Source organism: Melitaea cinxia, chromosome 28 (assembly GCF_905220565.1).
Source record: "Melitaea cinxia chromosome 28, ilMelCinx1.1, whole genome shotgun sequence".
NCBI lineage: Eukaryota > Metazoa > Arthropoda > Insecta > Lepidoptera > Nymphalidae > Melitaea > Melitaea cinxia.
Genome location: NC_059421.1, coordinates 693,414 through 750,165, shown reverse-complemented (window position 1 = coordinate 750,165; position 56,752 = coordinate 693,414). Strand labels below are relative to the sequence as shown.

The following is a 56,752-nucleotide window of genomic DNA, read 5'->3' as shown; positions in this document are numbered from 1 at the left end:
TGTATTTTGAACGATAAAATAAAATTGTAACATTGAGTAGTTTTTAATTCTAGTTTAAAGCGACTAGCCTTATCAATAATACTATCAACAATAGATACGAAAACAAAGGCATGTAAGGTTAATGTCGTTACTGTAGGAAATATAATATTATATGTATTTGTTATGAATATTAATATAAGATACTTAGAAAAAAATATATTTATTTACTCCTTACAAACGTAAAACTAAACTGTTTTAGATAAACAGTATAAATATTATATACATCAGTCGCTTTTATCGCTAAACAGCGATCGCTCCAGACAACCAAGGTAAGGGATATTATGTAATAGGGTGGAATACAGTTAATGTAACACAAAATAATATTTAAGTAATACAATATTAAGTATAGATCCAATATTCTAATTGTTTATTATCTAATTTCTGCTCTATTTACAATCGACAATGTAATACGAGTATATGGTCAACAGAAAGTGAAGACAAAATACTTAACGCTTCAGCCTGTAATATCTCACTACTGGGCATAGGCCTCTTTCACCATGTAGGAGAATAAACAGGAAACAAAATACTTAAAGGTAATCAAATTTAACCTAACAGAAAAAACACAAAATGCAAAGCAATAAAAATAAAGTAAAATAACTTAAAGATTATTAAAGTACTAGCTGACGCGGCAAACATTATTCTGCCATGTAAACAGACGTACCCATATCACCTAGGGGTGTAAAAAAAATAGCCTACGACCTATTCGAACTACTCGGACCTTTCAAATATACAGCAAACATTTTAATGAAAAATCGGTCAAGTTGTTTCAGAGGAGTTCGATAATATATACAATACAATACTGGGGCAAGATATTTTAATATTAGGCTATAAGGCTATAAGTTAAGCATGATGAGGAATGTTACGAAAAGAATAGAAGAGAAGTAACATCCCAGTAAACGTCAATGTTTCAACGTGAAGAAACGGTGTGAAACGATGTTTTTACAATATCTGATATGAAACCTTTCGTAAATCGTGTCGCTACGATGACTCAGATGATGTCATAGAATCAAGCGATAGTCACGTTAACATTATACATAAACCTTGTTTACGATTTAGCCTTCTGGCTATTGACATAAAGAGGAAACTAGTTAGTTTTATACCATGCACTAAAGTATAAATCATTATAATTATGGCCCGTGGTAATATTTCAACATTATACTTTAAATGTTCGCTTAATTTAAATTGATATTGTCGCGGTAATACTAAACTGTTTCTTCGAGGATTGTTCCAGAGATCCCGGACGGGTTTGTGAAATAAATCTTTATGGGTATAAATAATCATAATAAAATACTGCTATGTTGAAAATAAATCTCAGAAAGAAGACTTTAAAGGCTTAGAACCTGTTTCGACGGTTGTTCTAAGTCCCGAATAGATAAACCTTTTGTTACTATTTTGTTTCAAAATCAATTACAACAATTACTTTATTCAAATAGGCTTAAGTACTTTTGAATCGTCACTACAATTTGAAAGTTTGATCACTCCTCATAGTTTAGATACAGTTTATATTATCAGGCCTGAAAAACCAAGTTATAGTTTATTTCTTGAAGTTGAACAGGTCGTAAGGGACTCTTGAAGGGCCGTTTTAAATAATCTATCTATGTCTGGTTTTTTTTTAATGTCACTAAGTCGGCAAACAAGCGTACGGCTCACTTGATGGTAAGCGATTACCGTAGCTTATAGACGCCTGCAACACCAAAAGCATCGCAAGCGCGTTGCCGACCCAATCCCCAATCCCCCCAGGAGCTCTGGTTACCTTACTCACCAACAGGAACACAATACTGCTTGAAAACAGTATTATTTTGCTGTGTGATCTTCTGTAAGGTCGAGGCCCAGACCACCCCAGTCGGGCTGCTCCATATTTTGAGCAGGAAATTCCTGCTGTGCCCTACCTCGCCTATTGGTGATGGATTTATGACACAATTTGTATAGAGCTTACGTCGTCAAATACGTCAAAATTCTTTGTCCGGTATGCAAATTGAGAGGTGGATAGAATATTGAAACTGTACGTCTACCATGAGTTTCCAGAGACGATACACGTTAGCGAGTGTAGTAGAAAATTTGTATGGCAAGTTGAGCAGCGCCTCTACCGGATACTATCATTACTATATTTGGTACCATAAGTTTTCTCAGGACAGTTAAGTTAACTACACTCGTAAATGTCATTCTAGAGCGCCGATATTTTCATACAATTCGCTACCATGAGTAACATATTTGACAGATGTCACCCTGTTTAACGTTACTATTATAGTTGCGTCACTCACTTGAAAAAATCGTGCGAGAAGTTTATAATTATTAGGTTTATATACTATTTAATTGCATTATATTTGGTAGAACATAGCCCCGTTCCTAAAACACAATTTACGATATAACAATATTATTTTCTATATTCAATTTACGAAATAATATAATGATATAATACAAATTATACAATTTATTTATAAAATTATGATCACGATTTACGTTAATAAAGAAAGAGATAAATAACCATAACACTTAAATAAACACTCACTTTTTCATATAATCCACCATAAGTTCGAACTGGGAAGCATTAGTTCTCATTTTTTATATTTTGTTGCTTTAGAATTATTGTATAACAATTAAACAATATGATTGTTTCACAAGTGTTTGACAACAACTTAAGTTAGACATTTAAACTGACGGAATAAATTGAAAAAATTTAGAAGTTCTTGAGCTCGCATGAATACACTGTAATATGCTGCTTTGCATTTTTGTCGGATTATTTTAAACTTCGTTTAGACCTCACTTCATTCGAAAGTCATCATGTTTACTCTTTCTTTTTTCTATACGGAAGAAAGAGATAAAGATATTAGTAACTAATACCAATATAATGGATTTAAAACTATAAGTCTTATCGAGTGCTCGATAGACTCTATAGTGAAATTTAGAAATACTCATAATAGGTATGGTATAGATAACTATTCCTGTTGCGTTTCTACGTTTACTACTGTAGTTATGTCATGTGCGCTTGTAACAAAAACTCATGGTAGACGTACTGGCCATTAGTTTGGTTTCCAGAGTCTTCGATACCCTATTATTAAATTGTGTGCGAGATAAATTTATCACATGCAGGCCCACAATGTTAAAAACCTTTTGGCTGTGTAAATATTAATTTGTTTTTGTCATTTATGTATTCAACATATGTACCTATGGTGATGTCAATTTAAGATCTAGGCAATGATAATTTCTGTGTACGTAATTTGACGTGATGGTGAACAAAATGGCTTAATTGTAATGATTTACGTAATCATGCGTTTTTATCTTCTTTTTAATTCCTAGTATTAATGCACACTTCCTATGTATTTTTATATAACTAGTTCGAATTTTCAATCGATAATTAAATTGTTATTTATTCGTGTAGTGGAAGACACTTGTTTTTTTTTTTTTAATATTTTATGTTTTACGTTAGTTGTTTTCTGTGCCAATCAAAAATGCATCGAGGAGACAAAAAGATCTGGGCTTAGTATTAATTAACCCTTATTAGAATTTGACCTAAAAGTTTCCCCTATTTCTTCATCAGTTTTTTATATTTATACAGGACGTCTGGATTGGAAATTTGTCACACCTCAATATTGTCGAAAACTTTTTCGCACTTATGTACATATATTTTTATGCATTTAGATTCGGTGAAGTTGTATATCATGAAAGACATGGTTAAATTATAATTATGGTCGGTTTTTTAAACGCGTACTGCGGATTGTCGAGTATTTTTTTACAGAATCTCATCATTATTTACGCTTACGCTTTCAGCCTGTAACATCCTACTGCTGGGCATAGACCTCTTTCCCCATGTAAGAGAAGGATCAGAGCTTAATCCACCACGCTACTCTAATGCGGGTTGGCGGATATATTCCCCACTATGAGCAATGATCGCTATCAGGTGTACATGATAACAACCATTATTCATTATTTACTGATATATAAATATTAATAAAATAAAAATAAAGAAAATTTTTGATTTTGATTAACTTTTTGACTTTCACATCCTTTCCCACGGTAAGCTTAAGTAATTTCGAGATAAAAAGTAGGCATAAATATTAAATTTTCTTGGTCACTGTGTCATATGTAAAATGGGATGTTTACCATTATGCAGAGCACTCGTGACCACGGTGCATGCAATAGTTCCGCAATATGAAGAACGCAGTATCCTATTTTACATATAAATTATAGAAAAATTATGCTATGTCTTAGTTCGTATCGAAATTAATCATAGTAATCCTATCCAAATTCATTAATCAGTTCCAATTTGATGCACGTCCAAAATATAAACAGGCAGATAAACATAAAAAAAAAAACAAAAATGTTAAAATTTGTAGCTCTGGCTTCAGTATTGATTATTTATAGAATGCTCATCAAATATATTTAAGCGTTAGTTTAATTACAATATAGATAACAATTAATTCAAAACAGGTACTTACGGTAGTTAAAGGAAAAAGCCAAATTTTTAGGTTAAAGTAATAATTTCACGCAGATAACGTGATTTTACCAAGTGCATCGTAAAAACTTTCACATGTACACTCAAGGGGATCGGAATGCAATTTTATACGGAATATTACAATTATTTGAGGATTAATCCCCATGCGGCTTGCCCACTTTCTAATGTACTTATTAATTTTCTTAATGTACTCGAGCTTATCTTTTTCGTTCTTACTTCAAGGTTTTTCATATTATAAATATTTCGGTTTTCCTTTTATAACTAGGTCTCCCTCGTACCGAGATTAGGTACTTTTAAACTTTAATGACTGTTAGGGATTCGAGATTCAATTTAGATTTATGGCCAGTTTCAATACTCTATCTATCTCTAAATTTGCTTACTAGAGATAGAATTTTGACGTTAACTCCATATAAATTGTGTCAAAAATCTATCGCTAGTAAGCAAATTTAGAGATAGATAGAGTATTGAAACTGGCCATTAATCACCTTGGATAATGTTCTGGAGCACGAATACTGTTAAAAGACACAAAAATACTATATATAAGATAATTGTGTTTGCTAGCAAACGAAAAAAACCGACTTTAAAATTACATCGACAAGTAATACAACGTTAGTAGACGAAAAAAATTAACAAACGCACTAGTCGCCACTACGATTTTCGAGGGTTCCCCTCGATTTCTCTATGATCCCATTATCAGATCTTGGGTTCCTTATCATGTGAGATATCTCCCTTCCAACAAAAAAAAAAAAAAAAAAAAGAATTATCAAAATCGGTTTATAAACGACGAAGTTATCCCTGAACATACATTAAAATAAATAAATAAATATACTGTCGAATTGAGTAACCTCCTTCTTTTTTGAAGTCGGTTAAAAATACGAATTTGAAAGTTCAGAGTGAAAATCTTTTTAATAGAATTTTGTTTAAGTTTTATAATAATGAAGCGTTCGAAGTTATGGTCTGTCTTGAACAACATGTATCCTATAGTTGATCTGCTTATATGTTGTTTCACGAGTTTTTTGTCCCACAAAATAAACCACAGCCTCCACATTCCAGCATAATGATAAACCTTAAAGGAATTTCAGACCACTTTAAGTTTTCATCGGGATGTTGATTAAATTAAAAGTACATGACTCACAAAATATCTTCCTAATAGCGCTGCAACTATCTCAATTTTCTACTTTATGGTATTACTTCGATATTCATGAACACATTCTTTATTATAATGATACGGTTCAACAGCTTCAGCGGAATATACTGCCCTTAACTTGAATAAAATTATTATAAAAGACGCGTGGAGAAATTCAAGCAACGGTAGGAATGCTGATAAATGATTACGATACTTGTTCGTAACCCCGCAAATATTCGTCGCATGTGATTATACCATTGGGAGAGGTTATTGATCTCGGCGGCATCGGGTTGCGTCTGCAGTAACTGTGACTGACCGATAGTCGTAACGTATGCTAACCGTACATACTTTTAACACCAATACCATCGTTTTGTAGGTCATTGATTTATCGATCCCTTTCGCACACTTTCTCATAAACTTATTATTCGTTCGTCGTATTATGACCGTTCATGTCGTATTGTGAATTGCTTTGCATATCGCTATTATATTTTGGCTTATATTTATGTGAAATTTACGTTGGTGTGTTCAGGATAGGTCCGTCATCCTGTGCACTAGACACCCATTGCAGTTTAGGATGCGTTCAATTTAAATATCCTACAGATAGTCATTAATGGATTCTGCAATGTGTTGTGAAAATAACCGAGTCCGATCCATTAGTAATGTAAGAAACATCTCAAATCTCGACCCTTATCAATTTATCTAAGATCTCGATTTACTGAATATACGCATTTAAAAAAAATTACGATTACTTTCCACTTTTACAACTAATCGAATATTCAAATCAAGGAGTTGTTTCTCGGCACAAAGAGTATCACAAATGACATTGTTTTGTTTTGATCGATACATTTGTCAACAGACCGTGAGTGGTATACAGCGTGCTTAGAGAATATTTATATTCAATCGGTAGCCCTGCCTCAATCGTGGTATCGTTACAAGTTGTTGTGATGTTTTAGTTTATTCTTTCTGCGTGAGTCACACGAGGAATGGAGTGGACAAGAATATAGATCCAGCGATGACTGCATACCCGCAATTATAATTTTCATCCTCAAATGTTATTCCTGTGACGTATGATGTATGAACGGGAATTCTAATAGAGGCATGATTCTATACTAATTAAGTCTTATTAAATTCTATTCTAATTTAACTGAGGTATAGCAGGAAATACCCTGCCCCAGAATATTCATTGTTTTGAAATAAATAGTAATAATCGCATTGTAAACACGAGAAGGGATAACAAAATTGTAACTCCAAGTTTCCGACTGCGTAAAGTAAACGTTTCCTTTCTGGGTCATGGTATTCGCATGTATAATAAAATACCACAAATAATTTTGGAATTGTCTCAACATTAATTTAAAGTTTTTATTAAAAAAAAAATAATAGATAAAGCCTATTACTCGGTGCAGGATTACATAGTTGATAAAGATGTGTGGACTTTGTGACGCTGTATTTACTTTTACAAAAATAATAAATTATTTTTAAAGTTTTAATTTGTAAAATGACGATTCGGAAGTTCTCTTGGGGCCTATTTGAATAAAGCTGTTTTTGATTTTGATTTTGCTCAAAGTATGGAGCCACCCGACTGGGGAAGTTACTCGACATTACAGAAGATCACAGCTAAATAATACTGCTTTCAAGTGGTGTTGTTTTCCTGTTGGTGAGTAAGGTGACCAGAGATCCTGGGGTGGGGGCAGTTGCGGATAGGGCCGGCAACGCGCTTGCGATGCTTATAGTGTTGTAGACGTCTATAAGATACCGGTAATCACTTACCATCAGGTGAGCCGCACGCTTGTTTGCCGACCTAGTTATGTAAAAAAATTGGTAAAGATTTCCTGTTCCAGAAGTTGCCATAATAATCTTATAATATCATAATAACTTTACTGATTCTGTAAGAAATATGATTTGGACACTAGAGTGTGTTTCTACGTTTATCTTAAAGAATGCTTAAATGTAGACATTTTAAAAGTTATTTGTATTAAGTTCAACATGAATTAGGAACAAAATTATCGTGTTCCACTTCCTACTTATATTATAAATGCGAAAGTATGTGAGGATGGATGTATTTATGTTTGTATGTTTATTACTATCTCACACAAAAACTACTAGACCGATTTTAATGAATGATCTAGAATAATATAAAGGATTTCATCCCGACATTCTCAAGGGATCGGAAATTACGCGGATGAAACCGCGTGTGTTGCTAGTTAACTAAAAATTATAACGAATCATTTTCGTACAAGTTTTTGTACGAAACTGTCAGTTGTTCGATTTTAGTATGACAAAATAAAAACATCAAAAAAAAAAAAAAAAACGTTAAACTATGACGACCTTATTTATTTACCTACAAGTTTTATATAAATGATATGTGTGACTCAGTTTTTTAAATATAAAGCTAATAAACGCTTCAAGTGCCTAGTCACAGAACTGATAAAATGATTTCTGATAAGCGTTTGGCGGAGCAAACGCATGGCTCGTGTAGCAATTTAAATAGCTAAGCTATCATATGTAAACCGTTGTTTGAATATCTAACTTTCGTAACGCTTACAACAAATGAATTCACGACAACACGATAATTCTGATTTTATCTACGAAGAGTTGTAATCGATAGTATCTTTATATTTAACTGGAGTGCCCATTCAGTTGGCGTCGCGCAGTCTGGGTGGAATGGTCGCATGTAATGACCGCCATTAAAAGCCACTTACCATCTCGTTTCTGGACAGCACGACAGTGGAAAGGTCATAACCTATATTTGGACAGCTGCAATACCGAAATTTTGAAAGAGGAAGATCATCATTAACTTTTATGTTTATTGGTCGTTGTAAATGTTACTTTTCGGCTTCAAAAGTTTAGTCTCAGCAATTATAATGTAATAGTGTATAGTTATTAAAATCGTAGATAAAAAATGTTATTTTAACGTTTCCTTTGTTCTCGTTTTACTGTGTGAAAAGATTTTGAGAGGGCGTTGTTTAAATCATCTGACTCATTTCGCAAACAAACAAATTACTTTAATACTTTCTTCTATCATGGGAGGATTCTCAGGAGAGTTTAAGCAATTGCTCATTTATCTATATCGTTACAAATAATATTAAATTAACCGCTTTTTACTAAATGTATGTGTGTAATGGTATACAAGGTATGTATACCAAAATAACATTTTTTTTTAAATTTTTGTCTCTGTCTGTCTGTTTGTTCCGGCTTATCTCTGAAACGGCTGGACCAATAGCTGCTGTAATAAGGAGTAACTTAGGCTACTTTTTTTTTATAAATTATTTATTTTATAGGTCTGCGAACTGAACAATAACTTTTTTGTTAAATTCCAGGCGGACGAAGTTGCGGGGACAGCTAGTATTATATATAATCCTTTTTATTGTTGTAAAATAATGGAGCTATCTTGTTAATATTGTGGTGTCATTGTCATCGCTAAATCAAGAATTAGTCGTTTTGTCGTCAAAGTAACGTAATTCTATTTATTAACTAGCCGAGACGCGCCGTTTCATCCGCGTTAATTTGCGGAAAAAACATACAAGATTTACTATATGATATATACTACAGCCTTCCTTGTTACATGGGCTTTCCAAAACAAAAATAATTTTTCAATCCGAACCGCTAGTTATTAAGATTAACGCATTTAAACAAACTTATCAGCTTTATAATACGAGTATATTATAGATGTCATTGATGTAGAGTCAATGAGGTAAATTTCACATGCATCAAAGCATTGACATAAAGTGCGTGATGCGATAATGTTGAACTTTTAGAAGCTTACACCTTATTAAGATTCAGTGATGATACTTTGCCGTCATCAGAGCACGTCGATGTTCTTTTGTATGCATTGCGCCGATATCAGATAACCGATGACCTGATTGGTCTTTGAAAGTCTTATAATTTAACTTACTTTCTCTTGCCTTTTTTTGTGATTTAAATTTCGTAATTGTTTTGGTTTTTTTTTTCGTTGCGAAAAATGGCCGACATTTTCTTAGAATTGGCAATTTTAAAATGTATCTTTTCATTTCTTTAGTAGAGTAATGCTAATTCGCTGAATATTGAATTACATTTTTTTAAATTATTATTTGATTCTATTTAAATGTCGTAATCGTTATGAATTGCTATTTGGTTGTGAATACTTCTTCAAATATTTTATCACTTTTAAGATTTTTGACAGTTATTTCCTTATATTTGGGCTTTGTGTTGAAAGAAACATCTTTAAAATTAATACTATCTGTTATGTCTTACTACAAATTTATTAAGGATCTTGGAATCTAAATAATTCCACGTCATACGTGTTACGCGACCGTAATAAAAGCACATGACACTGAAAACGTTCATTTGTCTAGATCTGGACAATCATAGTCAGCGAGCGGAACGCGCACGCGCGGACCGATGCCAAACGCGACACTTCCAGCGACTCCATTGTTACGTAACGAGCTTATATTGTTGTAGTTTTTGTCTGTCTGGCTTTTATGTCGCAGGACGGACTGGTCGTTGTCGCCGTCTGAATCCTTTTAAAATCTAAAATTTAAATTAACCTTGAATTGGTCGACAATTTTGGCATTTTTGTCATCAACTAATGTACGATTTTTTATATTGTTATTTTAGGAGGCAGGTCTACTATTGTAATTAATGCAAAGATTTATGGGTAATGATAATTGATACGTCAGCAGCTGGCGATTCCTAATAACACACTTTTTATCCCGATATTCAAACGGGATCGAAAATTACGCTGGTAAAACTGAGAGCAGCAACTATTCTTATATATTTTGCTTCATTTTATATCAATACTTATTTAAGATATGTTTACGGCCATGTATTCAATATTTAAGATTTATTGCACTATAAAGTTAATCGACAACTAAATAAATAAGATGAATTATATAATGGAGACACCTGTCAGGCAATTTTAATTTAAATATTAAGTTTTATTAATGTTTGACGTCTACGTTTAAATACCTATAATTAGATATTATCTGGTAACTTGCAGTGGAATAGAGTCTCCAATTTTTCTTTTTAATTGTAGAACAGGCTGTCTCCAAAAAAGGCTATTAACAGAGTATGATAATAAGAATCTGCAATCCGCGTGACAAGTTAATATTCTTTTCAAAATTGCAATAAATTTGTTGAAAAACAATCTGAAATGAATTTTACGAAATAATTGTGGCCTCTCGACCTTTTTCTAGGCCCACTATTGTTACCTTGGTCGAGAATTTCAAATAAGGTGAAATAGTCACTGCTGTATCACTTAAGTACACTTTATTATGATTTCTTAGGACTTCGATAGATCGATTAGGTATTCAACTACCTACGTCATATCCTTATACTGGGTATAGCAGTTTTGATGAATTTCATTTTTTTTTATTTGAAAGCTGGCGCTTGTTGTATGGTCACATTTAAATTTTTTTTGAGATCAGACAGTAGATTTTGAGTTATTACTTGTCGATGTGAATTGAAGTCGGTTTTTTTTTTTGTTTGAGATGGCGACAAGAGTGAATCTATGTCACGGCATATTCCTCCACTTGCATAATTATTTCTAATAAACAATCACGGCCTGCTTGTCACGCTTCGACACGTATTGTATAATCTGTATCATGTTTTACTATTACGTCGATTTCAGTAATGCATTCGATTTGAAGTGAATTGGAACAGATGTTATCGTTATTTTGATGACATAGCTCAAAAATATGAACGGAATATAGAAAGTGGTAATGTATTATGATAAATACGCATAAATGTACATATAATATTAGTTTAAGTAGTTTATAACCGTGAAGATAGTATTTAAATTATTTACTGTACATAATCATTTGTTATGTAAGTCGAAAATGTAATAGGTTTTTTTTTTGTTTAATGTTTTCTAGCCGTAACTTTAGATCCGTATCAAATTCTTCATGTATTAAGTAAAAGTTTTTTTTTTTTGTTAATTTGCGTTTTCTTTCTCTTTAAGGAATGACTTCAATTTGTTTTAGACCAACTTAACCTACACTGTTCGTCAGTTTTTACTTACGTTATAGTACGTTATAGTTGCTACTATGAATGATACAATTTTGTGCGATCATCTGTTCGCTCGGTTCCCAGTCGTCACTTTTTTTGATTGTAGATGCTGCAATGAACGATAAATATATATGCGTAGAGATCTGCTCCCTTGGCTCACAGTGTTTCTGTTAATTTAAGCTACGTTTATAATCAGATTTCTGGACATGCCAAAAGTACCTTAAAATGTTAGAATCACGCGCGTTTACTAAAATAGACAGGCAATAATTCAGCGCTGGAGGTGGACAGTAAGCGATGACAGCCCTAGGCTGTGAAAAGTTTACCTTGGCGCATGTTCGTATTGATTTGCTTTCATATATTATCTCGAAAATTTGTTTGTTTTATAGAAATTAAGCTTTAGGTATTCGATTGTTTGTAGATGTCGATCTCTTTTTGTTTTATCTACTGGTCAGTCACGTTATGTTTTAAATTACGCTTATGTGTGGAAGCGAATGAGATTTAGAAAAATCGTTTAGTACAATGTGGTAATCGTAACTTTGTTCGCGATTACACAACCGTATAGCGCTCTAGCTCGTAGCGTGAACTCAAATCATGCCAAGATTCTAAACTTTGGTAGTCGCTAAGACTAAGATTTATATGTTAAACGGGCTATGGTTCATATTTGTTGCCGGACATTTTGTGTATTTTGATAACATTTTAATGCCAAGGTTCATTCGAATTCGCTCATTACTTTCGAAGTTGCGCAGTCGAGATTCAAACTTTCAAATAATAAAATTGACAAATAATGCAGTTTTAGCTTCAGTATTGTTTTTTTTTTTGTGATAAGTAGTCACTGGTAATGGTAATTCTATAGGAATGTACAAAACTGTATATTTCGATGTATAGTTTCGTTTTTTAAACTATATAGTTTCGATAATATTAACGGATGGTTTTATCCTGTCAGACCAAAACGCGCTTCGAAACACGAGTTTTTTTTTTCATTTCGACATGTCAAGTCAATATTATTGTTATTGGAGTGCTGTTGTAAAAGTAACTGCAACAATTCTGTGGTTTTTAAGTAAGAGTTTATAATAACATTAATAAGATGATATATTTTAACTTTATGATTCAAAAATGACATTAATCGAAATTAATTTTGTCTATGTTATAAATTAAACGAAAACACATGAATGAAGTTGTGGGAAATCTCGGGCTAGAATTATCGTATTGCGTTATTCGTAACAAGACCGAGCGTTATTTTCGTTGAACAGCTATGAATGTTGACATCCGTAAAAATATTATGAAAAGAAATGCGGAAATGTAAAATTTTCGTTTTGTAGCCAAGGTCATCTAACAGAAATATAGACTACTAGCTTTTACACGCGGCCTCGCTCGCATTTAATTTTTTTTTGTAAAAAAATACGTATCCTATGTTACTTCTAATACCTCCAAGAACATGTGTACATAGTGTCATGATGATCGGTTAAGTAGTTTTCGTGTGAAAGCGTAGCAAACAGACTTCCATTCAAATTTATAATATTAGTAGGGATTTTTATTTACTTTTTGAGTCTATCTCGCACACACCAGCGGCAGCGGGATTTCTTGTGGGAGCGTTTTGCCCCCGAATTTCCAAACAAGTCTTTACTCAACTTTTAGACATGACGAATGAGTTATAAGCGTTTTATTGCCGTGAGAATTTTCCTCGATATAATAGTATTTATATTGTAATTGATTTCGCCAGTTCCTAGTCTTATATTTTTTTATTTTAGTTTTATTAACAATTGTAATTTGCGAAAGTGTTAGTTTTTTGTTTAAGAGAATTTTTTCCTCTTAACTTTAAATTTGGATTTGTATACTTATATTAAATATTACCTGACATTTGTCTTATGTTTCTGTAAAGAATTTGCAGTTACTTATAAAGCTACAGTTGTAATATTAGTAATTTTGTAAAACATAACACTCGGAGAAATTGTCTTCATCTCATAACCTCAACTGATAGAAGGGAAAAAATCAGAACTTCGATTCAACAGGAAAAAAAAATCTGTTAGCATTCTCGCTACGATTTCACGCGGGTATACTGCTTCAACCTGTAATATCCCACTATTGGGCATAGGCCTCTTTTCCCATGTAGGAGAAGGATCAGAGCTTAATCCACCACGCTGCTCCAATGCGGGTTGGCGGATATATTCCCTACTATGAGTAACGATTGCTATCAGGTGTACATGATAACAACCGGGACCGACGGCTTAACGTGCTGCACGGTGGGGAGACCCACAAGGACTGCACAAACACACAGACCACGGCAAACACCTGTATGGCCAATACAAATGTTTGTCATGTGCGGGGATGGAACCCGCAACCGCCAGCGCAACAGGCACAATTCATGGTTGTGACCGTTGCGCCAACGCGGCGTCATACGCGGATATGTTTTTATATAATATAAATGTTTATATATATAATGTATGTAAAAATGTTTATATATTAATTTTAACGAATAGTAAATTATTTTTAAAGTGAAAGATAATATAGAGATGTAAAGACTTCTCCTTAAATACCTTTCTGAAATAATGTGTTTGTGTGTATTTTAGGATATTTCCTGTTTACACTAACTGACAACCAGATACGTCTCCGTAGCGTTAGAATGAAATTGAGTTCGTTATTGTATGACGGAGTTTAGTTAAAATTCGATGTAATTTTTTTTTTGCATGAAATTAAGTGAAAATAACATAATTAACCACGAGGAAAATTTCGTAATTTAGAAATTGGTAATCAAGATTTTTGGTTTGCTTTTTTGTTACGGTTGGTTGCTCGGTATCGGCTATACAGTTTTGTTGATGATATTTTTGGAACTAGTTTTCGATAAACAATAGGGTAGGGTTTTTAATGTTTTAATTTAAATTTTTAAGGGATGAACTAAATCTAATTTGTAAGCGTCTTACTATTGGGCAAAGGTATCGTCTTCAATGCGGTTAGAATGATATTAGTACTATTACTGTTTTCTAATATTAACGCGAATTTCACTCACTTTTAAAAGTCTGATTTTTCGGATACTTTACAGCAACCATGGTCACGGGAGGATCATGGAGGGAGGAGTTTGGTTATAGAGCTTAAAAAACTTAAGAAACCGCGATAAAATCCGAAAGGGTTGCGACATTACTCGAATCATATTGACTTATTGAATGAATATAAGATAATCTTAACCCAAAAATATGAATTATAAATAAATGACACAGTAAATTAGTTTTAAAGTGATAAATAATTCTGAACAATTTACCGAAGAATGAAGAAATGTACCGATATTGGTGTGATACACAAAATATCACACTATAACTTTGAGACTTGTGTTGTTTGGCTGTGATTTTCTATAAAGTTGGAGTATTTCCGTGGTCGGTGTGCTCCAGAATTTGGGCAAGGTATTTGCTACTGTGCCCTACAACTATCCGTTAAAAGGATTTCATCATTAACGTCCATATTTTAATTTACGTACGTATATATTTGCAAGTTATCTAAATTTTATTGCGTACGTCGTCGCAGGGAGAAAGATTCGCATAATTTTTCACACATCACACTCTGAATGGAGTTTTTATGTGAAAGTATAATTTGAATACAAATTGCCTTTTACATTGCGTTGTATTGTTCAAGACCGACTCGTTTATACGTTGACGCGGCGCGTGTGTGTATGTTATACAATTATACATATATTTACGAGAAATTTATGTTTTTATATTATGATAATGTTATGTTTTTGTGTACGATGATTATGCATCAATTTAATCTAGTTAGGGTTTAGATAATTTGGTTCGTTAACCGTCTATCAAAAATATTGTCATTGTGCTCGTGTTATCAAAATATATTGTTCGTGTACGTGTGCATGTGCTTTTGTTTGTGTTTGCGCGCCACATTATATTCTTCTACATAAGCTGCCGATAATATACAAAGAGGACGTAATTGACTAGCCCGATGGCGCAGTTTTTAGTGGCCCTGCTTTCTGCTCCGAGGGTTTATTTTGTTATTTATTATACACTTTATTGTACACCAAACAAGTAATAAAATAAACAAGCAACATTAAAAATGTAACAACAACCAAAAGTAACAGCTTAGGCGCTATTATCGATTATAGAGCGCTCCAAAAATATCTTTAAAATATCTTCAATATACATTATTGGACCTATTTCTGTTTTTTAACCGACTTCAAAAAAGGGAGGAGGTTACTCAATTCGACCGTATGTTTTTTTATGTATATTCGGAGATAACTCCGTCGTTTATGGACCGATTTCGATAATTCTTTTTTTGTTGGAAAGGAGATATCCCTAGTTTGGTACCATGATAAGGAAACCAGCCGGCCTAGCATGCATACAAAGAGATATCTCTTGACGAGAGAGAGAGATAATGTCTACATCGAGTATTTTCTCGATTACCCTAACATGCGCACTACGAGAGACAAAATTCTCTTCCGAAGACTTCGCCTTGTCGAGTAGAGAAACATTATCAACCATAATCACAACTGAATATCATTCTTATTTCTTATGTCGTAAAGTTGAATTTACAAGGTTATTGACCAATTTCAAACGAGTGACACATGTTTTATTTAACAATGTTCTCGGCCTTTTGGCTAAGATAAAAAGTGTATATCTAATTTAAAAAATCTAATATGGAAAAAAAAACGGCGTAAGTAAATTAATTTAATTATATATGTAAAACAATATGCTCGTGTTGTGCTTTATATCTTGTCGCACATTAGATAATTGTAATTCTATCACGCATTGTTTTTTTTTTTTTTTTAATTTTTAAAATTTTTTGAATTTTTGAATTTTTTTTTTGATTATTGATTTTACTTTTATTCTATTTAATTTTATTTTTAGTTATTGATTTTTTTAATATAATTTTGTTTTGTTTTTTATTCTGAATGTTGTCTTGTCTTGTTGTACTAACCCAATATGGACTTATACTTTGGTCTGAAATAAAGTATTATTATTATTATTATTTAGAATAAGAAGCAACAGGGCGCAAATACGTTTTTTGTGTCATTATATGGCACACTTCACTCGACTTTTCGCATTTCCCGCTCTTCGTATACCGAAATTATATAATTATAATAGGGAAACGCCATGGTATACAAAAAATAGGCACCCGGTTTTATTTATTTTTTATTTATCGTCTTTCTCGTCGATAATATTGAAGACGAGAAGTTTCTCTTCCTATAACGACAAAATTCGACAAAATTACGATGTCATGTTAGTTCCGTAGAGATAAATATCACAGATCACTAAAATTTAATGATTATCTCTTCTTGACGTAACGAGAAGAGTATCGCGTGCACGCATGTTAGCTACTGTAGACATAGAGAGATAATACGAGAAAAGGGGTAGACAAAATTTTGTCGTGGCGCGCATGCTAGGCCTGCTGGATCAGATAATGGGATTCCAGAGAAATCGAGGGAAACTCTCGAAAATCTGTTTAACTTCTTACTGCGTGTACCGATTTTGATGATTTTTAATTTAATCGAAAGCCGATGTTTATCATGTGGTCATATTTAAATTTCATCGAGATTTGATTACAACTTGTGGAGTAATCTTTGATAATGCGTATTTACTTGACTATTTTTTCGTCTACCTACGTTGTATTACTTGTCGATATAATTGAAGTCGGTTTTTCTTCGTTTGCCTGCAAACACAATTATATTATATGTAAAGATGCTTAAAGCGCATTTACGTATCATATAAAAAAGCTCTGAGACGAGGCACTGAAGCAGCGGTCAGAATTCGCTGCTGCCCATACTATCCAAATGTCCATTGTGGCAGGGCTGTGTAATTGTATGAATATATCTTTCTACTAATTAATTTATTTTATTAATTGACTCTAAGAAGGAGGAGGTTTACAATTCGACTGTATATTTTATGTGAGATACCTCGTGACTGTTCACTGGGTGTACCTATATATATAGACGTGATCCGTCTTGATTAGAATATGTCGAACACGTGGAGTTTAAACAAAAGTTACATTTTCTGGAATTTCCTAATTTTCCAAAGTTTTTATGCGTTAGGAATATTCCAAAAATTATTAGAAAATTAAAAAAAAAAGGTATAGAATCGGTTCAGTCGTTTAAGAGTTTAGCAATTCATCGATAGCATATAGTGTTTCATCTTTATTTATATAGATTTAAAGGATGTATTAATTGCTACTAATCCTAGAATAAGTTCTTTTGTTGAAAATCAAAGTCAAAATAAAAAAAAAATTAAATAGGCTTCAAAATCACCTTCGAATTTTAACAAAAAAAAAAAAAATTACAAAAAAAAAACTTTGTTTGCAGGTGATGCTAGGCGGGACGGGAGGTGCGGGGTCACCGGGCGAGGACCTGCTCACCGTCACCGTGGTCCGGGACGAGCACGGCTATGGGATGAAGGTGTCAGGTTGGTTCCCATATCTCTATTGAGGGTCGCATCAAGACGGCGCTTTGATGCGCGGTGACACCACTGGCTGTTGCGGTTGCGAAATAAACATTTGTATTGTTCTGGGCGTTTGTGTTATTTATTGCGCTCTGTGAGTTTATGAATCTTCGATACAGTATAATCTCCTACTGGGAGTCATTAAGTGTGAAGAGAACCATTGAGAAGTTTTAAGGGGCTGTCTTCTCAATACCTACTACTACATAGAATGTGTGCTCATAACCATGTTGTATTTATTTTTTATAATTGTAATTTTCGTGTCCAATTAAACGCTATCAGGTCTCTCAGGTTTCTTTTTTCAATTTATTTTTAAATTTGTTTAAGAAACAAGCAATATACGAATAATCCTTATTTCAAAAGCATTTTCGAATCGTCATTTTACAAACTTAAATTTTAAAAGTAATTATTAATTTTAAAAGTTAAGCTACCACTTATTCGGAATGTAGATTCTGCAGAAAAGAATTGGCGAGAAACTCCGCAGTTACTGTTAACTCAAACGTTAACGCTAACATGTTATCCAATAAAGAGGAGAATATGTAAATTGGATAAGATTATATATTTGCTGTGTGGTTACGGCAGTAAGATTATAGCCACCACTTCTCTTCCTGTGGGTGTCGTAAGAGGCGACTAAGGGATAACCGCCTGCCCAGCGTGGTGATTATGGGCCAAACATAAGTTCACGCCTTTTTAGCGCGAACTTGTGGAGGCCTATGTCTAGCAGTGGACTGTATAAGATTATTCAAAAGTTTCTTGTTACTTTAAACAAATAAAAAAAAACTCGCATCATCTAGTAGGTCTTTGCAAGCTGTAATGCAATATGTACTGGTATGTCAACGCAGGCTAAAAATGCAAGTAAAATCTAATGCTTCATGTATAAGTTCTGCAAATATTATGTCGAATTTAAAATAACGAATTGGTCCTTTCCATTGGCCAATCATTTTCCTGAATATATAAATTACTCATTACATATTCATGAAGCTTTACAATTTTTTAACGCAACCAGCCTTAAATTACCCTGACTTCCCGATACCAGTTCGGCCTTTTATTTGCATATTTGCGAAAGAATAATGCGGAGGCGGCCAATTTGTTGCCAGTCGTATCAGCCTCTTAGAAAACGAGTTTCCTATATGATAAGTAATCACTTTGACCCAATATCTGATGCTAATTCCGATCTTCAAATGCAGCCGAAATGTTTCAATGTTAGGCAATATTTGTGTGTTTTTATGTTGTAATTAATTTAAATGTAACGTTCAAACGAAGGTCTTTTTTTGTGAAGGCTGTGCGATTCAAAACTGTATGACTTAAGAGTCTACTTGGTTGGTTGGTTGGTTGGTCTATCTTGGTTATTTCTACTACTAGCTCCTTGGCATAGTTTGAAGTGGCCCATCTTTCTGCTCCGGATTTATCAAAAAAATTAGCCATAACAGTCGGATGTTATCTATAATACAAGCATTAATTCGCCTGCCGTAGGAACAGATGACCGTGTGTGTATGTTATAAATATATTTATTTATTTCTAAAAAGTTACTCTCGAACATTGTTAACGAAGTGAGAATGTCTGATCAATCGTTTCTGATAAGTTTTAACACACAGTGTAACATAAATATGTAATATATACGTAGAACAATATATAGAACAGAATTTTATTATCCTCAAAAAAAAAATGTCCTTGAATGAAAGAGTCTCCTTCTTATTCCTTCAAAGCAACAGAGGCTTTTGAATTTTTCAGAGTTTTACAGCATATAACTGAAGATATCGACAAAAGTAATGAGGGGCTCAGTCTGTAACGTCCCACTCCTGATTATAGGCCATGTTCTCCATTTAGGAGAAGTATCGGAGCTTAATACAAAACGCTATACGCGCACTATGTGTAAAGATCGCTATCAGGTGTATATGATAACGACTGGGACCGACAACTTAACATGCTCTGAGGCACGATAGAGAGACCCGAAAGCACAGACATCTGAACCGAAATTAAGTATTTGTAATTGTAGGCCATATTTAGGCATGCCTAAATATGGCCTAAGTCTATAATATTGGCCTATGGCCATGGCAAACGCTGGTGCATACATCAGAGCGGTTGTTGTATTAATTTTTTATAATTCCAGGTGACAACCCAGTATACGTGCAGTCGGTCAAGGAGCATGGAGCGGCATGGCGAGCTGGTCTCCGTGCGGGAGACCGCATCCTTAGGGTTGACTCCATACCTGTTCATCATCACACACATCAACAGGTCGTGCATATGATACGAGGTAAGTGTCTTTGAGAAGGTGTATCTTGAGATCTATCCATTTGTGGAACTTGGTTGATCCTGTTTAGTTGATAAATGTAAAAGTAGTATGTAGTAAATGCAATTTATTTATGAGTATTTGATACGTTTTTAGGCGAAAATCATTAAAACTTAATTACGAATTTAATCCTTAATCCAAAGCTCACATCGCAACTTTGGCAAAGAAGATCGTTTCAGGTAATAATGAATTATAAATGATAAAATTTTTAAAATTACCACTCAATGTCATTTCGTTAATTTCGATCGTAACTTTGCTGTATTTTAACTCCTAGCGGTTCTCTACTGAGTAAAGATATCTTCTATAAATTGACAAACCAAGAAGTCCTATGCATTCGTCCAAGTTTCCTCTAAGTGTCTAGATAATTTGTGTAAAATTGGACATGGTAATTGACATCAACCGGACTTTCGATGGTTGTATAATTATAAAATGTAATATTTTTTTTGCATTGTTTTCCAGCGAATCCCTCCACAGTATTGACAGTGCAACAGAACAGTTCGCGGCATAAGACCCCCATAACTGCACCGGTTCCTGTCAATGTAAGTTGCCAAACTGAATGATATTAAATACATTTTAGTAGACTATAGTTAACTGATATAGGACGTAGTAGGAAATATTTTGCTCAAAATCTGGAGCAGTCGGACTGGGGAAGTACCTCGATATTACACAAGATGATAGTGAAATAGCACTACTTTCAAGCAGTGTTGTATTTCTGTTGCGAGTAAGGTAGAGAGTTCCTGGGGAGAGTCGGTGGGTAGGGTTGGCAAAGCGCATGCTATGCTTCTGGTGATGCAGGTGTCTGTAAGTTGAGGTAACTTACTTTACTATCGACCTACTTATATAAACAGAAACTCCACTGTGAGGCTGGTTTTAAAGTCACGCTGACTCAACCCTGACCGTCGGCGCAAATGTCGAGCCCCATAATAAAAAAATATTTGTAGTTTTATGTCTGTGTTTAATTCTTACAGAGTATTTTCTTGTACTATAATAGTACATCATATGTGATATAGTACATGGTATATTTTCTAATATTAAAGTAGTCATAACTCCGTGCCGTGATTTAGGTACATTTGATTACTAGAGCCAAATATTTGCTAAATCTAACTTTAAATTTAGTACAAAAATGAGTATTATAACGATAAGCGAAATTAAATGCGGTCAGAGTTCTGGACGACAGTTATTATTAAATGCAGTTTTTAGCATAACGCATTCACGGAAGTGATTCAATTATTATCCACACGCGAACGAGTCTGATTTGCCAAGTTACCGGATTGGGAGCATTATGTTCAATAGTCGGTTACTCGTTTTCCTATGAACTTCCTATGAACGCATTGTTCTCATTTGTGAGCCTTAATTTGTCTAGAACAGTCGTTTTAGCTAGCTGCTAACAGCCGGGGTTTTAAATCTCGTTTGATTGGATATTTTTGTGTTTTGAACATTGAGTATTTTTACTCGTATATGGGTGTGGGGCGAGAGAGAATCCGGTTTCTGTCAAGTAAATGGTGATGATTAATTTCAAGCATTTTTTTAATTTTGTTCTATTTGATTACTTAGTTACGGTCAGTATGTATGTATTTATGTATCTATTTATGTATATAATATCTATGTATGTATATGTTTAATTATTTAAATATTTATAATAAATTTGTTGTAACACACCTATGCTGCGCTTTTTAAACGGTTTTATTTAGCTCACCCCGTTTGTTTTATTTTTTATTCTTGGGTCAAATTTAGTAATTCAAATTTCACCCTCTTCCTGTCAACCGATTAATCTGAAATTTTGTATACACTTTGGATTTTGGTGACAATACAATTATGTTTATTCATTATCATTATAAATTCAAGATGGCCGCCGCTACAAAATGGCGGATAATTTATGTTTTATTAATCCCATCAATATGGGTATCAAATGAAAGGGCTCAACAAGCAGAATACAATATACTATAAAAAATTGAAATCCAAGATGGCGGCCGCTACAAAATGGCGGATAACGTAGGTTTTATCAATCCCATCAATATGGGTATCAAATGAAAGGGCTCAACAAGCAGAATACAATATACTATAAAAAATTGAAATACAAGATGGCGGCCGCTACAAAATGGCGAATAACGTAGGTTTTATCGATCCCATCAATATGGGTATCAAATGAAAGTGCTCAACCAGTATAATCAATGTACTATATAAAATTAAAATCCAAGATGGCGGCCTCTACAAAATGGCGGATAACTTAGGTTTTATCAATCCCATCAACATGGGTATCAAATGAAAGGTCTCAACAAGTAGAATACAATTTACTATGCAAAATTGAAATCTAAGCTGGCCGCCGCTACCAAATGTCTGATAACAATTTTTTATCAATCCCACCAATATGGGTATCAAATAAAAGGGCTTGACAAGAAGAATACAGTGCACTATACAACCTCAATATTTAAGATGGGCCTTGCAATAATGAAGCACTAAATGAATTAAACAGAATGCGAAATAAAAACTAAAAACTAGAAAATAAAAATAGGTAAAAAAACTTTTTAAGTTAAACGGTTTTATGTTAAACATACATTGCAATGTTTAAGATAAATGTACTAAAAACCAAAAAATAATAAAATAGATACAGTCGTGGGAATTATAAACATATGCATAGACTAGACTAAAATAAAACCGTGGGGCACGTCAATTGTCTACAAATTATCGACTTAATGTGCGATAGAAGAATCGTTTAATTCGTCGTTAAAATAGGCAGTTGGCCCGCAGACGGTGAGGAAATTACTTACTATTTTCTTGCTCATGGAAATTCCAATAGTTATACACTCCATGTAAATAAAAGAGATGTTTCAACTAGTTTATCGTTGGACATTCACACTGCTGGCTGGCGAGGAATCGTTTCACTGCTCGTAGTTTGTCTTTAATCGACAAAACATATGATAAAAGTACTACTCGCTCACCACTATGAAACCCTAAAACTCGCTTATAATCGAGCTTGCTAGCTTGTTTCCACATTCTAGCCCTACTTATCACACGTCCATCGTTGTCGGTTGAACAACTGCCTAATTATAGTGTAACATTACAAAACAAACATTTTAATCAACGATTGTAGACAATTGACGTGCCCCACGGTTTTATTTTAGTCTAGTCTATGCATATGTTTATAATTCCCACGACTGTATCTATTTTATTAGCGATAAGGCCGCCCTTTGTACCTAATGAATATATTGTCAATATTTTTTTTTCTTTCTTTGATATGTATCATTTCTGTTTTTGGTGTACAATAAAGTGTATTATTATTATTATTATTATAACGATTACCCTTTTTCCTGTAATATCCCACTGCTAGGCATAGGCCTCTTTCCCCATGTAGGAGAAGGATCAGAACCTAATCCACCACGCTGCTCCATACGGGTTGGTGGGTTACTTAGTTAATGTTTGTCTAATTTGTCAATTTAAATATTGTAAATGCTGATGAATCTGCTGATGAATGCCACTTACAGTATGTTCTGTTCGTATATGTGAATAAATAATATGTTTTTAGTAGAAGATTCGAATGAATAAAAGTTGAAAGCATTATCGTTAAGAAGTAATTATGGAAGATGTACGAGTACGTACTATAATTTAAATAGTTTTCGAGTGATTTTCCATGAAATTCATAATATTTGTAAAAAATATATACACGGCAGTGATATTTAAATTACGTATGGCTGTAAATTCGTATTTCCAAAGGGATAAAAAATTAGTCATAAAAGTGCACATATTTTCTGATAGATAACCTTGGTTGACCAGCGTTGACAACTGTGTCAATACGCGACAACGCAGATGCATTCTTTCCGTCTTTCGCTTATATCTTTATAGCGAATTGCTTAAAAAACTATTTTCAATTTTTTTTTTGTATAACTGAATTTCCATTTATAGTATTTTGTAAAAGAATGAGCAATGTGTTCGAAGAAAAAAAGGCTGGTATAGTTATCAAAATTAAAAATTATTTTATTCAAGTCGGCTTCAAAACTACTTTTAAATCTTCATTTTAAAATTATTCAATTAAAAATATATATTCGTTTTCAATATATCAATAAAGCTACCACCGATTCTGAATGTACATTCTGGAGAAAAGTATCGGCAGAAACGCTGCAATTACTTATATGTATATGTATATGCGTATGACGTCATTGGACATCTGTCTATTTATTACCCGACTGCCAAGGAAGGGTTATGTTTTTCGCGCGTATCTTGTATGTATGTATGTATGTAATATTCTTTACTACCTCATATTTCCAGAACCACTAAACGGATTTACATAACTGAGGTATCATTAGGTTCGTCTTTGCTGCCCAAGTGTTCTTAGATAGGTGACATTAAAAAAAATCAAACATGGCGGCTGTGCGAAGCCATTGTATTTAATGAAAAAAAAAATTTTTTTCTCGAATACTACAATATGGGTATCAAATTGAAGGGCACAATACAAGGATTTTAAAAAGGTATATCATGATTATTATTACCGTAATACTAAGACAGAAATACAATATTAAAGTTTAAAAAATGTGGACTTTGCTCTTTCGCACGCCTATGCCATGTCAAACTCGCCTCCTAGGCGACGATCAACTTCGGGGTGTAGCCTTTCAAATAAAATACAATGGTTAAAAAAAACATACAATTAAAATTACAAATAAAAATTAATAAATGTCACACCAATTTACAATTACATTAATAAAATTAATAACAAATACATAATACCAAATACAAACAAATAATTTTAATAATAATTTCATTATATTAAAACTAATAGTTGTTGATTTAAGCAGTCACCTATTCGCTAAAGGTCAGGCTTACGTTGCTTTGAGCAGAGTGAGATCTTTCTCCGGGCTTGCTATCAGTTCTCTTGACCCTAAAAATTTACTTAATCAACCACATGATGTAAACTGTTTTAATTAATTGAACCGATTACGTAATTTGTCTGACTAAAAAGACATAAATAAAATAATAATTTAAAAAAAAAAAAAAAAACCCGCCTGCGTGAAGAACAACTAATAGAAAATCAACTGAAAAAGCTGGAACAAGATAAAAATTCAATATGCACACAAAGTCAGCGAAATAAATAGAAACAGTATCAAACATTTTGTGCTGTACATTTAAAATATATTAATAAGGTAGTCCTTCGAAACTTTATGCAACGTCATAGATAATATGCAGTCGGAGGCATGAAATTGAAGGATAAGTCAAATCATTCTCTCTTTGTGCATGTCTCCGACTGCATGTTATGTACGACGTTGCATAAAGTTTCGAAGGACTACCGTATTAATATATTTTAAATGTACAGCACAAAATGTTTGATACTGTTTCTATTTATTTCGCTGACTTTGTGTGCATATTGAATTTTTATCTTGTTCCAGCTTTTTCAGTTGATTTTCTATTAGTTGTTCTTCACGCAGGCGGGTTTTTTTTTTTTTTTAATTATTATATATATAAAGTATTCGACTCCTAACTGCGTTCCTTCCTAAACTATTAAAAAAACAAAACATTACCATTAGAAAAACACTCTTAAACGGTTATGCAGGAGTACGTTGCCAGCGTAGCTCGTATATTAAGACAAAGTAAAATTAAAAAAGTCTAGGAATTCGTTTTCACGTCGAACGTGATCTATTACACCTACAGAACTCATTTAAAGGAACGCAGGAGTCGAACAACCTATATATGGTGTTTTTGTTTCCAAACTTATTAATTGCCTCGTTCACAAATATATAAAAGGAAGTCGCTATCGCATTTCCTTCAGGGTAGTTGTAGCAAACTATACTATTTAATATATATAATATTTATTTGTATTATATATTTAATTGTATTATATATTGAATTTGTTTGGCAATGCGTAGCCACAGCGGACCCATGGCTGTTGCACTAGTGGACCCATCGTCGTTGTTGTGGGCCGGGCGGTTGGTGCTTGTGTATTGTTTGTGTTTTCGGACCCCCAACATAGGAGTTAATCCTAGTGAGGGCGTTGATGATGAGGCGTTTATGTTTTTTTTTGTGATTTGTTTAATTTTTTTTTTGCTTACGAATTTTCTATTCACGCCCACTTGACTAATTTCACTTTTTCATATTTATTTATAAAAGATAAATATTGGTGGTTTTGATACATGAGTTGACACGTATTTGTGATATTACCAGTTATGTAATAATAGGGACGAGTGAAAGTATTCGCTATTATCGTAGAGTCTCAGAAACTTTAGCACCTTATATAAATGTAAGGATTATGGAAAACTAACGTATAAGTAAAAACTTCTAAAAAGAGGAAATGTTCAGTTTCTTCGATTCTCTTAATTAAAAATTATGTATTAATAATCTACGTAATTAATTGAAGAGTAAAACGTTTAATTTACCGATTTCAAAAAATGAGGAGGTTACCGATTTTGATGATTTTTTTTTTCGTTAATCGCAGGTGCTTGTTGTTGTTGGTCGTTGTCTTGTGGTCTCATTTATATTTGGTCGAGTTCTGACGGGTACTTTTTGAGCTATCACCAATAATGCGTATATAATTAACTATTTTTTCGACTACGATACAATACAATTCAGCCTAATGTACCACGCTGCTCCACTACGAGTGGCAAACATATTCCCTACTATGAGTAACGATCGTCATTTGGTGTATATGATGTCTGTCCAAGGCACGGCGGGGAGACCCACAAGGGCAGACATCAAAACTGGAAAGATAAATTTTTATACAAATATAAATATCCATACTGAGCGGCAATCGACGATGTTTTAGGTTCATATACGCAAACACCACTAGAGCGTTTTTTAGCGTTTACTTAACGATGTAAATTGAATTTGTTTTTTTTTTATTTGTGAACAAACATAATCATTGAATAAGGTGTAGATAAAGATATCTTCATAAATAACAGTCATGGTTATTGATATTTCTAATATTGGTAGTGTATTTAATATGCGTTACTTTAATTTCAGCCAGAAAAGCAGCGTCAGTTGGAAGTGTCGAAGGCGCAAACCGTGCGTCTGATGCTGGAACAAGAACAGAAATTCATTAGGGAGCTCAAGAGTAAGTGAAATTATGGGATTCGTAACTTTTTTTTTACCAACAGCTGAGGTAGGACATTATCATCATCGTCATCGCCGGCCGATAGTCGGGGGACTTTGGCCGGCTGGACGACATGACCCCACATGTCTGAGGGGTGGCCTTGTTGTGAGCGAGACCACCCCCACCAGGCTACCATTATGCCGGGGCCCGGAGGTTTCGTCCGGGCCTACCGCCGGGGCGAGGTGGCGAATGTTAGCGCGACCCCATCTCGCTCCACCCAGGCAGACGACTGCTCACACGTGTTGGTTTTTTTAGTTAGTAGGAGTCTGACATAACCTTCTTGATTTTCCCCACGTAAAAAAAGGACATCATCATCATTTCAGTCTATTGCAGTCCACTGTTGGACATAGGCCTCCACAAGTTTGCACCAAAAGTGGCGTGAACTCAAGTGTGTTGCCCATGGTCACCACGCTGGGTAGGCGGGTTCGTGACCGCAGGGCTGGCTTTGTCGCACCGAAGACGCTGCTGCCCATCTTCGGCCTCTGTATTTCAAAGCCAGCAGTTGGATGAGGTAGGACACAGTAGGATATATCCTGTTTAAAATGTTGAACGAGTTGCTCTGGGCAACACTACTCACAAGTAGTGTTGTGTTCTTGTGGTGAATGGGGTGGAGAGCTCCTAGGGAGGGTCGGGGGTAGGCTTCTGGTGGCGTACAGATGAGTGAATGATAACGGCCGTCCCCAGACGACATGCTGAAGGTGCCGGACGTGCGCAAGCAGGCGCAGGTGGACGCGGCCGAGCAGCGCTGCGCCGTGCTGCAGCGACAGATCGACGGCATCGCGGCCGCGCAGGTACGCGCACGCACACGCACACACACACGCACACACGCGCGCACACACATGCACACACACACAGCCACACAAACACACAGCCACACAAACACACAGCCACACACACACAAACACACACGCACACGCACACACACACACATACACACACACACACACACACACACAAACACAATTACACACCTTAGGGTGAATTGTAGACGTAAATTTTGTGATCGGTAATGTTACAATGGTTGAATAGTAGATATAGGAAAGGGTGAGGGTAGACGAGATCGGTTACGTAAGAGACGCGTGGCTTAAATTAGTTGAATATTTATTGATTATTGACTAATTTGCACGATTTTACTTGTATTGATTTTTGATAACTGTCGAATTGTTAATATTAGTTATCACAGTTTCGAACTTCATTTACTGATTTATTTTAAAGGCTGTAGACGTAAAATTCTCAATCGATTGGAATCGTATTTTGTCAAGTTCTTGTTACAAGGCTGTATTACATTATCCTATAATTGATCAGCATTAGAAAAGTTAGTACGTAATATCAATACAAGTGAAACCGCGAGAGGCGTCTAGTAAAATTTAAGTAACTTTTGTGACATTACCAATCAAACAGCACAGCCAATGTAGATAATTATTCATACTTTATATTTCGTCCACCCTAGCCAAGTACAGGTTGAAGTGTACGCTATAGCGGCAATAGTTGCTACTATTTCGCAGCTGTTTTTAGATTATTTTTGACATCATCATCATTTATTTTTTTTTGTCAGTGTTTTCTTGGATTTAGAAGAATACAATTTTCTTTTTATAATATTATATTAAAATACTTTTTTTTTCGTTTTGCTTACATCGTCATTACATAACTTACATGGACAGAAGCCGGTACCAATGTAATAAAAATGATGAGAAAAATGCTCTTTAAATGACTAAATTTCTTTAATTTATTTCATTGTACTAATAGTAGTGGTACAAATTCTATGAATAATTAACTGAGGTAGAGCACAGCAGGAAATTACTTGCTCAAATTATGTAGCAACCCGACTGGGGAAGTACCTCGACCTTACAAAAGACCACAGCTAAATAATACTATTTTCAAACTGTATTGTCTTCCCAGTAGTAAGGTGATCAGAGCTCTTGGGTGGATTGGGGGTAGGGTCGGCAATGCCCTTGTAATGCTTCAAGTATTGCAGGCATCTATAAGCTATGGTAATCGCTTACTATCTGGTGAGCCGTACGCTTGTTTGACGACTTAGTTGTACAGAAAAAAACAAACGTTTAACTAATCAATTCTTCCATTACAAAATTAAAGAAATATATAATTAAAAATTGTATTTTTCTAAACTACATTTAAAAAGGCGAAAATAAATTGTGTAATAACTATGTCAATTGTTAATAAATTAATTGTTACTAACTAATTAACGGGATGGACGGCGAGCGTTTCCGTTGGTCTCGTCTGCTTTTATGCATGTTTTGTTCTATGTGGCGTCGTTTCTGATGATCTCTTGGTATATGTGCGTTTTATATGTTTGTACAAGTCTTGACAATATATTTTTTTTAAATGTTTTTAGTTAAGGAACTAAACTATTTCTCTATGAAGGTAGAAATAAGTTGAATTAAAAAAAAAAGAAAATGTTATTTTTCTTTCGACCCACAATATATTTTTATTGAAACGAGCTTAATGTTCAACGTCAAAATGCATAAGAACAGATGAAACCTCAATATCGCATACAGAATTAATTTTCGCCTCGCTGTCACTTGGTGTGCTTGAGACTACCGATTTGGGCCCACACGAGGGTAAAGATATTTCAATACATCAAAACTGACAATATACGAGTACTTGACGTATGTGACGTTTACGTTGAAATATTCCCTCCCAAAAATATCAAACCCCCCATTTCATAGCCGGAAGCCGCTCATGCGCCGTCCACACCGAAGCTAGGACGCAAGGAAGCGGAGCGAGGCAATTTCTTCCTGAGCGGAATACCTCGCTCACTCAGCAACTTAACCGGACAAAGCTTGAGAAATCTGCGACAGAATCGGAACAAAGAGACGCCTCTAGTGCGACAACACTCGGACGAAGGGAAGCGAGCACACCATACCGTCCCGCTCATCCCCACCACATGTCTAGACAACACGCCACCCCCCCTGCCCCCTCGCTCCGAAAGGCCCCAACGCCCCCGCCCTCGCCGCTCCCCAGTCAGTCCCCCCCCTAGTCCGGTGAATCCCCTCGCGCGACCTAAGCCCGGCTCGTCCCGGTATATGATGCCGTATAGAGAGGATCTGAGGTCGTCTCACTCTCTGGAGGAGTTGGAAGGGCCTCAGCCAAATTCCATCGCGTTGCAGATGAGCTATCCCTTGGTCAATGCTCCGCCGCCTCCCTTGCAGGTAATCTCTCTGCTGATCGAGTATTAAACTTTATTCTGAAGCGTCCGTTATCTGACAGTTTCTATAACCTGTCAATATAACATCGTTTTTACTAGAGACATAATGTTGGCGCAATTCTTATGGTGTTTATGTTAAATCTCCGTCTGTAGTAAGTGAAATAAAAATAGATGTGTTACAGGAATACTGTTCATGAATCAATAGTAACAAGAAAACTACATCATTTGTATTTCTAAATATAATTTAAAAAAAAAAACTTATTGATTCGACAAAATTATTGAACTAGTTACATTATGTACTCGATCAGTAAAATACTATTTCAAATTTTTTGAAATATAATTCTATATTGATTTATATTTTAAGAAAAATCACAGCTTACGTTTTTATTATGTAGATTTAGTTTATCATCCATCATTCACCGGTCGCTATCGCTTTTTGATTATAATTTATGCTAAAACTTGCAAATTTTATTATTTAGCTAAAAATCACATTTTTAATTAGTTAAGTCATATTAGCGAATAGTATTAAAACAAAAATATTCCTATTTGTTTAAAGGTTCAGATAGTTTCTCTAACAATGTGTTGTTATTCTTGTGTCTGTCAATGTTGTAAATTGTTATAAATTGTGACTAATTTTCATTTCAATTGGATGTAACTTTTTATTAGAATATCAACAAAATTAATAAGGTCTATAGAAAAATATTAAGTAATGTGTAAATACAGACAGACAATCGAGGCGGCGTGCCAGTCCTACACGTGAGGAGTCAGTCCTCTCCAGAACACCTAGACCACGAGTTACCTAGAAGTAAGTTCCATAGCTTTAATTCTACTCCAAACTAAACGAAATCAGCCTATAAACGCTTGTATAAATCGTTGTGCAAAGGCCTCTTCACCATGAGAAGGTTTTAAAATCATTATTGAATTGAGAGGGTAGACGAAATTTTGCAGGTAGAATTGCACTGAATTTTAATCCTAATGTTATAATTTAATATAAATGATATTAAATTTTTTAAAGTTATTCGTGTTATTCAAAGTAACTACATTTATTATAATTTTTTCTGGTATCAGCACTGTACTAGTTCTATTTAAAACGGTCAATAAACAATATTTCTTTCTTTTTTTTCTGCTTATTCTAAGTCAAAGAGTTTAAAAATAATTCATACTTAAAAGAAAAGATAGTAAATATATAAATAATGTAACTGTATCCTCAGCCCACGCGACCCACCCCGCCCCCGCCGAGAAGGAGAGGTGGTCTCGGGGAACGCCGCCGCCCGGCACGCCGCCCCCGCCCTACCCCCACCCGCAGGTAACGTCGCGTCACGACACGTTACTACACAACACAACATTCCCGTGACCTAGTTGGCTATATAAAATTGAATAAAACTCAAAAATTGTTATTCTCCCCAGCCGTGTGCAGACCCCCAACGAGCCATAATATCAATGGAGGAAGACGATTCGCCTGCCTCGGTAAGTCACCACATTTTGCTAAAAATACTAGTCACTTCTGATTAGTTATATATATTTTTTTATCTACACTAATGTTGTAACATTCTACTTATGTTTCCAATACTTGACTTATAATTACTACTGTTATAGCGCAGACAACAAAACACTCAATTTAAGCAATTTCACATATGGTATAATATCCACATCGATATCGTAAAATCTCATTATAACATCGCGCGCATGCGCGCAGCTGCGCTCTCATTGGTAGATTTTAATGGCGGCAAAATCACTGTGACAATACACGTACGCGTGAATTTAATTTAATAAATTAAAAGTTAAAAATGGATAGCGACGATGATATTTGTACGCCTCCGGATATTCTAGAATTGGCAACAAAATTAACTCACAATCTTTTGCCAAAAAAATCTAGAAAATTATATGAAAAAGAATATAATAACTTATTCCGACTCCGTCTATGAGCTCTGCTGCTTGCCCCGCGACCGCTACAGCTGCTGGATCAATAATTAACATTAACTTTCAAAATTGTACCATCCAAAATTTGAACAATTATTATAAATAAACTATTGTCAGCTTTTACTCTTGTTGTTTGATTAATTGCATTAGTGAAGATAAAGTAGTGTATGCAACTGCATATAACACAGGTATTAAAACACTCGTTACTATTATGAAACTCGCTGCGCTCGTTTCATAAACTCACACTCGTGTTTTAATACCCTTCATTATATGACAGTTGCATAAACTACTATTATTGCACTTAAAAGACATACAAAAATATTAGTACAACAATGGCAGTTGGCTAGGGCGAAACTATCAGCTTACCCATGGCGGTGAATGATGGTGTTATCGCGGGGGTACAGAAGTGCGAAAGAGCAACCAACCACTGCGTTTTGGCAGATATCATATGTCTCAATTTCTTCTCACAGAGACTAAAGGCATAGTTTAAAAAAAATTTGCAGTGTTAAATGGACTTTACCAGAGAACGTATGTTCGATTTTTTCTTGTTTCTTGTTACAGGACAATTGTTCATATTCCGGACTTTTCTCAAATCTTCAATCAGTAAGGGAATCCAAAGCGAGGACGGCAGTTCTAATCAACTGGCTGTTAGGAGAAAGAAGGTAATTATTAAACTGTGATTGATTACACCCGACAAAGCATATCGTGCTTTGGTTAATATGTCTCTTGGTAAATTTTATGTGATAACATTTCTATGTTTAATTTCATTTTTTATATCCACTCCTTCGAGTAAAACTTTAATACAATTTTGTGATTTAATGTAATTGTAAAGATTTAAAACGCCTGAGTATATTTTAAATGGCATCTTTAACTCGTTTGCTAAATCATTTATGAATGTTATGAACAGTACAGGACCCAAGTGTGACCCTGTTGTATACCAAAAGATAATTTTAAAATTTAAAATACTGTAACTGTTTCAGATATATTATATAGCTTTTGTTTAGAATATTGTGAACTAAATAAAGTTTTGACTGTGAGTTGCTAAGTTTGTAAAGTGAATTAGACAAGGCTAGGTGTCACTTTTATCGATCCCAAATATATTTTCGATAAACGAAAATTTGTTTAGGTTAAGGAAGCGATGTTTAAACAAATATAGGTATTTAAACTCGTATTATATTAGGCTGTGGTAAGTGCTTGCATGCGTATCGATTAAACGTTAGTGGGCGATAGATGGCGCTTCACATATAAGGGCTCCTAAAATGTAATTTTAGATAAAGTTTGATTGGTTGTTTAAATTCGGCAGGTGCGCATGCGCAAGTTTGGTGTTGGTTCTGACGGATGCGTTCCGAGGCGCGGCCGCAGTCACCACGCACACGCTGCGCCGCTGGGCCTACGAGATACACTCCACCTTCCTCATGCCGAACGCGGTGAGCGACACAGACACACGCACACACACAGTGATTCGAAAACTTAAACGGTCACACAAAATCAACGACCCTACTACATGTGAATCGATGACTGTATTTACTTTTTTCTCTATACACTGGCAACATTTAACTTATAAAATAATATTTTCAGGTGCTACAATTGAACGGAGTTGATGAGAACATGGCGAATGAAATTGAACATGTACTCGTGAATGGTGAGTTCCATCAAATGTATGGAGTTTATTGATTTTAATAAATATCTATACATTTTTTTCTTCTTTATAGAAAAATAGGTTCTCACTAAACAGCAGACATTTTACGTACAAAGCGCTTCGAATCATCTTTTTTAATGCGCACAGCCAAGGAATGGAATTCCCTGCCGGCGTCTGTATTTCCGAGTTCATACAACCCGAACATGTTTAAAGCGCGAGTGAACAGGCTTCTTCTGGGCGAACTCGCTCCATCTTCGACCTCGTCTGTGCTCTAGAGCTAGACTGAGGTCAAGAGTAAGCCCATAACATAATAAAAAAAAAAAATTGGTTATGGCTATGGTGCTCTAATTAGTATACAATTATCAAATTGATTTTAATAATCCAAACTTTTAATTAAAAAACTTTAATATCGGGATCGGTCCCTTCACTTAGTTTCAAAAGCTCCATGAATCGCTGAAGATGAAAGGCTATAAAACATCTACTGTCACGTAGAGTTCGACAAAGAAGAGCTCCTGCGCAACGTGTTCCGCAAGGCGCGCCGCACGGCCAAGGACGAGCTGGGCCGGCAGCTCAGCGAGTTCCAGGTGAAGCGGCAGGTGGGGCTCGGCACGCTGTACGGGCCCGACGACGCCGTGCTCGAGCGCTGCGACGCGGACAAGGCGCAGGTGAGCGCTGCCTATAGTTCCAGGTGAAGCGGCAGGTGGGGCTCGGCACGCTGTACGGGCCCGACGACGCCGTGCTCGAGCGCTGCGACGCGGACAAGGCGCAGGTGAGCGCTGCCTATAGTTCCAGGTGAAGCGGCAGGTGGGGCTCGGCACGCTGTACGGGCCCGACGACGCCGTGCTCGAGCGCTGCGACGCGGACAAGGCGCAGGTGAGCGCTGCCTATAGTTCCAGGTGAAGCGGCAGGTGGGGCTCGGCACGCTGTACGGGCCCGACGACGCCGTGCTCGAGCGCTGCGACGCGGACAAGGCGCAGGTGAGCGCTGCCTATAGTTCCAGGTGAAGCGGCAGGTGGGGCTCGGCACGCTGTACGGGCCCGACGACGCCGTGCTCGAGCGCTGCGACGCGGACAAGGCGCAGGTGAGCGCTGCCTATAGTTCCAGGTGAAGCGGCAGGTGGGGCTCGGCACGCTGTACGGGCCCGACGACGCCGTGCTCGAGCGCTGCGACGCGGACAAGGCGCAGGTGAGCGCTGCCTATAGTTCCAGGTGAAGCGGCAGGTGGGGCTCGGCACGCTGTACGGGCCCGACGACGCCGTGCTCGAGCGCTGCGACGCGGACAAGGCGCAGGTGAGCGCTGCCTATAGTTCCAGGTGAAGCGGCAGGTGGGGCTCGGCACGCTGTACGGGCCCGACGACGCCGTGCTCGAGCGCTGCGACGCGGACAAGGCGCAGGTGAGCGCCGCCCGCACTTGGCCCCTTGACGTTCCACTGTGGACTGACATTGTCGGGACTTCAGGGGGGGCGTGTGGTATTCTAGTCTAGAAATTTAAAAAAATCGAATTTTTTGGATTATATTTTCCAAGCCAATAATTGGCGGGAAATCGCGCAAGATCGTACAAAGTGGAGAAATCTTGTTTCGGAGGCCTTCGGGTCACTGAGCCAGTTGAGTTAGTTTTAGTTATATTTTCATAATTTATACCCTAAAGAGTAAGCCTCTAAGGTATTCCAATTATTTTTGAAGTTATAGTTAAATTTGTGTTTTTTTAATTTATTTATTTAATATTTTATACGTCATAAACGAGCACCTGTAAGTCTATTTTGACGTTTTTTGTTGGCTACATTCTCGAATTTAATGTTAAGAGCCATTTGACAAAAATCAATAACAATCCGCGAAATTGTAATATTTTGACGTCGTTAATCTCAGTGTTGGATGCATTAATGCAATTTATATTCTTGAAATATAATAAAGCAACCTTTGTTGTAGTCGATAGTCAGATCAGAATTTTGATTTATATTATGTGTATAAAATTATTAACCTTTTCATCAGCCTCCTCCCTGGGTAAACGGTCGCAATGTATACTTTGAAATCCTACTTTTCAATAACCTCTACGTTTAAACCATTTTAAAAATATAACGTAATATGTGTATAATTTTGTTTGGGACTATCACAGATTTTTATTCCATTTGTATCTCTATTAATCGATAAAAAAAAAAAAAAAAAAAAAAAAAAATAAAGTTACGAATATTTTCCAAGTACAATTTTAAAAGCGATATTTTTCTTAGAAAACTAAGAAATTTTAACGAACTATCTTCATCAAAGTAAACTTACATCATTAAGGAATACAAAAAAAAAAAATAATAATAATAATAATTAAAAGATGTAATCATTTTTAATACATTTTATATTAAATAATAAAAAGATAGTATATATTACCACGCATCAAGCCCGGTAAATCAGTCGAGCGCTAGCGCTCTTAGAGGTAAGGTTCACGCCAAATTCTGCGCAGCCGTCTCTTTCGCTCACACGCGCCAAGCGCCTGTAGTTATAGCGGATAAACCGCATTTGATACTTTCATAATAAAATAAACATATTACGAAAATGACTGTAAAATAATATGATGATAATTTCTGTAAACAAATGTATAATTTAATTTTTTTTCTCACATTATCAATACAAATAGGCATTTCAATCTGTTTGTCTTGTTGTTTGTTAATTAATATGTTTGTCGGTGTCATTGAGTTAAATAATTGTATTTGCTCGCAAACGAAAAAAACCGACTTTAATTACATCTACAAGTAATCCAACGTAGGTAGACGAAAAAATAGTCAAGTAAATAGGCGTTATCAAAAATAACTCATAAAGTTGTTATCAGATCTCGATGAAATTTAAATGTGACCTCATGATAAACATCAGCTTTCGATTAAAATAAAAATCGTCAAAATCGGTACACCAAGTAAAAAGTTATGCCCTATAATACAACGTAGGTCGGCGAAAAAATAGTCAAGTAAAAACGCATTATTAGATATAACTCGAAAAGTTGTTGTTAGATCTCAAATAAATTCAAGTACCAAATGACACACACCACCTTTCGATTAAAAATTTTTTTGTTGAAATTGGTCCACCCAGTCAAAAGTTCTGATGTAACATACATAAAAAAAAATACTAATAATTTTCTGGGGCATAATAAAATGCTATTTAATATTTTATTCATATCGTAAATATTAGATTAATTCGTAAACTGAAAAAACTAAATCAATTAAAAAAAAATTGTTTCTAAAAATGATTTTTTTATTATTTTTTTTTTAATTTATTGACTGTTGTTATATAACATACTTGAAATTTTTAACAAATTATGTAAAAAACATTTTATACCATAGTTATTAATTTTTATTATACATTAGAAAACGATCAAGATGGTCTTTTGGTTGTCACACTATACTTACTAGCACAAAGATCGCGCGGCTCGTACGACTGCAGAGCGTAAAAAAAAAAAAATAAAGTTACGAATATTTTCCAAGTACAATTTTAAAAGCGATATTTTTCTTAGAAAACTAAGAAATTTTAACGAACTATCTTCATCAAAGTAAACTTACATCATTAAGGAATACAAAAAAAAAAAAAAAAATAATAATAATAATTAAAAGATGTAATCATTTTTAATACATTTTATATTAAATAATAAAAAGATAGTATATATTACCACGCATCAAGCCCGGTAAATCAGTCGAGCGCTAGCGCTCTTAGAGGTAAGGTTCACGCCAAATTCTGCGCAGCCGTCTCTTTCGCTCACACGCGCCAAGCGCCTGTAGTTATAGCGGATAAACCGCATTTGATACTTTCATAATAAAATAAACATATTACGAAAATGACTGTAAAATAATATGATGATAATTTCTGTAAACAAATGTATAATTTAATTTTTTTTCTCACATTATCAATACAAATAGGCATTTCAATCTGTTTGTCTTGTTGTTTGTTAATTAATATGTTTGTCGGTGTCATTGAGTTAAATAATTGTATTTGCTCGCAAACGAAAAAAACCGACTTTAATTACATCGACAAGTAATCCAACGTAGGTAGACGAAAAAATAGTCAAGTAAATAGGCGTTATCAAAAATAACTCATAAAGTTGTTATCAGATCTCGATGAAATTTAAATGTGACCTCATGATAAACATCAGCTTTCGATTAAAATAAAAATAGTCAAAATCGGTACACCAAGTAAAAAGTTATGCCCTATAATACAACGTAGGTCGGCGAAAAAATAGTCAAGTAAAAACGCATTATTAGATATAACTCGAAAAGTTGTTGTTAGATCTCAAATAAATTCAAGTACCAAATGACACACACCACCTTTCGATTAAAAATTTTTTTGTTGAAATTGGTCCACCCAGTCAAAAGTTCTGATGTAACATACATAAAAAAAAATACTAATAATTTTCTGGGGCATAATAAAATGCTATTTAATATTTTATTCATATCGTAAATATTAGATTAATTCGTAAACTGAAAAAACTAAATCAATTAAAAAAAAATTGTTTCTAAAAATGATTTTTTTATTATTTTTTTTTTTAATTTATTGACTGTTGTTATATAACATACTTGAAATTTTTAACAAATTAATTATGTAAAAAACATTTTATACCATAGTTATTAATTTTTATTATACATTAGAAAACGATCAAGATGGTCTTTTGGTTGTCACACTATACTTACTAGCACAAAGATCGCGCGGCTCGTACGACTACAGAGCGTAAAATTGTGAAATGGCTCTTAAGTACAGTTTAGTTCAGTTCCAAAGTTAAACAGGTTTTTCTCGAAACTGAGATTTTGGTACAATTGACAAGATATTTTAACCTTTAATGCACCAATTTAATTGAAATTTGGTTTAGATAATCTTAAAACTATCAAAATTGTCTCTACGTAGGAATTTTTGTTAATTTTTTTTATTTTACAATTTTTTTTGAATTGCTAAAGTTGAAAAAACATCTGTTTTTTCAAGATTACTTAATGTTATGCAAAATTGACATAATTTTTTGCTCATTGCCTACCTTGCCGATCTCTACGGACTTCAATTTTTTTTAGGGGTCCGGACCTCAAAAGAAAAAAACGGAACCCTGATAGGATCACTTTGTGTTCCGTCTGTCTGTCAAGAAAGACCCTTTTCCCAGGAATGCGTGGAGGTATCATAATCGTGGTGAAATTTATATAAAATACTCAGGTCTACTGTCCCTTTCGCATTATAGAGCTATGCCACGAATGCTTGACGGAGACCCCATTCCGGGTTTCAAAAACTACAGGGTGCTTCCCGTGAACTCAGAATCTTGAAATTTTGTACGAAGCAACATTTCAGGCAACAGATATAGGAAAAATTGCGAAAAGCATATATCATAGAATAAAAATATTTTTAATAATTTTGTTTGCACGGAACCCGTGGTGCGTAAGTGTGACTCACACTTAGCCGGTTATTTTTCAGGTATTATACGTTTTAATACTTTTCCAGTATCAATAAAAATGATAAAAAAAATCAATCGTTATAAAAGTTACTGTTTTTTTATTACGCTCGTAAAACCTAGTAAACCTAAAATCTAGTCTCTAGATTAAAATACCCTCTTAAGTTCTTGGTTCATGAAGTTGTGAATTATAAGTATTTGGATCATAAAAATTTCGTTAATAGACATGTCTAATAAATATTTGAGTTTATAAGTCTCTGGTTCATACACGATTGGCTCATAAACTTTTGAACCATTCGTAAACCTTTCGGTCATTTCTCCTTGCTCATACAAATTTAGCTAATGCATATGCAATTGTGTACTTTGGCTCAAACAAACATTAAGAACTTAGGCCTTTTACCATATGTATGTTTGGATACTAAAACTTTGACTTATTAACATTTGGATCACAAGCCTTTGGCATATTAATATTTGTATGTCATTAGCTCATAAATAATTGGGTAGTAGACATTTGGTTCATAAGTTTTGGGTTCATTCGCTTTTGTATCATGAGCCGATAATTAGCCAGTCAGTCAGTCAGTTCAGCCTATTGCAGGCCACTGCTGGACATAGGTCTCCCTAAGTTCGCGCTGGATATCCCATCCCATCGTGGGTCCAGCGGGCTGGAGGACGTCCCATACTGCGGTTTGCCAACACGCGGTTTCCATTGTAGGACACGTCCGCTCCAACGGCCATCGGTGCTCTATTACATCGCCCTGTCTTATCTCGCGACGAAGGAAAATGGGTCTCGTTCGAGGTCCTTGTACGGTATCATCGCCGCGTCTTACATACACCTGAGTATCTCGCTTTATCGCCAGTCGATATGACATCTGCAGAGAATTCAGGACAGCCCAGGTCTCGAGAGAGTCAAAGGCTTTCTCGTAGTCCACAAATGCAATACACAGCGGCTGATTATACTCTTTAGTTTTTTTGTATTATCTGCCGAACAGTATGGATATATGTGGTCTACGGTGCTGTAGCAACTTCGAAACCAACCTGTTCCGGTGGTTGGAACTCGTCGAATCTTGTGGCGAGATGGTTCGTAACGAGTTAACGACCCTCGAAAATAGCTTATAGACGTGGTTCAGAATAGAGATTGTTCTGTAATCCTTCAAGAGAGACTTCATGATCATCATCATCACTTCAGCCTATCAGCCCACTGCTGGACATAGGCCTCCCCAAGTTCGCGGTAAAAATTGCGTGAACTCGTGTGTTTTGCCCATAGTCACCACGCTGGGCAGGTGGGTTGGTGACCACAAGACTAGCTTTGTCGCACCGAAGACGCTGCTGTCTTCGGCCTGTGTATTTCAAAGCCAGCAGTTGGATGTTTATCTCGCCATCGGTCGGCTTTATAAGTTCCAAGGTGGTAGTGAAACTGTGTTATCCCTTAATCGTCTCTTACGATACCCACGGGAAGAGAGGGGGTGGCTATATTCTTTACGTACTTTACTTATCGCCTCTTTTGCTGAACACTATCACCACAGTCCTAGACCACGCCTCCGGTGTAGAACCCCGGTGAATGACGGCGTCAAACAGTTTAGCCAAGACTTTCTGGGTCTCTGGCTGTGCTTGACGAATATAGCTATCCATAAAATTTCTCGACTTCTTCTCGGATCTGAGGGTGAAAGCAAACGGTTCTGCCATCCAGTTTTTTAAGTTTCGTAAGAAAGTTCCTCCCAATAGTCTTTGGAAATTTTTTGATCATTCTGCTCTATAAGAGTACTAATGTCTCTCGTATTTGAGCAGCGGTAGTCTCTCCGTACAAGTTTCCGTATCCTCTTAGAAAGAGCCTTCTATTCTGGCAAAGCTGCTTGAGCAGCGGGCAAATCGCGCCCCCGCTGCATCAGATCCAAGGCTTCTGAAGAAAGTTTGGACTGTTTCGTCGACTCCATTTTCCGAAACTGTCTGTGACCCCTTTCCTACTCACCGTTTTCACAACGTTGTCGATCATCACGTCCACATCGCTAATGGTTTCCAGCGAATCGAACCGGTTTTGGAGTTCCAGTTGAAACTTCTCGGAGCCACATATATTTGGGGCAAAGTAGGTTGGAGAGTAGATTTCATCAAGTGGGTTCGTTCTTTTCGGAGGCATATATTCAGAGTGCCCCGCAATAGCTGGTGTTCGCTGCTAGTGTTAAGCCTATTAAGAGCAAGACACTTGTTTCACTTCCATGATGATCGTGATAATCGTGATTGTGCCCTCGCCCTGTCTTCGGATTTTAGACAACGCCAGAACTCCATTAACCAACTCCACTTAATATGCCTTAGTTCTACTTTAAGTTAGGTGAGGTGGTGGTCCAGCCGTAGAGTGCATCCATTAAACGTTTCCAGCTGTAGTGTTGGGTGGCAGCCTCCCGTAACCCGGTGATCCCTAGAACCCTCCGCTCTACCGTTATCGCTTGCCGGGAACTGAGGGCCGAAATTTCTGCCGCGAACTCATGAGGGTTTTGCCTATAGTCACCACGCTGAGCAGGCGGGTTGGTGTCCGCGAGGCTGGCTTTATCGAACCGAAGACGCTGCTGCCCATTTTCGGTATGTGTATTGAAAAAACCAGCTCTGTAGGATGGTTATCCCGTCATCGGCTTCAATGACCATTAGTTGCCTCTCACGACATTAATAGGAAGAGAGACGGTGGCTAAATTCTTGACTGCAGTAGCCACTTAGCTTGTCGAGCCGATAATAACAAAGAATAAATATAACGTAAAAATAAAATAAAAGAAATGGGAGATAGAGGCAATCCTCATCAGTAAATGCAACGCCACTAAAAAATATTTGAACTAAAAATGAGTGTCGTGCCCGCAGGAACTGGTGGTGGTGGAGAAGCTGATGTGCCAGCGCCTCAGCGTGGTGGCGGCGGCGCCCGTCGGCGGCTGCGGCGGGCCGCCCTCGCCGGACGCGCACGCCGCGCTGCTGGCCGCGCTGGTGGCCGCCGCGCTGTGCCTGCACTGCAGGTGGGTTCTGTGTGTGTGTGTCTGTGTGTCTGTGTCTGTGTCTGTGACGTGTCGTTGTGGCCGCCCTCGCCGGACGCGCACGCCGCGCTGCTGGCCGCGCTGGTGGCCGCCGCGCTGTGCCTGCACTGCAGGTGGGTTCCGTGTGTGTGTGTCTGTGTGTCTGTGTCTGTGTCTGTGACGTGTCGTTGTGGCCGCCCTCGCCGGACGCGCACGCCGCGCTGCTGGCCGCGCTGGTGGCCGCCGCGCTGTGCCTGCACTGCAGGTGGGTTCTGTGTGTGTGTGTCTGTGTGTCTGTGTCTGTGTCTGTGACGTGTCGTTGTGGCCGCCCTCGCCGGACGCGCACGCCGCGCTGCTGGCCGCGCTGGTGGCCGCCGCGCTGTGCCTGCACTGCAGGTGGGTTCTGTGTGTGTGTGTCTGTGTGTGTGTGTCTGTGTGTCTGTGTCTGTGTCTGTGACGTGTCGTTGTGGCCGCCCTCGCCGGACGCGCACGCCGCGCTGCTGGCCGCGCTGGTGGCCGCCGCGCTGTGCCTGCACTGCAGGTGGGTTCGTGTGTGTCTGTGTCTGTGTCTGTGACGTGTCGTTGTGGCCGCCCTCGCCGGACGCGCACGCCGCGCTGCTGGCCGCGCTGGTGGCCGCCGCGCTGTGCCTGCACTGCAGGTGGGTTCCGTGTGTGTCTGTGTCTGTGACGTGTCGTTGTGGCCGCCCTCGCCGGACGCGCACGCCGCGCTGCTGGCCGCGCTGGTGGCCGCCGCGCTGTGCCTGCACTGCAGGTGGGTTCTGTGTGTGTGTGTCTGTGTGTCTGTGTCTGTGTCTGTGACGTGTCGTTGTGGCCGCCCTCGCCGGACGCGCACGCCGCGCTGCTGGCCGCGCTGGTGGCCGCCGCGCTGTGCCTGCACTGCAGGTGGGTTCTGTGTGTGTGTGTCTGTGTCTGTGACGTGTCGTTGTGGCCGCCCTCGCCGGACGCGCACGCCGCGCTGCTGGCCGCGCTGGTGGCCGCCGCGCTGTGCCTGCACTGCAGGTGGGTTCGTGTGTGTCTGTGTCTGTGTCTGTGACGTGTCGTTGTGGCCGCCCTCGCCGGACGCGCACGCCGCGCTGCTGGCCGCGCTGGTGGCCGCCGCGCTGTGCCTGCACTGCAGGTGGGTTCGTGTGTGTCTGTGTCTGTGTCTGTGTCTGTGTCTGTGTCTGTGACGTGTCGTTGTGGCCGCCCTCGCCGGACGCGCACGCCGCGCTGCTGGCCGCGCTGGTGGCCGCCGCGCTGTGCCTGCACTGCAGGTGGGTTCGTGTGTGTCTGTGTCTGTGTCTGTGACGTGTCGTTGTGGCCGCCCTCGCCGGACGCGCACGCCGCGCTGCTGGCCGCGCTGGTGGCCGCCGCGCTGTGCCTGCACTGCAGGTGGGTTCTGTGTGTGTGTGTCTGTGTGTCTGTGTCTGTGTCTGTGACGTGTCGTTGTGGCCGCCCTCGCCGGACGCGCACGCCGCGCTGCTGGCCGCGCTGGTGGCCGCCGCGCTGTGCCTGCACTGCAGGTGGGTGCGTGTGTGTCTGTGTCTGTGTCTGTGACGTGTCGTTGTGGCCGCCCTCGCCGGACGCGCACGCCGCGCTGCTGGCCGCGCTGGTGGCCGCCGCGCTGTGCCTGCACTGCAGGTGGGTTCGTGTGTGTCTGTGTCTGTGTCTGTGACGTGTCGTTGTGGCCGCCCTCGCCGGACGCGCACGCCGCGCTGCTGGCCGCGCTGGTGGCCGCCGCGCTGTGCCTGCACTGCAGGTGGGTTCTGTGTGTGTGTGTCTGTGTGTCTGTGTCTGTGTCTGTGACGTGTCGTTGTGGCCGCCCTCGCCGGACGCGCACGCCGCGCTGCTGGCCGCGCTGGTGGCCGCCGCGCTGTGCCTGCACTGCAGGTGGGTTCGTGTGTGTCTGTGTCTGTGTCTGTGACGTGTCGTTGTGGCCGCCCTCGCCGGACGCGCACGCCGCGCTGCTGGCCGCGCTGGTGGCCGCCGCGCTGTGCCTGCACTGCAGGTGGGTTCGTGTGTGTCTGTGTCTGTGTCTGTGACGTGTCGTTGTGGCCGCCCTCGCCGGACGCGCACGCCGCGCTGCTGGCCGCGCTGGTGGCCGCCGCGCTGTGCCTGCACTGCAGGTGGGTTCTGTGTGTGTGTGTCTGTGTGTCTGTGTCTGTGTCTGTGACGTGTCGTTGTGGCCGCCCTCGCCGGACGCGCACGCCGCGCTGCTGGCCGCGCTGGTGGCCGCCGCGCTGTGCCTGCACTGCAGGTGGGTTCCGTGTGTGTCTGTGTCTGTGACGTGTCGTTGTGGCCGCCCTCGCCGGACGCGCACGCCGCGCTGCTGGCCGCGCTGGTGGCCGCCGCGCTGTGCCTGCACTGCAGGTGGGTTCTGTGTGTGTGTGTCTGTGTGTCTGTGTCTGTGTCTGTGACGTGTCGTTGTGGCCGCCCTCGCCGGACGCGCACGCCGCGCTGCGGGCCGCGCTGGTGGCCGCCGCGCTGTGCCTGCACTGCGGGTGGGTTCGTGTGTGTCTGTGTCTGTGTCTGTGACGTGTCGTTGTGGCCGCCCTCGCCGGACGCGCACGCCGCGCTGCTGGCCGCGCTGGTGGCCGCCGCGCTGTGCCTGCACTGCAGGTGGGTTCGTGTGTGTCTGTGTCTGTGTCTGTGTCTGTGACGTGTCGTTGTGGCCGCCCTCGCCGGACGCGCACGCCGCGCTGCTGGCCGCGCTGGTGGCCGCCGCGCTGTGCCTGCACTGCAGGTGGGTTCCGTGTGTGTCTGTGTCTGTGACGTGTCGTTGTGGCCGCCCTCGCCGGACGCGCACGCCGCGCTGCTGGCCGCGCTGGTGGCCGCCGCGCTGTGCCTGCACTGCAGGTGGGTTCTGTGTGTGTGTGTCTGTGTGTCTGTGTCTGTGTCTGTGACGTGTCGTTGTGGCCGCCCTCGCCGGACGCGCACGCCGCGCTGCTGGCCGCGCTGGTGGCCGCCGCGCTGTGCCTGCACTGCAGGTGGGTTCGTGTGTGTCTGTGTCTGTGTCTGTGACGTGTCGTTGTGGCCGCCCTCGCCGGACGCGCACGCCGCGCTGCTGGCCGCGCTGGTGGCCGCCGCGCTGTGCCTGCACTGCAGGTGGGTTCGTGTGTGTCTGTGTCTGTGTCTGTGTCTGTGACGTGTCGTTGTGGCCGCCCTCGCCGGACGCGCACGCCGCGCTGCTGGCCGCGCTGGTGGCCGCCGCGCTGTGCCTGCACTGCAGGTGGGTTCCGTGTGTGTCTGTGTCTGTGACGTGTCGTTGTGGCCGCCCTCGCCGGACGCGCACGCCGCGCTGCTGGCCGCGCTGGTGGCCGCCGCGCTGTGCCTGCACTGCAGGTGGGTTCTGTGTGTGTGTGTGTGTGTGTCTGTGTCTGTGTCTGTGACGTGTCGTTGTGGCCGCCCTCGCCGGACGCGCACGCCGCGCTGCTGGCCGCGCTGGTGGCCGCCGCGCTGTGCCTGCACTGCAGGTGGGTTCTGTGTGTGTGTGTCTGTGTCTGTGACGTGTCGTTGTGGCCGCCCTCGCCGGACGCGCACGCCGCGCTGCTGGCCGCGCTGGTGGCCGCCGCGCTGTGCCTGCACTGCAGGTGGGTTCGTGTGTGTCTGTGTCTGTGTCTGTGACGTGTCGTTGTGGCCGCCCTCGCCGGACGCGCACGCCGCGCTGCTGGCCGCGCTGGTGGCCGCCGCGCTGTGCCTGCACTGCAGGTGGGTTCGTGTGTGTCTGTGTCTGTGTCTGTGTCTGTGTCTGTGACGTGTCGTTGTGGCCGCCCTCGCCGGACGCGCACGCCGCGCTGCTGGCCGCGCTGGTGGCCGCCGCGCTGTGCCTGCACTGCAGGTGGGTTCCGTGTGTGTCTGTGTCTGTGACGTGTCGTTGTGGCCGCCCTCGCCGGACGCGCACGCCGCGCTGCTGGCCGCGCTGGTGGCCGCCGCGCTGTGCCTGCACTGCAGGTGGGTTCTGTGTGTGTGTGTGTGTGTGTCTGTGTCTGTGTCTGTGACGTGTCGTTGTGGCCGCCCTCGCCGGACGCGCACGCCGCGCTGCTGGCCGCGCTGGTGGCCGCCGCGCTGTGCCTGCACTGCAGGTGGGTTCTGTGTGTGTGTGTCTGTGTGTCTGTGTCTGTGTCTGTGACGTGTCGTTGTGGCCGCCCTCGCCGGACGCGCACGCCGCGCTGCTGGCCGCGCTGGTGGCCGCCGCGCTGTGCCTGCACTGCAGGTGGGTTCTGTGTGTGTGTGTCTGTGTGTGTGTGTCTGTGTGTCTGTGTCTGTGTCTGTGACGTGTCGTTGTGGCCGCCCTCGCCGGACGCGCACGCCGCGCTGCTGGCCGCGCTGGTGGCCGCCGCGCTGTGCCTGCACTGCAGGTGGGTTCTGTGTGTGTGTGTCTGTGTGTCTGTGTCTGTGTCTGTGACGTGTCGTTGTGGCCGCCCTCGCCGGACGCGCACGCCGCGCTGCTGGCCGCGCTGGTGGCCGCCGCGCTGTGCCTGCACTGCAGGTGGGTTCTGTGTGTGTGTGTCTGTGTGTCTGTGTCTGTGTCTGTGACGTGTCGTTGTGGCCGCCCTCGCCGGACGCGCACGCCGCGCTGCTGGCCGCGCTGGTGGCCGCCGCGCTGTGCCTGCACTGCAGGTGGGTTCTGTGTGTGTGTGTCTGTGTCTGTGACGTGTCGTTGTGGCCGCCCTCGCCGGACGCGCACGCCGCGCTGCTGGCCGCGCTGGTGGCCGCCGCGCTGTGCCTGCACTGCAGGTGGGTTCGTGTGTGTCTGTGTCTGTGTCTGTGACGTGTCGTTGTGGCCGCCCTCGCCGGACGCGCACGCCGCGCTGCTGGCCGCGCTGGTGGCCGCCGCGCTGTGCCTGCACTGCAGGTGGGTTCGTGTGTGTCTGTGTCTGTGTCTGTGTCTGTGTCTGTGACGTGTCGTTGTGGCCGCCCTCGCCGGACGCGCACGCCGCGCTGCTGGCCGCGCTGGTGGCCGCCGCGCTGTGCCTGCACTGCAGGTGGGTTCCGTGTGTGTCTGTGTCTGTGACGTGTCGTTGTGGCCGCCCTCGCCGGACGCGCACGCCGCGCTGCTGGCCGCGCTGGTGGCCGCCGCGCTGTGCCTGCACTGCAGGTGGGTTCTGTGTGTGTGTGTCTGTGTGTCTGTGTCTGTGTCTGTGACGTGTCGTTGTGGCCGCCCTCGCCGGACGCGCACGCCGCGCTGCTGGCCGCGCTGGTGGCCGCCGCGCTGTGCCTGCACTGCAGGTGGGTTCGTGTGTGTCTGTGTCTGTGTCTGTGACGTGTCGTTGTGGCCGCCCTCGCCGGACGCGCACGCCGCGCTGCTGGCCGCGCTGGTGGCCGCCGCGCTGTGCCTGCACTGCAGGTGGGTTCTGTGTGTGTGTGTCTGTGTGTCTGTGTCTGTGTCTGTGACGTGTCGTTGTGGCCGCCCTCGCCGGACGCGCACGCCGCGCTGCTGGCCGCGCTGGTGGCCGCCGCGCTGTGCCTGCACTGCAGGTGGGTTCCGTGTGTGTCTGTGTCTGTGACGTGTCGTTGTGGCTGCCCTCGCCGCTCTCGTTCTATTTGTGATTTGTCATTGCCGTTCCCGCGTCTGAACTCACGTCAGCTCGTACGTTTTCTTATTAGTGAGCTCCAAGTTTTAGAAAAAATATTTTTGTAGAAATAATTCTCACGGTAAAACTGGCTTTGTCACGAAACTGTAAATGGTTGTCAAGAAATGCTAATGTAACCGTTTATCTATTGTAATTTAGCAAAAAGCAATATATACTAATAATTAAAAAAATAATTGCAAAACAAAAGAAGTAAACTGAAAACACCACTTTTTCGTTATCACTACACACAATGAATATTATACCAAAACGTTTTAAATCAATAAAATATTTCAAATCAAAGAAATAAATGATCACACTCAATGCAATATCTAGTCAGAAGAGAATTCAATGTCCAGAAATACACGACACAAACATACAAACATTTGTGTGTGCTCCATAGGTCCCAGTGGTTCTTAACCTTTTACTGATGTGGAACCGTTTGTCAAAATGCATAGTTTACCCTGGACCACAAACTATTTATGAGAAAATTTAAGTTCTTAGTTATTGCTATTTCGTCGTAATACGAGTAACTTAAAGCCTAGTGAAACCCGATCACTTTGCAGCTCACTTCCGCTGACCAGTTTGGGTGCTTCCAAAACCCACCAAAACTCCTCTGATTACTGTATTTTTTTTTTAAATTATATTACACGACATCCACGGGCTTTTAGTTGCCCATGTCTTGCTTCGGACCACTGGTTAAAAAATGATCTAGACCAATATTTATCAAGTGCGGGGACGGAACCCGCGACCTCCAAAACAATAGGCAGCCGTGCCCACTGTCAAGCTGTTGCGAAATGGAAGTAAATATAGAACATAATTTTTAATCTTGAATCATGTCATTCGTATAAATAGAAATCAATTTAGCGTAAAAAAATCTTATCAGTAAATCATTATCGTTGTCTGTATTACTGATAAGGGAAATAAAAAAAAATATACAAAAATATGCAATACTCACGCTTATTTCTTTAGACATTGATCTTATTTTCGTTTGTACAAAACCAAGCCTTCTTAACTTGGCAAATGTTTACATTTTGCATTTAAATTCTTAGTGTTATTTTCTTAACGATTAAACTTAGACGTTTCATATAAAATATTTCTAAATGCATGTATTTTACACACAGGAAGTTCAGGGAAGTGTTTTAAACGAAATTTCAAATTAATTAAATAGTTGTTCAAAATAGCATTTTGATGATTATGAGTCATATATTAATATTATTTATGTGGGTACAAATAAATGTACTGACGTAAGTCATATTAGTTTGAAAACCACACAGAGTGAATTACGTTTAACAGTTTTGTTACGTGTACCTTAAGTTTTATATATACAAAAGTTATTTATATATTAATATATTTTTACATCGTTAAAAAGTGTTTTAATTATTGTTGTGTAGTGTCAAATAGTTTATAGTGAAATATCAATGCGGATAAAGTTTTATTAATAATAAAATTCCCAATCGTTTTCTGGATTCACATTCGTTCCCCGACAAGGATAATATTATTAATAATACGGCAATTGTCCGTGATTTTCCTTTAATAGTACATATGCGAATACTGACTGTTCTGATAACAACAATTTAAAGTGTCATTTTGTATTTAGTTTTCGTTTTATCCTTGTGTATAAATAAGTGTACTGCGTTAGTTTGAAATGGTGAATTTATTGGAGAACGTTAACGATGAAGACGCGAAGGAAATCAGAAAGAGATGGTGGCAGTCGCCTAAGACTAAAAAGAAGAAAAACAAGTGAGAAATGTTGACATTTTTATATAATGAGGTTTTTTTATTTATTTATTAGGACACAGCAGGGTATGATTTCAAAATCAGGAGCGGGCTGTCTGGGGAAGTACCTCGGCTTTATAAAAGATCACAGCTAAACAATGCTGCTCTCAAATAGTTTTGTGTTCCTGTGGCGAGTAAGGTGGCCAGAGCTTCTGGGTGTTGCAGGGGTCTATAGGCTACGGTAACCGCCGTAAGTTTTCATACTATTTCCTTCCTTGCTTCCAGTAGGCTGTGAATCCTATCTAGATGTCTAGGCTGCGGTAACCGCCGTAAGTTTTCATACTATTTCCTTCCTTGCTTCCAGTAGGCTGTGAAATCCCGTCTAGATGTCTAGGAACATCTACAACATAACCATGGATTCGCAAAATATATTATTATTCATTGTCAAGTTATTTTTTGCGGTTTTATACCCGTATTGGTTTTCACACGTTCAAAAGCAACATTAATTTAATCGGACTGAAATACCCCAACATTAGTGCACTCTAAATAAACAAATCATGGGTAATTACTGTATTTGTTTGAAATTTATGTGTGATAAAACCAGTTTCTCGAATTTGTTGCAGTTCTTACAACTTAAAAGGTTGTAATGTGTTTCAATAGTCTTTTTTTTTAATTTATTTTTATTTTTTATTTAGCAAATAAATAATCAGTCACCTATCTAATTTAAAAATTAACCCGTTTATAGGCATAGTTTTGTTACTAAAAAAAATAACTCTAACCTATCTAATTTAAAAATTACACTGTTTATCGACATAGTTTTGTTACAAAAAAAAAAAAAAAAAAAATCCTAACCTATCTAATTTAAAAATTACACCGTTTATAGACAGTTTTGTTACAAAAAAAAAGCCCTAACCTATCTAATTTAAAAATTACACCATTTATTGACGTAATTTTATAACAGTAAATAAAAATAAAATATATTTAATTAAAAAACATAACATGAAACAAGGCTGTATGGTCTTAGACCTTTGCCTTTACAGTTATTTAAACAAAAAATGAATTTATGCTTACATTGCTTGGGAGCGAAACGATAAGTGGCGCGCCATTTTTTTTTAAAGCATCTATATCTCAGTCATTAAACATCAGTTGTATCGTTTGTTAAAAAACCGCGTGAAAACAATAACTTAACGTCTGAAATGCTAATATCAAGTGCGAAATGTGAATATAACATGTGAAAGCTACGGAACTAAGCATGGTTACTGCAAGTTGTATCGTTTGTTGATCTTGGAGTCGAGATCGTTTTTACGTACTCCTGTTCGAAAATAACTTATAAAGTTGCGAAACGGCGCATGGATTGCACTGCCCGCAGCGCCGGAGCTAAGGTGAAGTCAGACGCGGAGCGCAAAGGTATTATAATAGCTTTAAATTCTTCCTCTAATCTCAAAACTTTAACCATGGATATCGCCATAACCATGGGGTTTTGAAGTGTGGCAGTGTTACCTTGTATAGCTTCCCCTACATTATCCGCCCTCCACACCCAAAAACCCCATAATTCGATTTTTCCTAGTCTAGAGCTTAGCTGAATCGCGGTCTTCTCGGTCGATCCCGACCGGCCGATTTCCCACCTGAGCTATGACAACTTTATTGACATATGCGAAATTTACCTTCGTATTCTAACGATATTGTAGACATTTTTTCATTGCCTAAAAACAGGGATAATACGACATTTTCTGAAAATGAATCCTAGCTATATCGATTTATCGCTCCCGAAATCCCCTGCATACAAAATTTCACGAAAATCGTTGGAGCCGTTTTCGAGATACAGATTGTATATGTATACAGGTGGGGATTATAATACAGCGATAAAGATATCGTATATGTAAGGAAATTCCAAGTCCACATACAAAAAGTCAATAAAATACATCCAATAGTTTAGTCTCAAAATATGATTTTTCATTTTTTTAAATTTCTACGTTATGTATAATATTAATAAACTGTCAACCGCAGGTTAATGACCCTTTGAACGCGATTGGTACGAGTACAAACAATCGATTCGTCTTTTCATAATATTGCGTAATTAAAAACATGCAAAATTGATACGTATTTTGGTAGGTCAGGGATAGGTTAAGACAAATTAAACAAAACATTTGTTAAATAGTTTTAATATTCAGTATGATTCTAATAATTTTCTTTTTATAATTTTTGCTTTTTAATAATTTATTGATTATTTTAATGCTTAAATTTTAATTTCTGAAAATGTAAAATCTGAATCTAACATAGTTTTTTTTTCAAGTAGGTAATATCACGGGAGCACACATGGCATATCAAATTTACAATGTTTAATACGCTTAAGTATTTCGTTGTCAACATTGACTATATTTATTTCAAGATCGAACCTTTCGCGAAACTTTTGCTCGAGCAATTCATCAAATGCGATAAAGACAACAAATAACAATAACAACAATTATTGATAGTAAAGTACCACGTTATTACAATGAAATATTAAATCTTGCAACTGAAAAAAAAAAACAAACAACGTGGCACGTGTATTGCACTGACCCTGAGATTGTGAAGGACAAGGCTGTGCTAGCGTAAACAGGTTTATAGGTTTTCCCCAGTCTCGTCGCGTACGCGACAAGCGGCCAGTGGTCTCTGTTCCGTTTATTTAGATAATCTAATAATTAATTAAAACGACTAAAACTCGTGCGCATATGAATAAAATTGACAAATCAACGAGTATGACATCAAGATGGATGACTCATCACATTTTAATTACCAGCGTGACCTTTATTCTTACATATACTTAGATAATAAGATTTATCAATTTCCTGACACACTGAAATATTTCATACTGATAGTTTGTAAATTCAAGGCTAGCTTAATTTTTAAGTGGTAAACATGTTTCAAATTTTATCTTGTGATCGGCGATGGCAAATAATTGTAAAAAAGTGTACCTCTATGGGAAAAGTTCTGAGACATCGACATTTCTCATGCCATAGTTGAAAAGCGTGTTGGATTAAGCTTTAGATTTTGTCCACAATATGGCAAGAGACGTGTGCCCAAAAATTTGAGACACTTTAAGTGCAATGCAAGTATATTTTGAGATAATTTTCTTGTCTGCAGGCCAGCATCAGTAGCGGCGGCGGTCGGTGGATCCCGAGCATCATTCCTACAACGAGATAAACTGTACAAGCAGAGAGTGAAACAATTGACCAAACAACATCCACAGCCAGTGAGTTCTCTTGATGTGCTATACTAGCTTTACTACTCGGATTTATTCATGTTTTCATCCTAATTGAAAATATTAAGTTTAATATAATAGAAGATGTGTGACTGACTCCAAATTATTCTTCGATATTTAAGGGTTCGTAGGCGAAACTAATCGTTTTTGGAATATAGGAACTTGGTTTGAGTTACCAACTTCTCACATGTAGTACAGTTGAATATTTAAAAAAAAGTGTTGCTTTTGTATTATTATTATTATTATTATTTTTTGTAAATTAATACTGATGGTATCTTTGCATATAAATGTCATGTTATTATTGATTATGTTTACACAAAACGGTGATAAGAACTTGTCTCTTAAACAACGATTGTCTCGTCATTATTACAAGTCTATTGAAATCAGAGTCACATATGACACGAAAATTGCTTATGCGTTAGAACCTTTTCGCTTTGTGACGTGCTTTTTATGACGTCATTCAAATCAAGAGAAAGATAATAAATTAGTAGTTAACTAGTTATAAACTATATAACTATTTAAGTTTCTAACTGATTTTTTTTTTAATTTTTCATTAATAGCAGCATTAGCTAGTTATGAAATTGTTATTAAGATTATTATGATATAAAATATTATGTATGGTTAAGAAACTAATAAAGAAATTATTACTCCTTACGGTACTCATATCAATCGGTAACACGTCTGTTTGTCAATAATAGTTCGTAGTTCGAGGACACCACCTGCAACTGCAGGCGTTGACGTCAGTAGCGCACTGTCACCGCTGCGACCTGGTGATCTGGGGACTCGCGCCGCAGGCCTACGTGTGCACTGGTATCTACTTTTTATAAATACTGATTGAAGTAATGTTTCATTTAAATAGTTTTATAACAAATGTAATTTGCATTAGATTATACTGCATTAACTGTCCTCACATTCATTGCATGTGTTTTTTACAGTTTGAACTTTTTAAAGGAATTAGTATTGTTGACTGGTTTTGAGAGAAATTTAATGTATTAAAGAACAAAATAACGTTAACTGATAGAGGATTAAAAAACACTCTATCTTGTAACTAATGTAAACAGTATTAGTACTCGAAATGAGACATCTGTCTCTCTCGCGCTCGTGTGAACACGTGCGTGCGAGAGAGATAGCTATATCGGATTGTCGCGCGTCCGCAGACTGCAAGCTACGAGTGCATCGCAGTTGCGCTCGGGGCGTGGAGGAGGGATGTTGTCTGGACGGCGAGCACCACAACAACCGGATCTCGCGCTTCATGGAGCGCATCCACGCGCAGCCCGCCGCAGGTACGGTAGCGGAGGGGGGTGGGGGGGGGAGCTAGCGCGGCCACCTGGTTGTAAGTGGTTGCCGCAACCGGTGTAAGTGGACGCATACAACAACGACACAATAACTACCTCAAACCTCTAGGAGCTCTGCGACTCTCATAAGTATTCCTGTGGAGAAGACGTGGACATTACTACTTGGGGTCACTATTCACGATTTACGCTGTAACATCCAGCTGTTGAGCTTAAGCCTCTTTCTACATGTAAGAGAAGAAATTGAGTAAATCCCCTACACTCACGCATCACGCTACTTCTTTTGTATTGGCCATACAGGTGTTTGTCGTGGTCTGGGTGTTTGTGCATTCCTAATGGGTCTCCCCACCGTCTCTCAGAGAGCACGTTAAGCCGTCGGTCCCGGTTGTTATCATGTACACCTGATAGCGATCGTTACTCATAGTAGGGAATATATCTGCCAACCCGAATTGGAGCAGCGTGGTGGATTAAGCTCTGATCCTTCTCCTACATGAGGAAAGAGCAGTAGTGGGGTATTACAGGCTGAAGTATGAGTAACGATCACTATGAGATATATATGATAGTAACCGGGACCGCCAGCTTAATGTCCTTTCTGAGGCAGGTTGGGGAGACCCAAAACTATAGATATACACACATAAACAACCAAAATCAACAAATAAACAATGCTTAACGTGCTCTCCGAAGCACGGTGGGGAGACCCACAAGGAGAAACATCCAAACCAGAAATATGTACAAATATAAATATACATCCCGAGCGGGAATAGGAAATTTTAGAATCAAATTCTCATATCATCTCCTACCATGATTACTATTATTTGGCTGTTATCTTGAGTAAAATTGTGGTACTTCTCTAGTCTATAAGTATATAGTCTATTAACTGAGGTAGGGCACAGCAGAAATTTCCTGCTCAAAATATGGAGCAGCCCGACTGGGGTAGTACCTCGACCTTACAGAAGATCACAGCTAAATAATACTGTTTTCAAGCAGTATTGTGTTCTTGTTGGTGTGTAAGGTGACCAGAGCTCCTGGGGGGATTGGGGATTGGGTCGGCAACGCGCTTGCGATGCTTCTGGTGTTGCAGGTGTCTATAAGCTACGGTAATCGCTTGCCATCAGGTGAGCCGTACGCTTGTTTGCCGACCTAGTGACATAAAAAAAAGTCTAAGTATTGCAACCCATCCTCATAGCAATCTGTGCCAGTCCCGAAAACCTAGTCTAACGACCATTACTTCCCAAGAAGGAAGATCCATAGATTTAATAAGACTATTGCTAAACCTTTAGAGCCTCATAACTCGATCAATTCTCATGTCTGTTATCGAATATTTAAAACTAAATTAATACAAATTCAATCAATGTAAGTTTTTTTTTTCTTAGGTCAAGACTCGAGCGATAAGAAGTCGAGAAAATCTTCAGGAACCGCGCACTTTCTCAACAGTGAGTAGTTGAAAAGTTTTCATTTCACTTGTAATTTATGTATGTATGTTTGTTGGAGTGGAATCTTTCAACTCAATTTTAAAGTATATATCTTCAACCGATTAATCTGAAATTTTGTAAACGCGTTTCGTTTGAATGACGATGCGTAGTTAGCTATGTGACGTCATTCCAAATCCAAAATGGCGGAACACCCAAGATGGCTAAGTAGTGATATGAAGTGAAAGTGACGTCACTCTGAAGTCAATATATTGTTTTTAGTGTTTTTTTGTGTTAAATGTAATGTTTTATTCCAGTGGAACGCAGTTTTCGGAAATACGAAGACGAGCCGTGGGACCAGACATTAACGCCTGCCGCAGTTCAAGGTCAGTTGTATGAACTCATTAGTAACTTAGACTTAAGTTTTAACAGAAACTTATTGAAAACAGATTCGTTATATTTAAAAACGGTTCATTTCTTTCATGAACTGTTCAATTTTGAACATGACATGGACATAAATAAGGAACCTTGTTTAAGAAAAACATTTCGCAATAACTTCGCGTTTTAGCAAAAAATATGCAATGAAGGGAATTGACTTCGTTAAGCGTATTATTGTGTAAATAACGTCTTACTTATCGTTATTATCGGTACAGTGTACGTGTGAAGATAGCGTACAGATTAATAACTTATTTTTTGGAACGAAGATGATATCTGAGCGGGATAGGAGTGATGTTGAAAAAAGGGTAACAAGACTTTCTCGACACTTCTCACTTCTATTTATTTAATGTACAGCTTTGTGCTTTTTACATGCTCTAACTTTTAGTCTTTACATTAAATCATAGTTTTTCTTTTGAATATAAAAAAAAAAATTTCATATCTTGTCACGCTAAACACCCCCCCCCCCCCCCCTTGCTTACTTATTTGTGATTTTTCTAACGTATTTTATGGAAAACTTCTAAATGAATGAATAATAAGATAACATACAGATACTTACAAAGATAATAAGAACACAGAATACAATTCCCCCAACT

General features: G+C 38.9%; 1 protein-coding gene across 1 annotated transcript; it reads left to right on the top strand.

Annotated features, from left to right (window-relative positions):
* Window positions 1–17,892: 17,892 nt before the first annotated feature.
* LOC123667379 lies at window positions 17,893–56,289 on the top strand. Its single transcript, XM_045601290.1, has 19 exons — window positions 17,893–17,989; window positions 20,133–20,276; window positions 20,772–20,851; window positions 27,255–27,345; window positions 28,069–28,175; window positions 30,072–30,554; window positions 31,274–31,355; window positions 31,762–31,856; window positions 31,958–32,017; window positions 33,032–33,132; window positions 33,774–33,897; window positions 34,049–34,112; window positions 34,602–34,774; window positions 42,345–42,493; window positions 52,903–53,011; window positions 53,719–53,830; window positions 54,178–54,303; window positions 55,686–55,745; window positions 56,039–56,289. Exons 1-19 carry the CDS (start codon window positions 17,893–17,895, stop codon window positions 56,287–56,289), a joined length of 2,508 nt encoding a protein of 835 aa, XP_045457246.1.
* The last annotated feature ends 463 nt before the right edge of the window (window positions 56,290–56,752 follow it).

Bases quoted from the DNA above. Each gene is read 5' to 3' on its own strand.
- LOC123667379 (XM_045601290.1), top strand. From the start codon at position 17,893: ATGCTAGGCGGGACGGGAGGTGCGGGGTCACCGGGCGAGGACCTGCTC. The intron at 20,277-20,771 runs GTAAGTGTCTTT...ATTGTTTTCCAG, and splicing joins GGTCGTGCATATGATACGAG to CGAATCCCTCCACAGTATTG. The intron at 42,494-52,902 runs GTGGGTTCTGTG...TCTTGTCTGCAG, and splicing joins GCGCTGTGCCTGCACTGCAG to GCCAGCATCAGTAGCGGCGG.